Below are 68,039 nucleotides of genomic sequence, written 5' to 3'. Positions count from 1 at the left end.
AAATATAGACGCCTCGGGGTCTGCCACCAAACGTTTCCCGTGCGGCGTGTGCGCGGTTAACGTGTGCGGCGCAGCGGTGGGCCGGGCAGCGCCCGCACGCTTCCCCGAGTGCCTCGGCGGCGTTCAGGAGGGTCGGAGGGAGGGAGACGCGGGCGACAGCAGCCCCTCTCGCCCTCCCGGAGACCCCAGTCTGGCGGAGCTCGGCCGCCCCCACTGGCTCCCCTGGCTGGAGCGACCCCAGGGGGCCTGCCCCGGGGGGCCTGTTGGTGGCAGATGTGCAAGCTCAAATTAGGGGTCTTCTGGGCCAGGTGAGGGTCGAGGTGGACAGTGGCGGCTGTGACGAGGGACAAGAGTTGGAGCACAGTGGGGCCACGCACACATGACCCCCGTGGCCTGGGCTCCGCCCCTGCCCTGCCGCCTCGGAGGGGTCCCCTTCTGAGGGCAGCTGGCCAAGCGGAACACGGGGACAGGGAGATCGTGTCCCTGCGTGTCCCTTTCAAGGCCTCCCTCTGTGACCCGGGTCTCCTCTCCTGGTCACCGGTCCACACCCAACGCCGTCCGGGGCCCTGTCCCTCTGCCCCGCCCCTTGCCGTGGGATGGACGGGAACTCGCGGTCTCTGGCCCCGCGCCCGAGGTGCCTGGCTCTGACTCAGGGACTCACCTTCCACCCTCTCGGAGCTCCGAGTTGCAGGCAGAGTGGGACGTGCCCTCGGGAGGGTCCCCTGTAGATTAACTCGGCTTACCGGATTCATCGATTTTGTCGGGGGTCCGTTTATCACGCTGACAACTGGGAAAACCTCAAATAAATATTTATGACGTGTGGAGGGGCCTGGCCGGGCTCCTGGGTACCAGGGAGCAGCTGGATGTCACCACATGCTGCTCCGTGTCTGTCCATTCCTCTGTCCGTCTATTCACCCCGCAACCCCAGAAGCCACCGTGACCCAGGCTCTGTGCTGAGTCGTGGCCTGGGTCCCGTGCTGCCCTGTGGGTGGACCCTGGGGAGACAGACCCTGTCCACAGGCTGGACACGCCCTTGGCCAACACCCGCGGGGCCCGAGCCCTCCCGCCACCAGGGGGCTGCAGCCCACACGCTCTGGGGGGAGGAGAGGGGCCGCGGGGGCAGGGCACTGAGGGGGGACGCTCTGGTGGGGCTCCCCGCGAGGCGCCGTCTCTGGAGCGCGGGCTGAGGCCCTGAAGGTGCAGAAGTTTGACTGTGAGTTCAGTTCATCACTTCTCTCCATTAATAAAAATCGGGACGGGAGAGAAATTATCCCAGCCCAGCACCGACGACAAAGCTTTCCGTCGACTTCTCGTTCTGTGAGGGTTTTTTTAAAAATCAGAATGATTTATGATTAATACAGTGCCTATTAAAACTTTTAACCTGGTACCTTCGTAAAGTAAAAAGTGTTCCCAACATATTACATTTTTAATCACACGAGTTAATTACTGTTCAGGGAGGCTTTGGAAATTCTGGGAAGGAGAGCATCATGGATTTCAAAGAACGAGGCAGAAACTGTCATTTTAATGAGAATGCAAACGAGGGCGGCTGAGGTTCAGTGAAGGTCAGCCCGCCTAATCATCACATTATTATGGCCATTTATTGCCAGTAACAAATGAATAGTAAAAGCTATTGTTTTAACAGATTAGACCACCAAACTGTTATTTCAGAATTTCCCGTCGTCTGGGGTGTAGTTCAGGAATTAGTGAATGCCGAGCTCCCCTCACCCCCAGACCGCCGGTGAGTGTGCGCCTTCCCACAAACGTGGGGGCGAGCCGGTCCCCAGACGTGGGTTTGGGGGGCCGTCTCTGCAGAGACACTGTGATCAGTGTCCCTGGGAGCCTCATGGGCGGTGGCTCTGGCCAGGACGGCGCCGTGGGTGGAATCCTCAGCAGCGGAGGCCAGGATTCGGAGCCCGAGCAGCAGGAGGAGGCCCGTGTGGCCACAGGGTGTGGGAGGAAGGCAGGGGACTCCGGTCCTGGGACCACGAGGCCTCGGGCAGCTGCCCCTCCCTGGTCACGACGCCCCGGGTCAGCCCCAGGCCTGCGTCAGGGTGGGGGCCTCTGCATATCTGCAGGAGGAGGGGGGAGGCCGGCGTTGCAGGGTCCCTTTGGGCTCGGCACTCCCAGTACGCCGCGGGGTGGCGGCTTTGGCTCCCCAGGCAGGCGTCTGGTCCCTTCTCATCCCTCGCCGCCCACCTGCTCATTCTTTCCGCCCCCCCCCACCCAGCCTCCTGGCTTGGACTCGAGTTTCACCTGCATCTGTGTCCTCAGACACGGGTGCAGAGTCGTGGAGACCGGGAAGGGAACTGGGACGCAAGGAGACAGTTAACCCCCACCGAGCCCGGGGACCGACCGCAGCCTGGGGAGTCCTCCGATGGCTCAGAGAAGGGGGTGGCTTTGCTGGGGTACCCTTGCCCCAGGCCCTCCGCCACAGCCGAGGGAGCCGGGCTGCGCCCGAAGGCAGGAGTCCAGGAGCGGAGCTGTGGCGGAGCTGCGGGCCCGCGGGCCCTCACCATCGGGGAGCAGGGCCCTCGCAGACGGAGGCGCTGGGGCCGGGTGAGGGCCCGGCCTCCTCTGCCTCCTCACCCTGGGCACCTCCTCCAGGAGTCCTCCGCCAGGGGTGCACGGGGAGTTTGGGGCCCGGGAACACGGCTGAGGCCCTGGACTCTGATGTGGGTCCCTGGAGGGTGGGGGTGGGAGGACCGGTAGGTCTGAGAGGTGGCCGTGGCTCCACCCCCCAGAGCGGGAGGCGACGTCTCCCCGAGTCCCGGAGTTGTGCCGCAGGGGGTCTGGGCAGAGCAGCCGAGTCTTTCCTGGGCGCTGGGGGACCCCGAGGGGCCTGGGGGCGCTCCAGCCCCTGGGCTCCCTGGCCCTCCCATGGGGGTCCCAGACCCCTGGGGGTGCTCTGGGACTGCTCTGTCTCGTTCCCACACGTGGCAGGGAGAAGTAGACTCTGAGCGTCCGGAAGGCGTTGTTCGGCAGCTGCAGCTGCACACGTCTACACGCATCTACACGCTTGCCGCTCTGTGCGCAGTTCATAGATTCGCGTGGGGGACCCCCGTCCCAGGCCGCCTGCGTGCCGTGCCTCTGCTCTGTGAGTGGGGAGGGGCCTTCGGTCCGAAGCAGCTGGCTCAGGGCCCTTTCTGCCCCTGGCCCCCAGAGCCCACTCGCCTGCCGAGGGGTCCACACGCCCCACGACCCAGGGGGAAGCCAGGGGGCCCTGCAGTGCACAGCACCCTCGCTGCCTGGGTTGGCCCACCCTGGCCCAATCTTGGGAGAAGAGATGGAAGACCACCCACACAGCGAGTGGCAGCGGCCAGCAGGGCCCCCCCCGGGGTCACAGGGCCCCAGTGCCAGGTCTGGGCCAGCTGGTGGCAGCCGCAGTCACTGCACTGGGGGCTGTCGTGGGTTGTCTACGTCCCCGGTGCACATGCTGACGTCCCTCTCAGGGGGACTATATTCGAAATAAGGCCTTTAAAGAGGTAAGATTGTGAAAATCAGTCACTAGGCTGGCCCTGGTCTAGCGCGACCAGTGTCCTTCTAAGAAGAGGTGGTCAGGACGAGGACATACGCACGGGGACCGTGTGGGGACCCAGGGAAAGGGCGGCTGTGTGCCCGCTGAGGAGGGAGGCCTTGGAGGAGCCAGCCCCGTGGATGCCTTGACCAGGGACCTCCGGGCTCCCGGACAGCAGGGGACCGAGAGTCCGTGGCGCCCAGCCCAGGGTGTGGCACTTGTCCTTGTCCCTGCCCTGGCGCACACACCCGTGCATGGCGGTCGGGGGACAGTGAGAGCAGCCCCCTCTGGGGAGGCTGAGGGGCGCCTGGCCTCGTGAAGGTGCTTGGTGTGTGTGTCCTTGACCGGCAGGCCGGGCTCCTGCAGTCACACGCGCCCCACAGACACACGGACGCCGGGCCACGCGCCCCCAGCGTGCCCAGACGGACAAGGCCTCCCGAAGGCCTGGCCACCGCGGGGGCCTGTCTCCCCCTCCCCTGTGAGCAGAGCCGCCGCTGCCCCCCCCCCCCGCCGAGTTCTGCACATCAGGCCAGCCCCCACTCCGGGCAGAGGGACGGTGGCGGCCCCCTGGGGGATGAGACCAGGCTGAAGTCAGCTCGTTTGCTTCCAGGGCCACCGGTGCCACATCCCAATGCAGCCATTACCACTCGGCCCCTCTCCGCGGCTGCATCCTAATGCCAGCTTAGGTCCAATTTGCGGGCAGCCGGCAAATCGCCGCCCGCGTCTCCGCGGCACACATTCATCTGCTGCCCGCCGGGGGGCGTCCGGGACTCCCGCGGGCCACTCGAGGGCAGTTCAACCCCAGTCTGGACGCGTGCACCCCCTCCGGAGCCGCCCGGGGGGCTCTAACAGCAGCATTTGCCTGCAGGGGTACGGCAGCCGCGGACCCTCCGCCCTTTGAGGCGGCAGGTTGCTGACAGGGACATGTCCTCCAAGACTGTGACGTTCTGAAATGAGGCCGTGCCACGCTGGCTCCCACCACCGCACCTGGTCTGTGGCAGCTGTTAGGAACGAAGTCCCTGTTTGTCCTGTTTGTTCGTCACCGGGCCAACCAGGACACGTGCCCCAGGCGGCTTCTGAGCGCTGCCTCCCAGGACGAGCCAGTGACCGGCCCCCCGGGCCCCCGTGGGCCCTCCCGACCCTGACCCTGTCTCCCCGTGCCACGTGGCACACACGTGACAGCGACGGCTGATGGCCTTTCTTGCGCAGTTTCTTCAGGAACTGATGGACTCTGGGGCCGCGGGGCCGACGAGGCCCCGCAGGTCAGAGCAGCCGCTGTCACACTCAGGGTGTCCCTCCTGCGTGAGGCAGCTGCACGGGGCTGGTGACAGGCGGATGACCCGGACGAAGCCTTCCCTCCAGGAGACGCAGGACACCCTCACGGTGACACTGCTCCGCTCTGTGACCGTGGACCATCCAGCCGCTTGGTGGATGTCAGGCCGGTCGGGGTGCGTGCCAGACCGCAGTGCTGAGCCCCAGTGCGCAGCTGTGGGGGCGTCTCCCACGTGCGATGGTGGAGAACGCGCCCAGACACTGGGGGCCTCGGAGCGGCCCCCGACCAGGTGAGAGGCACTGCACGGCCGCCTTCCCCGCCGGCCTGCCCAGGACTGCGGGTCCCCAGCGCCGCGATGACTGACCTTTGTTGTTATTGAGGTGACTCCGGCCACAGGGACCCGGCAGGCCTGTTAGGACGTTCCAGGCGCCGGCTCTGGTCATCAACCGCTTTCACAAACAGTGCTCCCTGCGTCTTTAAAATCAATAAGCCATTTCTGATGTTCTGGCCGAGGCTGCGACCTTATTTAGAAGTTAATGTTCTCGGCTCTCGGCATGGTGGCTCGGGGTCGGGTCCCAGGCCACACACGCTCTGGAGAGTGGCAGGTGATCACAGTCACTTCTGTCCCATGGCCGGGGGGTGGGGGAGGGAGGGGCCTCGGAGGGGCAGCAGGCTGGGCTTCCGACTGGTGGCCCCTGGGGTCCTGCCTGGCCGGCTCTGGGTCTCAGGGCCCGGGCCTCTGTCTCAGGAGTTAGTGACAGTGCTCTGGGGACAGGGCCATCTCCTGGCAGTGAACATCAGCAGCCACAGTGACTGTTTCTGCTAAAATCCCAAACCTCAGTCCTCTGTGCCTTTGTAGAAGGGGGAGGGTGGCAGGGAGGTCCCCGAGAATGGCCCTGATGCAGACGGGGTGGCTGTGTGGCACCCAGCAGCTCGGCCGCCTTGCAGGCTGGCACCTCCAGTAGTGGCCTGGACCCTGGACAGGGACCCTCGGGCCGGTTCCAGCCCGGAGACCGCGGTACCCCCACTGCCAGTCCCTCCCCGGCGCCCAGACGGCGCCCCCTCAGGGTGGAGGGCCCGGTGGGGGGTCGGGGACCCTGGGGAGGGATGCTGGTGTCCCCCTGACCATGGTGTGCGGAGTGACAGCAGCCAGGACCTCCTCCCTCTCCTGACCCAGTCCTTGGTCCTTTCTGGATCCAAGTCACCGGGATCCCAAACCACCGGGAGGACTGAGACCGAGGGAGGGCGTCCACGGGCTGTGGTCACCAGTCACCCATGGACTCGGCCCAGGTGGCAGCAGCCAGGCGGTTTTGAGGAGCTGGGGGCCGGCAGGGCAGGTGGCCTGTGGGGGAGGGGGCAGGGCTCTGGGGCTGGGGTAGCTGGCACGGTCGGCCTGAGCCCGTGCTGCTGGCTGGGGCATCCTGGACTCTGGTAGGTCCCCGGTTGGAAGTGTCCGGACTCAAGAAATCGCTGGCTTTCTTCCTCCGGTCTCCCCGCACCGGGGGGCGGGGGGCAGCAGGCAGGGCGGAGCTTCCCTGGGGGATGGTCAGGGTCGGGGGGAGGCTGGACGGGGCTGCAGGAGGGGCACAGGGGCTCAGGCCTGGGGTGGGTCCAGGGGACATGTGAGGACCCCTCTGGTGGCTGCGTGCCAGGAAGGCAGTGCAGGGGGGCTCTGCTCGATGCCGGTGGCAGGGCCTGGCAGTGGCTGTCCCCGGGGCGGGCAGTGGGGCAGGAGCACAGATGACCATCCGACCCTCGGGCTGCGCGGAGGGAGGAAGTTCCTTATCGTGGCAGCTGTGGGGGAAGCGGCAGCTCTGCCAGCAGGTGACGCCGCCCGCCCCGCCCGGCCTGGCCTGCTGCGCCTGCGTCGAGTGGAATCCACTGTTCCCGCCCTCAGGGGGGCGCCCGGGGTCCACGCAGGAGCTGGGTGCACCCAGACTCACCTCCCGACAGGCCCCTCCCTGTCCACACGAGACCTCTGTCCTGCAGCCTCCTGGGCAGGTGGGTGGACGGAGGGATGGACGGAAGGAAGGAAGGATGGATAATGGGTCAGGGGTGGACTGTTGACGGACGGACGGACGGACGTGCGCAGGAGATGTGTGATGGGTGGGTGATGGGTGGCTGGTTGGCTGAATGGATGAGTAACAGATGGGCAACGGGTGGGTGGATGGACATATGGACCAGGGACGGGGGCTCTGAGGACAGTGTTACCCCCAGCACAGGCCCACACACACGTGTCCGGAGCTAACCTTTCAGTGAGTCTGGGCGTCTGTCACCCCCGTGGAAGGTTTCCACGGCTCGCACTCTCCCTGAGATGCGTGTCACATGCCGCCTTCGGCTGCATGAGTCGTGTGCCCTCCTGTCATGTGTGTCACATGCCTGCCTTTGTTGAGGTGCTGCACAGGACACCTGCCACACACTCACATGTGCCCATCATATGCAGTGTGTGCCCTGATACCCCACCACATGTGTCATGTGTGTTCCATGTGTCCCTGCCATGCACGCCACATGTCTCACCGCAGGGCCTCGAGGCCCCTGTCACTTATTTCACATGCCTCGTCCGTGCACATATCACGTGTGCTCCTGCTGCAGGTGCTTGGTGCCCATCGCATGTGCCGTGTGCCCTGCCCTGTGTTGCATGTGCTGCCATGTGTTGTGTGCCCCTCACACATGCAGCCTGCATGTTGTGCCCGTGTTCCTGTCACACATCACGAGAGGCCCCTGGGCCCCCACTGCCCTCGCACGGAAGCTGAGCGGGCGGGACCCTTTCAGGTGCCGAACGACTGTGACGCCCAGTGGCCTCTCCCCACCTGTGACATCGCCCCCTGCACGGGCCACGGCCGAGGCCCCGCCCACCCTCTGCGCCCCGCCCGGCCTGCCCCACGCCCGGCCTTCAATAACGCTGCAGTGAACACAGGGCGCTTGTGTTCTTCTGAAGCAGGGTCGTGGGTCCCTTTGGATGTATTCCCAGAAGTGGGATCGCTGGGGGAAAAGGCAGGTCCGTCTTTAATTCTTTGAGGAAGCTCCACACTGCTGTCCACAGTGGCCGCCCCAGTCTGCATCCCTTCCCACCCACAGTGCACGAGGGTTCGCCTTTCTCCACATCCTCACCGCACTTGTTTGCTGATTTACTGATGACGGCCATTCTGACCGGTGTGAGGTGGCGTCTCATTGTGGTTTGCAGTTTTTCTACTGTAACTATTTTTCTGACCTTCATCCACGTGTTAATTTTAAGACACGGATGTAACATACGACATTCACGATGTGACCCCTGTCCACCAGAGACGTGCGAGTCGTGGCAGGGACCACGTGAAAAGGCGTGTAAGTTGGTTGTCGAGGTTTCATGGGTCCCAGGCCAGCCTTCCCCGTGCGAGGGCCCGGTGCGCGGGATGCACGTTCTCACAGCTCACGTCACTTCTGCGGCGTCAGAGGGGCCAGGGGTCCCTCTGTCCCACGGTCCCTTGCCTGGTGTCCTCGTTCCGTTCTCTGCTGGAGTGTTGTCCTAGGGGGTGCACCCAGTAAACGGTGTTTTGCACGCCCGTGGGAAGGCGTTACTGATAGTGCAGCTGGGTATAAAATCCTGGACGTCCTGCCTTTTCCCCCAAGAATGTTGAACCCCGGCCCCAGCGCCTGCCAGGAACCACTGTTGCCGACGCCGTGTTCACAGTCAGGTCACTGCGCAGTTCCCAGGCCATGGCTGCTGTGCGGTTGGTGTCCCTGGACTCTGGGCCTGCTCCCCCTCCCCGGCCAGGCCTAGGGCTGTGGTCGGACCCCACAGGGCCCCGTGGCGGTCACGTGCGTCTCTTTCTTAGACTGCATCTCCTCTCTGTGGCCTTTCTCCTTGGGATTTCAAATAAACGAGAGCTTGTCACCCTCCTTTCCACACCTCTTTCCGCCTGCCCTCCCTTTGGGGGTCATCTCTGGCGTTATTTTCGGCAGCCGGGTTTCCGGTCACGCCCACGTCACCATTCAGCCCGTCCTCCGTAGCTTAGAGTTGGTCGGTCACGTCCATGTCCACGAGCCCCTTCTTATTTCTTGTTTTCCTTTTTAACTCGGCAGTCTTTCTTTTACTGGTACTGCTTTCTCTTGAATTGCTTTGAGAAGGATGCCGTCTAGAAGTTTTATTATTATTATCATTGTGCTTGTCCCTGAACCCCTGCCAACTTGCCCCCTCAAGGACAACCTGTGGAGGGCCTGCCTTCTCTCCCATCACAGCCTGGTGGCGGAGCACGCTCCTGGCGGCCCTGCCGGCCCGGCCACACTCTGGGAAGACAGGTGAGCGGAGCAGTGACTGGTCGGCAGGGCCCTGGGAGCCAGCAGGGTGTGGGACAGGTGGGCCGCCTGGGAGAGGTGACGGCCTGTGGGCGGCCATGCTGGCGTGGCAGGCACACGACCCGGGCACTGCCCTGCCTCTGGCCCCGTCTCCGAGCCTCACGCTCTCGACTGCGCGGGGCTCCCAGCCTGTTCTGCGCGATCTTGTGGAGCCCGCGGACCCCTTTGCAGGCGCGAATAAAATGTCTGAGATTACTAAGAAAACCAATTATATCGAGAGGCAGTTTTATCGAATGTTGAGAAATCTTTTCTGATAAGGTGAGGTGCTTGCTTCCTTATCAGAACATTACATAAAATGTCTTTTGGTGGGACAGCGGTAACTTGACGCGAGGGGGGACAAAGTGTTGTTCCCAGATCGTCACAGGCGCTGTCACGGGCTACGGAGGTCGTTCTGTGGTTAGCGACACAGCCTCACTCACACCCGAACCCTGCTGCCCGCCATCTGGAGGCTCAGCAGCGTGACCTCGGAGTCTCACAAACGAAGGGCCACCTCCGTGCTGCGCAGGGCCCCCACTCGCCCCCCGCCCCCTCCGCTACGGGTGCCAGCCAGCACGCCCTGCACTCGTCCTAGGAGACGTCCTCGGTGCCAGGTGGAGGGTGCTCTGGGCCCCGGGTACAGGCCCCCGGCCCCACTTTACTTTGCGAACCTGGTTTCCTCCACTTCCCTTTGGAAGATCCCCCGAAGGGATAGTTTTATAAGTTCCAGTGGTGAAATTTACAAAATTTCAAGTGCTCCACACTTGACTGGGGACATGGTGGTGCCAGGGCCAGGCTTTGCTCCTCGGCCGCGTCCCTTTAGGGTGCTGGGTGGGTGCGTGGGCCGAGCACCCCCAGGGCCTTCCCACCAGGGTGGTGAGTGCCCCTGCAGGTGAGCCTCGGAGGCAATGCATGACCTTGGCAGAGGTCAGGCTGTGCCTGCGGGGCAGGGCGGCTCCTGCTGGTCACTGCAGCTGGGACAGCCCTGGAAAATGCCTGGGGTGGGGGAGGGGGCAGAGGTGTAGGCTGAGCAGCTTGCAGGAAATGGGGGCTTAAGGGGGGACTGCAGAGGGAGGGGCAAGAACGCCCAGCTGGGTCCCCAGCTGTCTGGTGAGCAGCGGCTGGGGCTGCATCTCCAGGTCAGGGCTCGGGCCCAGCCTTCCCATCTCAGGAGCCGACCCCAGGATGCAGGGGGGCCTGGGCGGCGACACAGCCACAGGCACGGAATGGCTTCTCCAGTGGCCTCGCTCCGACCCGGGGCTGCACCCGGCAGAGTCAGGACCAGCCCGGACGAGCAGAGGCCTGCCCTTCATTGCTGGGACTGGTACAAGTGTCTATGCCTGCTCGGGCCTCAGTTTCCCCAGCTGCACACTGCCGGGTTTGACTTGTCTCATCTCCAAGGGCCCCCCAGGTCTGGCCTCTTCGCCTTCCCGGCACGTGACTCTCGCAGGAAGGACACAGCCAGGGTGTCAGCCCCTGTGCCTGGCTCTCCAGCCCTGCCTCACCTCACAGGGACCCAGCAGGGCCCTGGCCTTGTCCCACACGGCGGGGGCACAGGTAGGGGCAGAGGGGCCTCCCTGCCCTCTCCCTGCCCCCACCCCTTTGCTAGGCATTTGAAATTGAATTTGAAATTCAGGTCAAAGGTGCCTTGAGGTCTCTGACTCTGTGCTCCCAGGGGTCCTGGGGGCGGGAACAGTGAGGAGAACTGGCCAGAAACAAGTACTGGCCCTTCCTAGAGAAGGGACGGAGCCGAGGCAGGAGGTGCCCGCTGTGTGACTGGAGTAGCGCCTTGGCGTGCACCGCGTGCCTGTGCAACCCGATGCCAGGCAGCCATAGCGGGGATCTCACGCACGGGGAACAGGACATGTGTCGTTTCCAGTAGGAGGTGTCGACTTTCAGGAGCCACCGAGTGTCATCCCTGGGCAATGCGGTGTCCACTGGGCCTGATTCCCTGTCCCTCCAGAGACCGTGGGATGCGAGGGGGTTGGGCGTTCTGGAGGCCTCCGGAGCTCCGCTCCCCCGCCCGCGCGGCCGGCTCTGCAGTGAGGCACCAGCGCACCTAGGTGGAGCCCGACCCGCGGTTTTCGGCTGGACCGGCCCCGCCAGACCCGCCGGCGCACCAGGCGGGGGCGCTGCAGGGCGGCGGGGATCCCCCGGGTCCCCTCCGCGGCCCAGTGCGCATAGGCGGCCGGGCGGAGCGCGGACGGCGGCGGGCCGGAGTCCGATCGCCGCGCGGGCCTGGTCCCCGCTCCCCTCCCGACGCCCCCCCAGGAGCGGCGGAGCCGAGAGAGCGGCGGGCGCGCGTCCCCCCGGCCGGAGCAGCGGCGTCCCGCGGGCGGCCAGGCGCGCAGCGTCGCCGGCCCCACCTGTCGGCGCGGCTGCCCCCCCACCGCCGCCACCACCGCCACCCGCACCGGCAGAGCCAGCAGCGCGAGCACCGCGGGAGCGCGGGCCCGGGCCTCGTCCGGCCGCAGCGGCGGAGGCGCGGGCTCTGGGGAGCGCGGAGGCCGGCATCGTCCCGGGGAGGGGGGAAGGGAACCGGCCCACAAGCCCCGGGCCGCGCAAGTTCGATCAGCGCGAGCTCGGCCGGGCCGTACGGGCCTCGGCGGTGGGGATGGTGCAGCAGCCCCGAGCCCTGCGCGCAACCCCGGCCCCGAGCCCGGCCCTCCGAGGAGCTGGTGGCGGCACGGCGGCCCCCTGAGCCCCGGGCCGGAGCGAGCGCGGGCGGCGGCGGCGGCGGCGGCGAAGGAGGCGGAGAAAGGCGCCGCCGAGCAGCGAAGGGCCGGGGCCGCGCAGGACCCCCCAGCGCCCGGGCCGTTGCGCAGTCCGCCGCTCGCCGTCCCGGCCCTGCTGGCCGCGCGGCTCCGGGGGCGGCGGCGGGGCTGATTCATGGGGCCGCGGCGGCCACCCCCCCGCGGCCGGAGACTTTGTGCTAACCTCCCCGCCCCCGCCCGCCCCCTCCCCGAGCCCCCCCGCCGCTCCCCTCCCCCTGCCCAAAAAGACGCGGATCGCCGCCCGGAGAGGCGCCTCCAGTCGCGGCGGAACGCGGCGCCGGCGGCGGATGGAGGGCGCAAGCGGGCAGCCGCGGCGGCTGCACCCGGCGGGGCGCTGATGCGGCGCCTGGACCTTCGCTGCGCGACTTCGGGGGCGTCGGCCGAGAGGGCGCTCCGCGATGCAGCTCCCGAAGGCGCTCTGGGCCCTCGCAGGCGCCGCGCTCTGCTGCTTCCTCGTCCTGGTGATCCACGCGCAGTTCCTGAAAGAAGGTAATTGTCCCCGGGCGCCGTCCCTGCGCTCGACCGCGCTTCCAGCACGTTCCGCCGCCTCTGCCGCCGCGCTCGGCCAGGGCTTGCGGAGTGCTACTGCGGGGCCGGAGGGGTTGGTGACGGAGCCCTACCCGCGTTCGTGCGGCGCCCGCTGCCCGCGCACAGCGGGGTTCGCGGGCGGCCCGCGGGGTCGGGCGGGCGGTGGGTGGCCTGGGTCCCGCCGCACCGCCGGGAGTCCGGGCCCAGGCCGGGGCTGCGGTGCCCGTCCCCTGCCCCGCTCGGCCGGTTGGCGGCAGCGCCCGCCCGACTCCGCGGGCCTCGGTAGATGGCACCAGCGCTCCACGCTGGCGGGCCGAGCGCCGGGCTGAGGGCCGGTGGGAGCCCGGGGTGAGGCCTGCGCTCTCGCACCCCGCTGCCGCGTCGCCTTTCCGGACCTAGTAGGGGACCCGCGGGTTCCGGAGCTGGGACTTCGCCACCAGAGTGCCAGGGCTCTGCATCAAGTTTGCCGCTTCCTCTCGGCGCCTGCTGAGCACAGGGCTCTGAGATTCCGTTCGTGGGACTTGGTTGAGGGGCACATGTTGATGGTCAGACCCCCGCAGCCAGAGGCGTTTCTGGAACTGGGCAGTTGGGCGCCAAGGGCCCCGGTTCCTGGGCTGGGATGGTGCGTGGGCACCGCGGTACCTTGGGGGCTCCTGGAAGCTTCCTGGTCCCGGAATGGGCTCCCCAGGGGCCCGGTGCACCCAAAGCTCGGCCAGCCCAGCCCCCACAGGCTCCCCCACTGCCCAGGGCTGGTGTGCCCTTGCCCTGAGGCACCCTGCCCCCAGTGCCACCCGCCACCCAGTCCCCCACCCAACTCCCCAGCACAGAAGGGCTCTGGCGTGGCCGGCGATGCAGGCAGACCCTCCTTAGCTCTGGGCCCCTGCAAAGGCAGGGTTCGAAACATTCAGCTGTTTCCCTCCTAATTAATGAGCTGCTGGCTTCCCGGGAAGCGGGGAGGTGTGGGAGGCCAGCTCGGGCCCGGTCACCTGCTCCATCAGCCTGGTGTCCCTGTCCCTCTCTTGCTCTTGGGTCTGGGCCCTGGAGGGAGAGGTGGCTGAGCCCAGACTTTGCTGCAGGCCTGGCCTGCTCAGGACGGGAGGGACCAGGCCTTCCTGGAGTCCAGGCCAGCCCCTCCCCGCACTGGCTTACTGACCTGCTTCAGCAGAGGGTGGCTCTGGGGTCGGGGGCTGGTCCCCTGGGGCTGGCACATCCCCAGAGGGCTGTTCTGTGTCCAGGGGAGCCTCGGCCCACCGGTAGCCACGGGCCCCTTTGCAGCTGGGCCTTGTTTGGGCCATAGCTTTCCACCCTAATCTCACTGGTCTTCCTCTTTGGGGGGCCCACTTTGAAAAGGGGACACGAGCTGAAGAGCCAGCGCCTCTCAGGCCACAGTGCCTGCCGTGTTTGGGTCTCTTCTGCGACAAAAGTGATTGTCTCTGATTTTAAAGCTGTGACCGGGTGAGAGAGTAAAGAAGCCCTGGGGGCCTGTGACCAGACACCACCCCGGCACCCACCGTGGGAGCTGGTGGCTCCTGGTGTCCCCGGGGGCATGGCACCCCGCAGCCCAAGTCTTGCGGACGGTGTGTTTTGGTCAAGAGGAAGGAGCGGCTGTCCCTGGGGGCAGCGGACGGCAGCTTGGCAGGTCGGCGTCTGAGAGGGCGACGGAGCTCTCGGAGTGGAGCGGAGCCCTTTCCTTCCGTGACTGACCCTGGAGAGCCCTCCACGGAAACCCCGGTGTTGGCCCTGCCTCGGACACAGGCACCTCCGTCCCTGGTCTGGGAGGCGAGGCCGGGCTGGAGCAGGCACTGGAGCCGGTGTGTGCACGCCTCGCCCCCTCCCCAGAGCTCTCCAGTGTCCTTGGACATCCAGTGTCCACCCTGAGCAGCTGCATTCGCTCCACGGGGACAGGGTCCCTCTGTCCCGTCTCTCTGAGCGGCCGGGGCTGCAGTGGTGCCCTGTGGTCTTTGAGATGCCCCTTCCGGCCCCACGGGGTCAGGAGCCCTGGGGAGGGTGGGGACCAACCCCAGTGGCCACGGGCTGCAGGCTCCAGGCCACTTTCTTCCAGCAGTGCACTGGCCAGCAGGGGGGAGGGAGGGAGACCGGCCACAGACAACCAGGACTTGTTGTCTGCGGGTGAGTGGGAAAGAGCTGCTTTAATCGCCATCTCCGCCACTCCAGTGCGTGCAGCGTGCGGAGGTACAGAACGGGGACACAGGCCATGTGTCCATCTCCGCTCTTTGTGTGCAGTCAGGTCAGCCCCTGGCCAGTCGTCCCCTCCGGCCAGGCCATCTGCAGCATTTGTGAGGATGAATGGGGCCGTGAACCGGGGAAGGCGCCTCGTGGCCCCTGATTGTGGCCTGGGCCCACACCGTCTTTGAGAGAAGTCAAAGTCCCGCCTGCCGAGCCCCCCGCCCCCGGCCAGGGAGAACAACCGGCGTGGCCACGGTGCCCTGTGAGGCCAGGCGGGGGCTCGCCCCTCAGGACCCCCCAAGGGTCCCCTATAAGCCGGAGCCGTGACCTTTGGTGAGTGCCGATGCCCAGGCTTTGTGAACTGCAGTCAGAGTTGGGGGGCAGGGATCTTGGGGGCCGGTTTGAGACCTGGCAGCGTGAGTAGGAGCAGCGCACGAGTGAGGGGAGCCGGAGGGGTGCCGTCCTCGGGCCTTCTCGCGTCCCCTGGGCTGTATTTGGTCCCGGAACACGGAGTTAAGGGAACAACTGGAATTACTGTTTCCCACCTCCCTTCCAAGGCTGTTCCGGGCTCTCTCCCAGTTTTCCCGTCTCCCCAGGATCACAGCGCCAAGCGGGGGGGACGGCTTTCATCTTGATCTTAATGTACCAGGAAGAATAAAGACGGACGACAGAGCAGGGGGTGTGGAGGCTGACACCCCGTGGGCCTGGCTCCTTGGGTGGAGAGGGTGTGAGGCCCGGGGGCGTGGGAGGCAGGAGCAGGCCAGGCCGGCATGGCCCGGGGTCTCGGTCTCTCTCTAAACCCGTCCGTGGCAGGGAGCCTGCTGCTGGGAACAGGCTGGCAGCTGCCATGGCAGCCTTCTGCAGGGAAGCGTTGGGGACGAGTGGGAGCCCCCGGCCCCCTTTGCAGGGACCTGGCCCCCCCTCCAGACCTGCCCTCTGAGTCACCCTCGGCTCTCAGGGTCAGGGGCCAGCGGCTGATTGAGTCAACAGGACTCAACTTTCCTTTATTTACTTGGCTAGTGATCCCAGAAGGGACGCATCCTCCTGTGAACCCACAACGGTGAGGGACACGCTTCTCCCACAGGGTCACTGGTCACTGGCGGCCACAGCCCTCACGGGACAGCAGCGAGCAGAGCATCAGTGTGTCTGTGACTGACATCTGTCCATTGGAAGGGGTGGACCAAGGACAGAGGGCTGATGCTTCTGGCTACTGCCACTGGCCTCACCAAGAATGTTTGTTGCAAGCAGAAGGTTGTTGGGGCTCTAACCCAGCGTCCCGGGGGTCAGTGGGGCGGGGTCTGTGGGGGTGGCCCCCCAGCCCCCCAGAAGCTTTGACAGCGGGAGGTGCTTCCCTGGGGTTCTGGGCCCCAGGCTGCGCCTGCTCCTTTCTCAGGGTCCATGACTTCGGGGGGCAGAAGGCCCCAGTGCCGGGGGCCGGTGTGCTCTAGGGCAGGGGTGTCAGACTCATTGTCACCAGGGGCCACGTCAGCCTCGCAGTGGCCTCCTAAGGGCCGAATGGAACGTTAGGACTGTGTGCATGTAAGTCCTTAACTAGGGGCGAGGAGCTCGGCGCTGCCACCGGGTAGAAACCAGGTGCCGGGCGGATTCAACCAGGGGGAGGCCGGATTCAGCCCTCGGGCCTCGAGTTCGCCACCTGTGCTCTAGACGCTCCTGGCGTTGCCGAGCCCACGGCCCCCACCCAGACGTGCCCGTGGGCCGTAGGGCTCCCTGCCCGGGCCTGGACTCTTGGGGCCGGAGTCTCCAGGCTGCATGCGGAGGGGCCTGACCGGGCCCCGTCCCCACAGACGGTTTGAAAGGCCCGGTGTCTCGCGTGGCTGCCGCAGGGGCGGAGTTGAAAAGGACGAAGAGTGACCTGCGCCGTTACGGTCGTTGGCCATCGCTGCACCTGTGACGAGGACTCTGAACAAAACCCGCATCAGCCGTCGTGGGCGGCTCCTCGCTGAGGGTCTGCCAGCCGTAAAACTTGGGGCGCAGAGGGGCTGGGCCTGGGGGCGCTTGACAGACGGACGTGGCTCCGTGGTCCAGGGCCCGCTGGGCACAGTGGACAAGGCAGGACGCGGCGTGTCTGCTGGCGAGTGTGCACACGCGCAGTTCTGTTGGTGACGCACTCCCGTGTTCGTAGTGACACGGGAGGCCCAAGGGCATGTGAAGTACACGGAACCCACCGGAGCGCGATCTGAAGTACAGCCGCCCCGCGGGGGAGGGAGGGGCCCCGCACCTCCACGTCTGTGGGAGGTGCTCACACGCCCGTGGCTGCCTGCACACAGCGCTCAGTGGGTGTGCGCGCGCCTCACGTGCAGGCTCCTAGGACCCCAGGCGCCCTCATCCTGAAGCCATTTGTCTGTGGACCCGCCTCTCTGGGTGTGTGGCACAGCTGTGCCCCCTCCTGTCGCACACACGTGTGCACACAGGTTCTCACAAACGTGTGTGCATGCCGCCAGTCCCCTCAGCTGGACTCCCTGTAGGCTGGGCTTCCGGAAGTTTCCACACACCGGCACAGCCATGCCACGGCCTGTGGAGGGTGCATGTTCACAGAGGAAGCACGGGAAGCCCAGCCATGTCCCTGGTCAGCGAGTCCTGCGCTGACCCTCGGGCCTGTGGGTGTTTCTGTCCTGCTGGCTGGGCCCCGAGGTGGGCGCAGGTGGGGGGGCTGCCCGGGCTCCTTGCGCACCTGCCGCCCCCGCCCCGATCCAGACGCCGGCCGACCCTGTCTCTGGCGTGGGTCACACAAGCTGGGCCGTGTGGCCTTTGGGAATAGGAAGCTGGTTCCCGCTGATTCCAGACAAGTCACTGGGCCACTAGGAGCCTCGGTCTCCTCCTCAGCAGGACAGAAAGGGTAAGAGTTGGGGGTGGCTGAGGGGCGCCTGACAGACGGGCCTGCAGCCTGGGGCCTGTGATCTCGCTCAGGCCCCCGGCTCGGGCAGGGATGGGGACAGGGTGTGGGAAGGCTCCAGGTGACGGTGAGGGCGCCGTGTCCGGAGCCTGCTGGAACCCGTGACCCCGGACCGCGCCTGCCCACCCACCCACCCTGGCTGTGTGTTGCTCGCCGTGCACACCTAGGGGGGCTCCCCCTGCCTTTAAAACACACATTTTTTCAAAACCGGCTCCTGCCTGGGGAGGGTGGGTTTTATTAGTGACTCCAGCAGCAGAGGGTGGGCCCTCTGACCCCATGGAGCCCGGGACCTGCTGATGGACGACTCGGGGCTTCCGTCCGCACGGCCTCAGCGTCCGCGCACCTCAGCGTCCGCGCACGGGGCTGGTTGCCTGGGAGACAGCTCTGACGGGCCCGCCACCCTTGCTTGACGAGCAAGTAGTTGTCGCCTGCTGTATGCCAGGCCGGTGGGTGGTGCGTGGGGGCAGTGAAGACCCCGTGGGACCTGCAGGCAGTGCCCCGCTCAGTTGTGTGTGCCTGAGAGCGGAGCGCAGCTGTGGGGCGTGTGAGGCCCCCGAGGACAGGCCCCCCGGGACCTGGGGGTGTGGCCTCACCCGGACACGGAGACTTCGCGGGTGTGGTTAAGGCGAGGCTCTCCCGACCAGGCCCGGCTGGCTTAGGCCCAGCCTAGATCTGAAGACCAAAGGGGAGGCACCGGGAGAGGCCACGTGAAGACAGAGGCAGAGGCTGCAGCGACGTGGCCTGGCCACCAGCCACGGGACACCTGCCACCAGCAGCTGGAGAGACCACAGGGCTCCCACCGGGACCCGTGGTGCAGGGCGTGGGCCTTGCGGCTCCCGGGCCGCGGGAGGGTCCATTGCCGCTGCTTTAGGCCCCGGGCCTGTGCAAAGTGCTCCAGCAGCCCAGGCACCGACGGGACCCACACAGGTGGCGGGTCTGCAGGCCCGCCTCTGGAGGGCCTGGCGGGCAGGCCGTCCGTCTGTCAGGGATCTCCTGTCAGGGCGTCTGGACCCACGGAAGGGAGGACCCATGGGCCGCAGGCTGCGGCAGAAGCCGGCGTCTCCGGGAGGCCGGGGCCGGGTGGACGGCGGAAACGGGGCGCCCGCCGCTGCCGGCACGGAAGATGGCTTTATGGGGGCGCGGACGGGCATTCCTCACTTTAACGGCCGTGTGTTTATTTTTATGGTTACTTCCTATTTATGGCAACAGCGCTGGCTGCCCCTGCGCGGCCAGGCCAGAGTTGCTTTCTCCCGGTGGAGTGACGCCGTGCAGCAAGACTGTGACACAGGCGCCGTGCTGGCGGGGCAGGTGTTCACTGAGCCCCTACTGTGTGCTCAGGCAGGGGGCACTCAGCCAAGGCGCGCTGGGCGGGGCGGCAGGTGGGCAGCGTGTCTGGGGCTTCGGTGAGCCAGGTGGGGGCGGTCACTGCCGGTCTGGCCCTGAGGGGTCTTGTCCCTCCCTCGGGCGTCAGGCATGAAAACGCCCTCGGACCAGGGTGGCGAGGTGGGTGCCCCGGCCGCCTGGGTGGCCACCACAGAGGGCGGGGCCGGGGGTCCTGAGAGTGCCAGGCTGCGGTCCCCTAGTCCAAGGTCGGCTGGGCGGGTTCCCCCGGAGGCTCTGGGTCCTTCCAAGCCCCTCTCTGCCACCAGCCCCCCTGGGGCTGCCACCAGCATCACCGGCCCCTCTGCCCCGGGTCCAGCGGCCTCTTCTCTCTGCGTCGCAAATCCCCACTCTTGTCTCGTGTGAGGGCGTGTCCTCGGCCCACCCACATCCAGGACCATCTCGTTTCGAGATCCCTCGTTCAATCTGCAGGGTCACTTGCTCCAAACAAGGCCGATTTGGGAGGTTCAGAATAGACTCAGCTTTGGGGATCCATGTCAGCCCGCCACGGGGGGCGAGGGAGCCTGTCCCCGAGGGCCAAGACTCCAGTCTCGCCGATTTCAGAGGACAAACTCCAGGCCCCCGAGGTCAGGTCCTGGGGCTCTCTTGGGGCCCGTGGGGCAGCAGGGCAGTGGGGCGGTGGTCTCCCGCCTCCTGGGCCCCGGCTGGGGGCTGCCCAGGGAGGCCCCCACCCCCGGGAGCCGAGGGCAAGTGCCTAAACATAAGGATTCCTGCGGAGGAAACGAGGAAGCCGGCGCGACATGGGGGTCTCGTTCGCTCGGCGCCCCCGTTCCCGCTGGCCGAGGTCGGCGCCCACTCAGCGATTTCCTGGCGTGTTTCCAACGTTCGTTCTCTTTACTCCCGATTCGCCCCCCGCGGCAGCTCACGTCGGGGAGCCTCGCACGGCTCTTCCCCACACGCGTGTGGCGGGGCCGTGGGGCAGAGCGCAAAGTCCCGGCCCTGTGCTGGCCCCCTGTGTCGCTGTGGGGGTGCGGGCAGGAAGGGGGGATAGGGAACCTACTAGAACAGGCGTGAGTGGAGAGCACCGTTAGGGCCAGGAGCTCGGGGAGCAGGTCGGGGGTCCCAGGCCCACTGCCGGCCGCCCCAGGGTCCTGCCCCTTGGCCCCTCATCGAGGCTCCGGACCCCAGGGCTGGCTGCTGGACACAGCACCCGCCTGCAGGGCAGCGCACTGACCAGGACACTCGGGGGCGGGAAGGTTCTGAGCAGCCTCACCATGCAGAGGGGGGTCTTGCTCACTTAAGGGGGGCACAGATGCTAGAGGTGACCGTGGCCAGGGCCAGGAGAGAGGGTGAGGGCTGATGGGTGCCCAGGGTGGCGCCTGAGGAGAAGGGATGGACAGAGAGCCTCTGGGAGCAGCCGGGCACGGTCTGGGCGGGGGAAGGGGGTGGGCCAGACGCACGTCCGTGCCGGATCCTCCTGCTCTGTCAGGTGAGGGTGGGCTCCCGGAGCAGCCGGCCCTCGCCCCTGTCAGGTGACACACTCCCCGGAAGTCGAAAGGGAGGAGGGTGGGGGCAGGGAGGCTTGTTTCTCCCCAGGAGGACGCCCTGGACATGTCTACGCCCAGAGGACATGGGGGGGCCGGGGTGTGGCTCTGAGAGTGGCCCAAGGTGTGTCCTGGGGTCTCCGGGAGGTGAGGGCCCCCGGGGTCCCCGAGGAAGGCCTCGGGCCCTGCTGTGCCCCGGGCTCTGTGCTCCTGTGCTCCCCAGGGGCCAGCTCATCCTGTCCTTCTTCCTGGGAGACGGACCCCAGGGCCCTGTTGTGTGACGTGGGGACTTGTGTTCTCTGTGCCTCGGTCTCCTCCCTGCACCGGGGGGGCTGTGGCAGTGGGCACCCCGGGCTGCGGGGACGGAGAAGGGAGTGGGCCTGGGAGGTACTCAGAGCAGCAGTGGGACTCGTGTGTGCGGCCGTCCTGCTGGCCTGTTGCCCTGGGGGCCATCGGCCCTGCCCAGAGCCAGTCCACGGGCGCAGGTGGTCCTGGGCCCCGCTCCTGCCCCCCGGGTGGGCTGGCGGGCTCCAGTGTGGAGCAGGAGCCTCGGTGACCGGCCCAGATGGGGGAACGGAGGCCGGGCGGGGTCTCGACTTCCCGAGGCCACGTGGGTCTCAGTTGACGGTTTTTCAGGAGGGGGCCAGTGTGGCCAAAGGCTGGCCGGCGGCTGTCCCCGCGCAGCAGGGAGTGGCCGTTTGGCTGGGGGGACGGGGGCCTGCGGAGTGGACCGATGGAGGGGCCCGGCTGGTCACTGAATTCAGAGCAATGTCTCATGGGCCCAGCTCCCCAGGTACCCATCAGCCCCCCACCCCTCCGCGCACTGTCACCAGGCAGACCCCCGCATCTGGGCCCCAGGGTGACCCAGCACACGGCGGGGGGTCCACAGGATCAGCGGGCGCAGGGGGCCTCCCTGACCTGCACTCCTGGTGGGGCCGGGCCTTCCTCCTGGTTGTCGGGCCCCCGGGGCTGCCGGGAAGCGGCGGGCGGCACACCGCAGCCTGCCTGCGTCTCCGGAGCACTGGTTGGTCCACGCAGCAGTATTTTTAGCCACTTTTGTTGGTATTTTCTCTGTCTCCTGAAGCCCTCCTTTAAAGAGCTGTGGTTTCCTAGGAGGCAGATCACGGGCAGATCCAGCGAACAGGGGCCTCCGCCCGCCCGCGAGGCGCCCGCAGCAGCCCCAGGCCCGGAAGCTGTCCTTCTCCATCCAAGCACTGACGCAGGTGTCTGTCCCCAGGCTCCGGGGACGTGCAGGGGTGACACCAGGGGGCCGGGGGCTGCCGATGGCACAGGACGTGGCAGAACTCGCCGTGTCTGACCACCAGAGACGCGGGACCAGATGGGGGCAGCCTCACGGGCCGTGTGTGAGCCTGGTGCCTCGGGGCCCCTCACGGTTCTCAGGGGGCACCTGTGTGGGCCCCCTGCCCGCCGGTCTCCGTGTGTTTTGCCTCCTCTCTGTGGGCAGTGCAGTAGTGACCACGGACAGGCGGGCAGCTCCAGCCGCTGCACCCGTGGAAACTCCATCCCGGTTGTCGCTACACTTGGGATGGGGTTGGCGGGTGGAGCCCAGCTCCCCTCCCAGAGTGTCTGTGTCCTGCCCGGAGGGTCCCCGACACCCCTGGCTGCCCACACGCACACCTCGGCTTGGTACCGTGGGGAGTCCTCTACACTGGCTACGCCCATCGGGCAAGCACAGTCCAGTGGGCCAGTCTGGAAGAAGCGTGTTCTGGACCCGGTGACCTCGCGGAGTGCTGAGCCCCAGCCTCACTGTGGACGGGGCCCCAGGTTGCAGGGAGTCGTCCTCACGCCTTCTCAGGGAGGGGGGGACTAGAGACCGCTCCAACTTCAGGGGACTCCAGGCTCCGCTGTCCCTCTGGCCCCAGGTGGGGCGTCTCCCTGTCAGTTCCAGGGGGAGCGGGCGGGGGGCACGGCTGCCTGGGCAGGGGCGTCTGCCGTGCAGGGAAGCTGCTGAGAGAGCCACACTTTGCGGATCAGCACCCGGTTGCTGACGGTGATGCAAAGCCGTCTGGGCAGAGGGGCCAGACGCTGCCCTCGGGGCCCAGCCAAGCCCCACAGGGGCCTGTGGGGGCCTCAGAGGTAGTCCCCGGGTGCTTGGGACAGGAGGGGACATGGCTGAGGGTGGGCGTCAGGCTCAGCCCTGCAGTGAGCAGCCCACCCACCGGCAAAGGCGCCCATCTCCCCAAGCCCCAGGGGCTGGTAATCAGCACCCTGTGTCTCCTGGGGCCGACCGCGGCTGTGTCGGGCCCTGGCCCTTTAAGGACCGAGATGGGCCCCAGTGACAGCTGAGTTCCGAGCCCAGGAAGTTAAACTCCTACGTGCTGCTCTGTAGCCTCTGAGCTACAACCGTCTGAGGCCCTGTCCCACGGGGCCCTGGCCACCCCTGCAGGCCGGGTCCGTGTGTCGGGACCCGGAGCATGTGGGGGAGCAGCCCGGGGCTGAGGTCAGAGGACCCAGCGTCCAGGGTCACCTGCTGCTGCTCGCTGGCCTGACCAGTCAGTGTCAGGAGCGCCCTCAGGCTGACCACTCACTGCAGACCTGGGCTGGGAAGTGAGTGCCGTCCCAGGCCACCCCTTCTCCCTCACCGTGGTGTCCGTGGCACCGACTGTGGGAGCTCGTGGGCGCCGCGCCCGGAGGAGAGCCCTCCCGCCCAGAGAAAGGCAGAGCAGAACAGCGCCTGAGCCCCTCCCGTCGCCGCTTCCTGGGCACTTGGAAGTCAGCCCTGCAGGGGACCCCCAGGGCAGGGGTGCCTGTGCAGAGAGCACCACCTGTACTCTGGACGCTGAGACACCTGCAGTGACACGCATGTCCAGGTGGCAGTGAGCTGCGTGTTCGGGGAGATGCCGTGAGGCGCGTGCGTGGGCCCAGGGCCCACCTCGGGGACCCAGACTCCAGAGGTCGGTGGTGGCCGAGTGCCATGCCCGTCGGTCCGGCAGGGTGTCCTGTGAGTGGCGGGGCTGTGAGGAGGGTCCCCACCCCAGGGCACAGGTTCGCCTGCCGGGCACTGCGGCCAGGCGTTGGCTCAGGCCCCCAAGCTGGGCACCTTCCTGTGTTTCTGTTTTGCGGGGGAGTTTGGGCTCCCCCCAGCTCGGTGATCATGAGCAGTCACTCCAGGTGATGGCCCAGGTCCTTCCCGAGCCACATGTTCCAGAAAGGCCCCGGAAGCGCAGGCCCCTCAGCATGACTGCTTGTTCCTGCATCGTGAGCAGAGAGGCCAACGGCAGTCTCCAGAAATCCCCCTGAGGCCGAGACTTGGAGCACATCAGAGCTTGGGTGGCGGCTCACAGCCGGCCACGTGTCCTTGCTGCCGACGATGCGGAGCCCCCAAAGCCTCAGGAGGGCCCCACCGTCCTTGTGTTCCAGAGGTTGCAGGCGAGGGGCTCGGGACAGCGAGGGGCTCCGGACAGTGAGCAGCAGCCTGCTCACGATGGCGGCAGCAGGCAGCCCAGGGTCCACGTAGGGGCCAAGGGAAAACGTCCTGTGCAGCCACCTTCTTCAAGGGGGACCTGACCCGGGACTGTGGCCAGTGTGGCGGCCTCCCAGTCCAGTGGCTTCACAGGACTCTGCCAGACCTGGGCTAAGCGGGTCAGGGCCCAGAGGAGACAGCAGCCCCTAAGCTTGGGCAAGGACAGAGTCCTCACGAGCCACGGTGGGAGGCTGTGAGCGTTGGGAGGAGGTGAGGTCACGGGAGGCTTCCTGGAGGCGGCGGTGTAAAAGCAGGAGGACGACAACCCAGAGCCAGCTCCGCGGGCACGTGTCCTGCCCTGCGCATCCTGGCCCACTGAGCAGGTTGGGGGGGGGCCGAGGGAGCACTGCCCTCGGGGGTGGGCGGCTGCTCGTTGCCTGACCTTCGGACTCGCCCTCTGCCCCCTGCGTGGCGACCAGCTGGGCCGTCTGACCTCCACAGGGTCCTCTGTCTCTGGCCTCCGGCCCAAGGGGACCCCAGCCCCGAGGACATGCCCAGTCCCCTGGTCCTGCTGGGGAGACCAGGGAAGTCCGCACTGTGGCTGTCCCCACAGAAGCTTGGATGGAGGCGGGCAGGACTCCCCCATTTTCTCCGGCCCCGTCACGGCCCGGGGTGGACCTGCCCCTGCCCGTGCCATTGGTCCCCGTGGCTGCGGTCGTGGGGTGTGTTGCGTTTGGAAGGTTCCACTCTCACGGGTGCACATGGCCTTGCACCATCCTTGTCACTGGAGATTTCCTGGTGGCGGTGAGGTCGAATGTCTTCCCGGCCGCTGGGAGGGGTGTCTGCCGTTTGCCTGATTTTACGTGGGGGGGTGTTTAATCTGCCGACCTGTACGGCTCTCTGTCACGCGTGTGGTTCGCGAGTGTTTCCGAGGCTCCTCTCCACGTTACTCAGGGCGGCTGTTGAGAACGGGAGTTTTTAACGTTAGTGAAGCTTGATTTACCAATTTCTCTATTTTGTGGGTCGCGCTTTTGGGGTGTTATTTAACCACTTACTGCCCCACCGAGGGTCAGGTAGGGTTTCTCCTGTGTTCTTCTAGGAGTTTCACGTTGCTGGCTTCCTCCTCACGTCCATCGTGAGCCGATCTTTGTGGGAGGCCTTGGGTCTGGCTCCAGACCCGGTTTTCCCTGGAGTCAGGAGGCCAGGCCAGCCTGGGGGTGGGGGGCAGCCCCGGGAGCCTTGGCGCCGCCTGCCCTGGGGGCAGAGGGGTGTCCCAGCTGCTACGTTCCAGCCAGAGGCACCGGCCTGTCCTGTCTGGGAGCCGGGCCGGGGGGCAGGGGAGATGCCAGCCCCGGGCCTGCAGTGGAGGCAGGGCCTGCAGTGGTCAGGGTCCGCCCTGTGTGATGTTCCAGAGTGGGGGGGGCAGCTGTCCCCCAGCCACCGTCGGTCCTCCTGGTGCTGGAGGCCGGGGAAGCCAGGCCAGGTCCGAGGGGCAGGTCCCTGGCTTCTTTCCACAGCCAGTGGCCACTGCCCCAGATGGCTCTGCCCCGACCAGCGCTTCAGGGATGTTGGGGACACGTGTCTTAGCCCAGCGTCGCTGTGTCTGCCGCAGGGTTGGGGGGTTACATGGACAGCAGGGCCCCCCACGAGCTCAGATTGGATGCCTGGTACCACCTCACCTACCGGGCAGATGGGAGGCCCTCCCCCAGAGACGAAGGTGAACCTTAGAGGGGACTCTGGCCACTGGGGAAGGGGCAGCCCGCACCTGCCAGCGCGGCCCCTCCTGCAGGAGGCAGTGACTTGGTCTGAGGAGCAGTGTGGGCGCTCGGGGGTCCGGGCCAGCCCCCTCACAGCGGGCCTCACCTCCTCTGAGCCGCAGGGCTGGAGGACAGGCCAGGCTGTGCTCGGAGTCCCCCTGGCCGCCCAGGTCTCCCTTCATCTCGTGGGCTGTCCCCAGGCCAACAGGAGCCTGCCCAGCAGCTGGCCGCAGGCTGTGCGTCCGCAGAGCGAGGCGGGCCGTGCCTTTCCCTGACCTTTTGGAAGCCAGCAACCGCAGCGTGATTGCCAGTGTTTACTCTGGGAGCCGGCCGTATTCGGCCGGCCCGGGGCTGCAGGCAGCGCCTCATTAATGGGCGAATTAACGGGGATAATTGACCGGGCGCCAGCTGGACGGGGCGAGGCCTTAGCGACGGGCCGTGCGCATGAGCTGCCTCAAGGAGAAGGCTGCGTCCCGTCTCCTTCTTCACCCTCCGTCCCGGCACAACCTGGGTAGGAGCCAGGGGGCGGGGCCGTGGCCCGGGGGCACCCCAGCACCCGGCGGAGGGGTGGGCAGGGGAGGCAGGCACCCGAGGTCGGCAGGGTCAGACGCTTGGCCCCCTTTCTTTCTCCACCTGAAACCGGGCGGCGGGGCCCCAGGACAGGCTGGGGGAGCCCTGAAGCCACCTCCCTTGCTGGTGGCCGGGGCTGAGCAGGACTGTGGCTGGACGAGGCCACCAGCCAGTCCCAGGACATACTTGCTCCCAGGCAGGGGGCCTGGGTCCCAGAGGACATGGAGCCCTGGCTTCTCCAGCCTGTGGGCCTGCCCTCCACAGGACCAAGTGGGTTCCTCAGCTTCCCTTCAGGAACATTCCAGGGAGGGCCTGGCCTCGGTCACCCTGTTCTCCCCACCACCCTCCGATGGAGGAGCTGCAGGCTGGGCCCCTCCCGAAGGTCAGGAGGTGGGGGGCTTGGGGGCGCGGAGATGTCTGCAGGGGCCGGCTCTGGGTGGCAGGTGCTGGTCGCTCTGCCCCTGGGCTCCCACCAGCGCCTCCCCTGCCCTGGCCCGCAGGCTGGGGTCTGGCCTTCACCACTGTCACGGCCTTCCCTCGGGGAGGGGCCGTCCCGGAGACCCTTCCTTACACTGGGGTAGGCAGGGCTGGCCCCACAGCCCCGGGGGCGGCTGCCGCCCCCTGGAGGCCTGGGCCGTGGAGGGACCCTTCTGCACCGTCCTGAGGCCACTGGGTCCCCTTATCGGCCTCTCACACTGTTGTGAGGAGATAATCCCGGGCCGCCCCGAACTGCTCCTGGGAGAAAGGGGGTTGGCGATGGGCAGCTGGCTCCGTGGAAGGCGCCCCGCGGCAGAGTCGGGTGTCAGGGTTTAACAGCGAATCCACTTCCGTGCAACTCAAATATTGAGACTGTGACGCGCCATCTGATCTCCCGGAGCGTTTTTTCTTCGGTTTTTAATCCCCGTGCTAAGTGTCTATTTGACTAGGGATCAAGTTAAACACCGGTCACTTAATCTGAGCACAGTGTCACAGGGAGAGTGGACACAGCTCTGATGAGGAGCGATGTCTCCCGCGGTGGCCAGAGAGGCTGGCTGTGGGTCAGGGAGGCCCCGGTCCTGTGGGGGAGGGGACGCGGGCTCCTGCTAGGGTGGGGACCCCGGCCTGTCGTGCGCCAGGGCCGGAGAGGGCGGACCCCGGGCCTGCAGCCTGGGGACAGCCCCCGTGTGGGGCGGGCCGGAGCCACAGCTGAGTGGAGTCACCACTGACTTCCGTGGGCGTCGGGGAGGGGCTGGGCGGTGCCCAGGCCAGGACACCCCCAGTGTCAGCTCCGGCAGTTTGCTCCACGCTCAGTGCTGGGGAAAGGCCCGCTCTCTCTGCTGTGGTGGCCCTTGGCTAGCTGGGCTGCGTGCAGGTGGGGGTTGCTGAGCGCGGAGGAAAAGGACCGGCCCAAACCGCCTCCAGAGACACACACAGGCCGAGTGTGCTTGTACGTACACCCGGCCTGTGCTGGGCGGCACCGGTGCCCACGGACGTGTGTAGAAGGGGAGCACCAGGTGGCCTCCAGCCAGGTTGGCAGGTGGGTTCTGCCCAGGATAGAGGTAGTGACCGCGGCGGCCTCACAGCCACGCCAGGGCTGGGCGCCTTTGCCTGCGTGGCCACAGCCAGGCCTTGCCCAGTTCTGGGAGCGCAGCGCCTGCCTGGGGCCGCTTTGGAGTCGTGACGTGACCCCCGGAGTAGGCGGAGGCCTGTGTGGGCATCGGGGGCCACCCCCCGCCCCCGCCGTCCCGGCTGAGCGGCTCCCCCGCCTCGTCCACCCTGCAGGCCCGGTCTCGTTACCATGAGTGATTTCTTTAAATAGGTTCCCACAGATTCTGCAGATTTCGTCTCCTCACAGGGGAGCACTTTAAAACCGAGCCCAGCCAGATGTGGGGCGTGGGTCGGGGGTGCCCACCCGGGGAGGCGGGACCGAGGGGCCTCCTGCCACGGTGGTGAGACCGCCCCCACTGAGTCAGCACCGCGGACAGTGCCCAGGGCGGGCGTCCGGGCGGAGCCACCCACGGAGGGGAGGCGGGGCCATGGAACTGCAGGCCACTACGGGCAGCAGGGTCACCCCCCACAGGTGGCACCAGGGCCCTGCTGTCCGGTCTGCGGTGTGACCCGCAGGGTGGTGCCCTCGCTGTGGCAGAGTTTGCATCGAGGTCGCCTTGCGAAGCACTTGCTGTTCTTGGTTAGACCGGTTGTTAGCGGGAGGGACACTCAGCTCCCCACGCCCCCCGCCTCCCCCAGGACCGAGCCCTGGGGCAGCCTCAGGTCTGGGGCAGAGACATCCAGGGAGGGAGGACCCGGCTTTGTTCCTGGTCCCGATGTCCTCATGAGTCCTCCACCAGTGCTACCGGAAACCCGCACCCTGGTCACGGCGGTGTCCTGTCTCCGAGGCAGCCCCGCGAGGCCCAGCTCCCCAGCTGCGGGTGCCTGAGCGTGGCAGGCGGGGCCGTGTGCAGGCCTGGTGGGCGCCCCAGGCCACTGGGCCTCCCCTGTCGCCAGTGCTGCCCCCCCAACCCCTGCACGCACACGCCCCAGGCGCCCCTTCTTCTAGAAGCTTCCCCAGCCGGTGGCCGCCCCACCCGCCTGCCCTCCCTCCCGGACCCTGTGCTGCTTCCACAGTGCGGCCTCCTCACTGGGGTCCCCACACACCCCGGGCCCAGGGTGGGGGCCACGGGAGGCGGAGACCCCCCCTCCGGGACCCGTGTCTTGACCCTGGCTGGCTGCGCAGGCCTGTAAGGAAGCTTCGGGCCTGGGCTCCGGGCGGGTCCCGCAGGACCCTCCTCTCCCCGCAGAGGCCCTGTCCCAGGCGGGCCCCACCCTGCCGGCGGCCCCCATGTGCCTCCCAGTCTGCACCCGGCGGTGACACCGGGGACTGCTGACCACCAGCCGCGAGTGCACCTGTCAGAGTCACTCAGGTCTGTGTTCTGTCATCCAGCCTGTCAGACCCCTGTCCTCACCCAGTGTGATTACCCGGCTTGTCTGCCGCACACGGGTATGGCGTGGTTGGAGGGCCCAGGCCCGGCCAAGCCTCCCCGGACTGACCCCTGCCCGCCCGGCGCCCACGGGGCCCTCGGTGGCCGCCCAGAGCTGCCCTCTGCTGCGCCATCTGTCGGAGCCGGACACTGTGTCCACCCGACACCCGCCAGTGCAGAAGGACACATCCGCACAGCTTGCGTTGACACTGTCATGTGGCCGCAGCCCATGTTTGGGGGTCGGGTGGGCGCCTCGAGGGGCTGGTGCCCAGGCGGAGCTTGGTTCCCTGGTCTGGCTCCGAGACTAAACGGAACATGACGAGACCTGACCCCGCACACAGCAGCCGGGCGGGCCCCTGACCCATGGCCCTACTGTCCTGGTGTCCACAGGCACTTCCTGCTGTGCCCCGTCCGAGCCCCAGTGTCACAGATCCTGGCCCTGGGGGCGCGACGTGACCCCCGGGAGCCGGCTCTGCGAGGCCTGCGGACTCGGGGCTGGGGGGTGAGTGAGGCTTCAGTGCCGCCTCCTTCCGTCCAGCTCAGCAGCGGCCTGGGGCTCGCACCCCACGGATGTGCCCAGGGCCGGGCAGACGGAGAACCCCGACCTCGGCCTGGCCCCCCCCACCTTCCCCGTGTGTCCCCACAGTGGCAGCAGACCGTCCTGCCCACCGCCGCCCCCACCACCTTGGCCTGGAGCCGCCCGGACCCTGGGGGGCCTGGCTCTGCGCCCCCCACCCCCAAGGCCCTGGTTCTTCTTCAGGACGATGGGGGATGGTCAAGCTCTGTGAGGCCAGGGTCCGGGTCTCAGCGCTCCAGGGCGGTGTGGATGGACAGAACGACTCCGTGAGGGGGAGCTTCACGGTGTCGCGTGGGGTCCCAAGGCAGACGGCCGCCCTCTGAGCCCACACACAGGTTTGGGACCCCGACTCAGGGCCGGGCTCCCCGAAGGGAGCAGCCACTCGGCAGGGCGGGTGGGGGCGTGGAAGCGGCCTTGGACCCAGTGATTCTCCTGGCCCCTGAGCGTCCCCACGGCGGGGGCGGCCGCCTGTGTGGCACCTGATTCCATCTCCAGCGGGTGGCCTGCCACCAAGCGTCTGAGGACACGGCCTCCGCCCTGCCCACCCCCACCCCTCAGCACGGACACCGGCCTCCGGGCGCCCTGGCTGCCCCTGCGCCTTTGGTGGACGGCGGGTGTGGGCATCTGTTGGCTCCCCCAGGAGGCGGGGACAATGTCCCAGACCCCGCCCACCCGGGGGCTCGGTCCCTGTGCAGGGCGGGGAGGCTGCGGAGGAGGCTGGGTCTGCAGGAGCCCCCCCAGCACCTGGCACTGAGGAGTGAAGACGAGGGGGGCCTGGAGGGGGGCGTCTGTGCCACCGCAGGAACACTGGGTGGAGGGACAGAGGGGCCCTGGTGGCATCGCAGCCGAACCCCGAGCCTTGTCAGCTGGGCATCAGCGAAGAAATGGAGGAGCACGGGCAGGTGGGGGCTCTCGGGCCGGTTTTCCCTTTGGAAAGCCGGGTGTCGCTGCCCACAGAGCTGCGTTCAGGTCCCTCCCCAGCCCGTGGGTGGGACCACGTTCGGGAATAGGGCACGGGCAGCCGTGGGCAAGGGGGCACGACCTCACCAGGGTGGACGACGAGGACCCTCCCCCACAGTGACCAGTGAGCTTGTGAGGAGCGGAGGGACCAGGGGCCTGGTGGTCTGGTCGTTTCACGCCCGGGACCCCGGGTCCGTGGGCTGTGGTCCAGAATCCCCGGCCCTGGGGATGGGGGCACGAGGCTGACAGCTGCTGGGGGACCGCCTGCCTGAGGGGTGCCCTGGACGAAGAGCCCCTCCCGGGGTCCAGCTCAGCTGGTGCCACGTGTGGGACAGGTGCTCCTCCCAGCCGGTGGGCGCCGATGCCCAAACACCGGTCTGTTAGTGCCTTCGTGGGGGAGGGGGCGCAGGGCTGGCTGTTTGCTTCGTTACTTAGCGACCAGGGCTTCCGGAGCCCCAGGGGACGGACCGCGGCTGGCCACCACCGCCAGCCCGCCCGCCCCAGGTGTCTGTGGGCGGGCAGCCGCGAGGACCAGGAATAGCAGAGCAGCCCCCTCCGCCCGCAGAGCCTCCACAGCAGCCGGGACGGCGCCCACGCAGCTGCCAGTCTGCGAGTCGGGGCCGGGCCAGCCGTCCCTCACGGTGCCACCTGCAGCCTGCGGGCCCGTCCCCGCCCAGACCCTGGGGACCCGCCGTGGGGTCTCCGGGGCTCTCACGGGAAAAGCGTCACCTCGCTGCCCCAGACACTTCCCTCCACTGTGTTCGCTTATCTCCATACTTATATCCGTGTCTCTGTGTTTTTGCCCTGTTCCCAACAATGTGTGATTTTGTGTGTGATGAGCAGGCCTGAGTCAGAATCTGCAGTCCGAGCCTGCAGGGCTGCCCCAGGGCGCCGGCCACAGGGCGAAGGAGGGGCCCCCACTGCCCCGGAGGCCCTGCCACACCGCCTGGGCGGTCCCCGTGACACCTCACGTGCCATCCACGTGCACAACACCCCGCACCCCGGGCCGGGTGTGGGTTTTCTGGGGAGAGTGGTATCTTGGGGAGCGCAGGACTGCCCCTCTGCTGGGAGACCGGCCCTGCCAGCCTTGGGAACGGCGCTCTCCTGGGGACACAGGGGCCAGTCTGGGTGAGGAAGCCAGCCGACCTCTCTGGGCGGTCATCTTCACGCTGGACGGGTCCCTTCTCTGCACTCTGGTCCCAGAGCCAGACCAAGGCCACTGGGCTCGTCCCTTCCCTCCAGGGTCCTGGGATGGCTGGGAATGGGGGGCAGGGGCAGTGCCCACGTGGGACAACCGGTGACGGGCACAAGTAGGTGGCCCGTGAGCTCCTGTGTGTGTCTGCACAGGGTCCGTGTGAGTTTTAGGAGAGCGTCCGTGTGTGCCTGTGCGTGCGTGTCTGCTCCAGCCACGTGTGCACTGTAGGAGGGCCTCTGTGTGGACGTGCGCTTGTCCACAGGGCACCCGCACGGGGCGTGAGGCCTCCGTGTGTCTGGGCCTCGGTGTGTTCGCGCCCAGGCCCCGCTGACACGGAGCTCTGCCGGCCTTGCTCGTGCCCGTCGGCCAGGAGCACGGTCTGACTTCCTGGAGGGTCCGGGAGTCTCTCTCTGCGTGCACCTCATGTGCGCCTGTGGGCGAGAGGAGACTGCAGCGGCCCCGCGTGGGGGGTCGTGGGAGGGTTCCCCCGCTCTTGGCCTGCAGGAGGCCTGTGCTGGCTCCCCCACCCTCACCGGCGTGGATGTGGGGACCCTGGGCCCAGCGGGGGCTCAGACCTGCACTGGGGGCTGCCCGGGGGCCCTGCACCACCACGTGGCCTTTTATTTCCTGGTGACGGCGACGAGGCCACATTTCATTTCCTGTCCGCCCTGGCAGGGCCGTGAGCAAACGCTACCCCGTGTCAAAGTGGGGCTCGCCGGCCCGGTCGGCTGTGCGGCTGCTGCAGGGCGAGTCCCCGGCAGGATGGTCCCAGCTGCCGAGGACGGCGGCCTCCTCGGGCCCCTCTGTGGGTCGGGCTCTGGGCGGGCGTCCGGCTGCAGGGCCAGGTGGCAGTGGCTTGTCCCAGGGCCCGGTCACTCAGCCCACACCCGCGCCTCTCTTGCAGGTCAGCTGGCCGCCGGCACCTGTGAGATTGTGACCCTGGACCGTGACAGCAGCCAGCCCCGGAGAACAATCGCCCGGCAGACGGCTCGCTGCGCGTGCAGGAGGGGGCAGATCGCGGGCACCACCCGGGCCCGGCCCGCCTGCGTGGACGGTGAGAGCCTGGGGACCCCACCACAGGATGCTCTGTGGGTCGTGACAGCCCCTGGGGGTGTGGCGTCCAGGGTGGTAGGGAGCCGGGTCCCCGGTGAGCTGCAGCTCGTGGTGCCGCCGTGGGCAGAGGGGAGCTCGGGGCGTGCCTCCTGGAGGGCAGGCCGGGCTGGGGGCGGTGTGTCCATCACACGTCACCTCTGGCTTGTCGCCGTGCGGTGTGACCGGCGTCAGGCACTCGCAGGCCGTGAGGACAGGCTGCCCAGCCAGTGCGATGGGAGGGCCCGGGCAACCTCCCGCAGGGCCACGGGGGCGGGACCCCCTGGTGGGAGATGCACAGGGGACGGCCTTGCTGTGTTCACATTCGCTGTGCGTGTTCGGGGCGGGGCCTCAGACCTGCTGGTGGGAGCAGAGTCACGAGCGGTCTGAAGGGGGAAGGGCGGCCCTGCCTCCCCTGCCCAGGCCTGACGGGGGTCTGTGCACCAAGTACGGGCACTCGGGTCCCTCGGGTGCCGGGCTCCGGGCTGGCTGCACACCCCTCGGAAACACACCCGTAGTGCGGTCACTGTCACCGTGGGGAAGTGCTGGCGGCCTGGGTGGGGTGAGAAAGGCCCCCCGGGAAGGGATCAGCTGAGCCCTAGGTGACCACGGGAGTGGGGACTCACAGACCAGGGACCTTGCCGGTGTCATGGCTGAGCCGGTCCTCGGGCTGTCCAGGGATGTGGCTGTGCTGGGCACTCAGGCCCTGGGCCTCCCCGGGAAGGGAGGGGAAGAGATCGGGGAGGGGGAGACCAGGGCTTCCGCTGGAGTGAACGGGCCGCCAGGGGCCCTGTGTACCAGGGGCCCAGCAGCAGGCTGCGCCCACAGAGCCGGGGTGACCGCCAGTGGTCTGGGAGCCAAGGGGACTCACAGGCCCAGCCTCTGCTTCCCCGAGGTCCCCACGGCCAGGTGCCGCCACCTTGTGCTGCCAGCCCTGAAGGGCTCTGGGGACATCGGGGTCACTCAGGAGACCGTGGACAGAGGCTGAGCCTGCCGTGGGGGCCACACGTCCCTGTGGCTGGGTTTGTGTTCTTTTTCTTTTTCTTTGATGAGATCCATCGAGGTCACATTGACCCCTAACACAGTGGGAAGGTCAGACGTGCCAGACGTCTGTCCCCTCCGCAGTGCGCTCGCCCACCCAGGTCTACTGTCCTCCCAAACCTGGTGCGGCCACCACGGAGCTGGCATTGCTTCTAGGCAAACGTCACCTGTCCTCATTAAAAATCTTCCTGCCGCACCTGTTAACCAGCACCCCACGGGAGGTGTGCGACCCTGCAGCCCGAGTGCGGCCCACGCCCTCCTCCGGACACCAGTGCCCACTCTGCCCACCCAGTTTCACGGCCAGCGTGGGCCCAGGGGGCGGCGATCTCGGCTCCTGGCCAACGGGATCGGTTCTCGCCACCTCGTGCCGAAGCTCTGCTCCCGTAACGGTGCCGGCTCACAGGTGGGACGCTGTTGCTGAGCCGATCGATTCTTCCCCCGCCGGGGGGGAGAGGCGTGCGCAGGCCGGCGCCCGGAGCCTGCCCCTTCCCTTCCTCTGTCCTCGCTAGCTCCCGCAGCCCACGGGAGGGGGGTCACTGTTGATGACTAATTGAATCCGGGTCTGCACGTCTGAAACCAGGGCCCCTCCCCTCTCCCCGGAGCCGGCCAGCGCCCCAGGAGCTGGGGCCCAGGGACCCAAATTAAAGCCCGGCCATTTTCAAGGGAGGCCAGACAAATGAGTCAGCTCGCGGTTTTTGCACAGTGGGCACTTTCCGGGCCGCCACCTAATTTAATTTTTGCTTTTCTGTTGTGTTGTGCTGTGTGCATAATAAGTCCCCTTGTATGTGGGCCGTGTCTGCTAAAGAGCAGGCCAGGCCCACGCCGGGTGGGGCGGGAGCTCGGGTGGGCGGTTCACGCTGACCCCACTGCGCTCGGTAAATGCGTGAGCTTGGAAGATGGGGCGCAGCTGCCTCTGTGTTCGGCTTGTTGCTCATTCATTAGCTGACTCGCTTGTTCGTTAGTTTCAATAAGATGCACACCCTCCAGTGCAGGGACGGCAGGAGGGAGACTGGTCCCTAAAATACTTGGTCCGGCCCGCAGGTGGGGCCGTGGGGCTGGGCCACCTCTCAGGGCAGGGGCGCGGGACCCCAGGGTGCACCAGGGTCTTCCTGCCCCAGACCGGCAGAGCTGCAGGTCTCAGGGGGCAGCGTCTCAGCGGGGTGTTGAGGGATGAAGAGGAGCTCGCCGGGAGGGCTTCTCTTCCTGAAAGGAGGGGCTGGAGGTGGGAGGGGACTCCTGGCCTGTCCCCGAGCCCCAAGCATTTCCGGGTGTGCTGTTCCCCAGAAGTGCACCGTGTCTGTGTGCGCCAGCTTGGCGCTGTTCCAACTTGGACACCATCGGGAACAAAGGTCTCCGCCCCGCCTGCCCCCTCCCCCTGTGAGGAAAGGGCTCTGCCCTGGTGGGCGGGGAGAGGAGAGGAGAGGAGAGGGGGCGGCACCCGTTTGGTCAGCACTTGGGAGAGCGCGCATTTGCCTGTGTTCGGGAGCACGGACACATCCCAGATGCCGCCGTGTGGCCTCCGCTCTGACCTGTGGGCAAGACCGTGCCGAACTCGACCTCCCTGCAGGGGTGTCCCCACTCTGCTCTCGGGGAGACCTGTCCCAGGTGGGCTGTGGCCAGCCGTGTCCAGGTGCGAGAATCATCGTGAGATTTTCAGAAATCCTGGGAGCTCGTTGTTAGATGTGGCTGTTACCGGAAGTTAAGTGACGTGAACTTGGCTGTCAACAAATGACACTAAGGACAGAGGTGCCACCTGAAGACCCAGGGAGACGAGAGGCAGCTCAGCCCGAGTCAGCGGAGGGAAGCGTTAGAAGGAAATCACAGACCTGGAGCCCGGACACCCACCAGCGGCCACCGAACCAACGGCCGGCTCCCGGGCACGTGGAGTGAGCGAGGTTTTAGCTGCACCGGTGGCGGGGGCGTCCTCTGACCCCGGAGTGAGAGAGAGGGCCCCCCTCTTTTATTACCTGCTCTTCAGAAATGGAGACGGTTAAGAGGGACCCTGCGCACACCCGTGCCAGCGAACTGGGTGACTCAGGTGGCCTGGACGCGCCCCCACAGGCCCACACAGTGGCTCAGGACAGAACGGAAGGTCTGACTAGTCCCGGGAGCAGAGTGACGCAGTAACCGCTCAGCCAGAAGAGCCCGGGACCAGGCAGCCCCGTGGAGAACCCTGCCCGGCTTAAAGAGGCACGAACGCCAGTTCTCAAGTTCTTCCCAACAAGAAGAAGAGGAGGAGGCACTTTCTAACCCGTGCCACGGGCTGGCGTCCCCCCAATACCGAGACCCTTAGACACGGCAGCACACGGAAACCGCACGTCTGAGGGCAGAGACCAGACCCTCCAGGAGACACCAGCGGTCGAAGCCAGTCACGGATGCGCCAGGTCGCTCGGCACGACCAAGTGTGTTTGGTCTCCAGGGGACACGGCGGGAGCCGACACACGGAAGCCAACGCAGACCAGAGCGACTGAACGCAGGACGGGTTCCCGTCATCACCTCCATAGCTGCAGAGTAAACCGTTCACGGAGCCCAACACGTTTTCCCGATCAAAACTCGGCCAACGAGGGCCAACAGTGTGGCGGGGGGTCTGTGGACACATCAGACCACGTCGCACTCGGTGGGAGGACCGGTGCCTCCACCCGGAGACCGGGAACGGGCGACCTGCACCCCACGCTGCCACCCGCGTGGCCCTGGGGGTCAGGACGGAGCAGCGGGCGGAAAGCGAGTCACGGTGACCCTGATGGGAAAGGGGACGACGACCGCCCCACAGACGGTGTGACCGGCGGTGCTGAGCGTCTAAGGGAACCCGCGCCCTCAGAACCCTAATGGAGGAGCTTGGAGGGGCCGCGGGGTGCACAATCAAGACGCAAAACCAGTCGCATTTCCCTACAGGGGTCGAAAATGATCTCAAGGAAGTGATTCCATGGACAGTAGCCTCAGAAGGAAGAATGCACGCCTGGAAAACTGAACAGAAAAAATGTTGGATTTGCCCCGGCTGGTGTGGCTCAGTGGATTGAGCACCAGCCTGTGAACCAAAGGGTTGCAGGTTCCATTCCCAGTCAGGGCATGTCCGTGTTTCTCTCCCTCTCCTTCTCCCTCCCTTCCCCTCTCTCTGAAACTGAATACATAAAATTTTAAAAAAGAGAAAGAAACCTCAGACTTGTGCATGGAGCGGAGCCGGGGCGGAGTCAGCCCGAGAGCCCTCCCCGGCCCGGCTGGAGGCCGTCTCGCTGCCACACCAGGGCCCCCCAGCCAGCCCGGGGGCCGGAGGGCGGGACCACCTGGATCCTCCGGAGCCTCCAGGACACAGACCCAGTGCCGGGGCCGTGACCGGTGCCCGGGGGCCGTCGGTCACTGAGTCCTGACGCCTGTGTGACACCTGGCGAGGCCGCACTGCCAGAGCCGGTGGCTCTGGGCGCGGGGCACCCCGCAGCTCCTGTCCTCGAGCAGGGCCATCCGGGTTCTTGACAGTCACCGCAAGTGTCCAGGACGCGCTGTGCTAATAACACCACCCCCCTCCTCTCTCACCTTTTAATCAGCTGCTGAGAGTCATCAGCCTGCACGAGGGGAGACGTGGGGGAGCCGGCTCTCAGGGAACTCTCGCCAGGACACCGGGAGCCGATGCGGCCCAGCGGGGGGCGGGGCCCTGATTGCGACGACTCTGCTCTGGGGGGGGGGAGCGGGGGTCTTGCACTGATGGCCACATCCAGGGGCCTCTCCGGCTGCTCTGCCCCCGTAGCTTAGGGACATCACAGGTGTCCCCCTTGGGGGCGGTGAGACCCGTCACACCGGGCCCCTCCCTCGGAGAGCCCCGAGTCTGCTCGGGAGGACGGGGGCCGGACAGAGGCTGGACTTCCTGCCGAGCCGTGGCCTCTGGGAGGGACGCCAGAGCGCACCCGGCCGCGAGCCCCGCCCCTCTGGGCGGGGTCTGGATGCAGGTGTTTCTAACGGCCGCCCCCCAGCCCAGCGAAGCCCCAGCGGACACCTGGCCACAGTCACCGTAAACAGGGTCCTCCCTGGAGGCCTCACACGGATCAGTCACTGTGTTTTCACCAACAGCCTCCGAGGGATGCGGCGTCATCACGGAACACTGGTTGGAAGTGGGGAGCCAGGCCCCATTTTAATGACCCGAGGGATGGTTGGTCCCCAGCAGGGGACCAGAGCGCAGGGCCCCAGGGTCTCAGTTCCACAGAGCGCGTCGCTGGCCCAGGCCAGCAACAGTGGTACAAGGTGAGAGAGGACCTGGCCTTCCCCCTCAGGGGGTGCCCCGGAGGACAAGGCAAGGGTCCCAGCGGTGGTCTGGGGTGGGGGCTGTGCAGGAAGCTGCAGACCAGAGCTCACAGGCTGGCGGGGAGACAGGTGACTCAAGCCGTGCTGTCCAAGGAGGGCTGCTTGGAGGAGGCGGTGCCGGCACCCCTCTCAGGCCCAGGTTGTCAGGAGCAAGTGGGCCTGCCAGGCAGGGAGTCCGGGAACTTGCCGGTCCCCGGGCAGAGTCTCTGAGAGCCGAGCAGTCGGCGGCACAGCACGCTCAGCCCTGTGAGAGGCTCCCCCTCCTGGGGAAGGTGCCCACAGAGCATGGGACCCCGGCCGTGTCCCCACCTGTCTTCTGTCTGCGCTGTCACCCAAGCACACGCCCGTGCAGGCAGGCTCGCACCAGCACACGGCCTCGGTCTGTGGCAGGCTCTGCGTGCCACGGTGCGGCACGGGGCCCTGCCTGGGTCCCCAGGGCGACCGCGTGGCAAGAGAAGAGCCCGGCAGACCCACGCCATGCCGCCCGCTCCCAGGCTGAGTCCCAGACGAGGGCCCAGGAAGCTGGATGCCACGGGTCCCGTCCTCTTGACAGGTGCGACCCCGCTTCCTGGAGAGTCAGCTCGGGGGACGCAGACGGGCCCAGGCGCAGGGGGCCTGGCCGGGCAGTGGGTGTGGGGTGGGGTCTCCGACCTGGCTCTTAACTCGGGGCCCCCCTGGGAAGGGGCGCAGAGATGGCGGGGCACCGCACTCTCCTCCTCGTGACCCAGGGGCCCGGCTCCTGTCCCGGGCGTGTGTGGGGCACCCCCAGCCCTTGGTGGTGAGGGGCTTCGCCGAGGGGCGGGCGCCAGGCCCAAGCCCAGACCTGCGGGGCTCCCGCCGGCGTCTGCCCCTCCGCTAACAGGCTGTTCTTTGATGCGCACGGAGCCTCGTGCCGTCTTTGATGTCATTCGAGATTTCCGGCGACATCAGACAGTGTTCTGAGAGCAGATCAAAGCTGAGGGAACCGGGGCGAAACAATGTTATTCTGACCTTGGCAGACGCTTTGATCGTGGATGTGGGGCGATGGGGAGTGTGGCCCCCCACACCCTCCGGGCTCCTGGCGGGGACAGGAGGACGGCTCTGCCCACTCGCGGGGCCCACGGGACACGTAGCCCCTTCCTGTCCCTTTGCCCGCACGGCCTCCAGGGGCTGGCGAGGCTGGGGCCCCAGAGGAGTCGGGAGCAGGTCCCTGAGCCTGACGGGCTCCACAGGCCGCTGGCACAGGGACCGATTCCCATGTGCTAGGAGCCTGGGTGGCATCCGACAGCTTTTCCAGAAAGATCTCCGCTGCTCTCTGGACACTGAGTTCCGGGCAGCAAGAGAGGAGGCTGGGAGAGGTCAGGCAGGTGACCAAAGCAGCAGGGACGGGGGACGAGCAGTTCTGGAGGCTGGAGGGTGGGTCTGGTCATGGGCGACGAGGACCCGTGACAGGAAAGACCCGAGGGTGTGTGCTCACCTGTGGGCCAGGGTGCAGGTGCCTGCGAGGTCAGGCAGGTGCCCGGGGCCGGGAGGCAGCCCTGGCTGGGGGTGAAAGTGGGTGCGGTCGGCCAGGAGAGAGGAGAGGGCAGCTGAGGGCACAGGGCAGGGCTCCAGGGTGGGACCGCCGCTCGGAGCCGGGTGGCCGCAGCGTCCGAGTCTGTCTGGCAGGCGGAGTGGGGACAGCAGAGGCCCCCAGGGCCGGGAGTGAGAGGTGAGTCCGGCTACCGACGTAACTCCTTGGGGCCGGTGGCGGCGGGCGGCCGGGGCTCACGCAGGAGGGACCTCTGGCGGATGGGAGACGAGAGGTGGCCGTGTCCCCGCCGAGCCTAAGGCGTGAGGAGGAGCCACGGGACCTGGGTGGGGGGGACCCTGGGGGCCCTTCCGGAGTCGGGGCCACGGGACAAGGGCGGCTTTTGGGGTCAGCGAGAAGGGACCCTGCGCGAGCCTGGGCTGTTTTCGTTTGGCTGTTACTGCTTGTTGTTTCGAGAGTCTCTGGCTCACAGTCCAGCTGGCGGATTTCACAGTTTCCTTGTGACGGGAAGGGCGAGACTCGCGCTCTGAGTCCGTAAACTCCAGAGAAGCGTGCCGCGCCCGGAGGTGGGGATGGAGGCCCCGCCTGGCGTCAGTCACCCTGAGGGTCCTGTGCCTGCCCGAGTGACCCAACCAGCCACCTCCCCTGCCCTGTGCTCGTCTCACCAAGGGTTGACTTGTGACAGTAAGAGGGACAGACCTGTGCAAAGCGTGAGCTGCGGAATCTGGCCCAGAGGCCTCAGCATTTCCCCAGGCAACTCCGGCTCCACCGCCTCCTGGTGGCAGCACGCCAGAATTGCAGGCGCGTTTTGTAAAGGGCTGGATCTCCTTTGAGTGCAATGCTGAAGCCGGCCTCAAAGACGCGGCCGACACCTTGGCTGAAAAACCCAAAGAGCAGGTGGTCGCGTCTCATGAAACGTTCCTCTCACATCGGCCAGCGCCGGGGACCCTGCAGTCGCACGGACTCTCAGAAATGCTCACGCATACGTGTTCGGAGAAGATCTCGGAACCCTGCGTGGGACGTAGAGATGCAGACTAGGTTTGCTTCTCCTTTAAAAAGTCGACCTGCAGCCTTCACACACCCAGACGGTGAGGGCCGGCCTGCTCGGTGTCCCGCGTCCCGACTTCCGTCCCGACAGATCTGCCTGTTCCGGGACTTCGCAGAAATGGGGCCAGGCAGCACTAGCCTTGGCTCCTGGCGACTTCCGCTTGCGTCCGTGAGGTTAGCAATCTAGCGTGTAGTGGATTCTGTTACTTTTATCGCTGTGCAGAGCTCACCGTACGGTTGTAGCACAGTTTGTCCGTCCTACAAAAGATGGGCATTTCGGTTACTTTGAATTTCTAGTCACTGAGTGCAGCGGCCGTGCATGCATTCAGGTGCGAGTTTGGGTAGACGTTTGCACTCGTTTGCCACAGGCTTGTCCCCGGAAGGGGTGGGGTGCGAGTCAGCTGCCAGAGTGTTCCTCAAAGCAGTCGTACGGTTGAACCTGCTGCCAGCAGGGTTGGAAGGTTCCCCCTGCTCCGAGTCCTCGTCAGCACTTGTTATTGTCAGGCTTTTTACCTTAGCCACCCTACTGGGTGCACGCTGCCGTTTTCCTGCAGTGCCGACCTGTGCTTCTCTGCTGGGTAGTGAGGCTGCACCTGACCCCACAGGCTCTGGGTCAGCAGGACAGCATCTTCTGCGAGGTGTCTGTTCCAGTCTTCTGCCCACTTTTGTGGGGCTCTTTGTCGGCCTTTTAAATGGTTAGCAGGAGCTCTTTCTGGTTGGTGCCTCTGACCTCCGAGCCGGCTCCCTTGTCCTGCTCACTCACACCTCCTCCCAGCCTGGCTTTTTCATTTCCTTATGGGTGTGTGTGATCGGATGAACAGAAATCAGAACTTCTTACCTTTCGCTACGCTTGACTTTGTCCATCTTTTCTTCTTACATTTCGGGTTTTGTGTCCCATTCAAGACGTGGAATTTCACCCCAAGGTCACAGGGATGTCTCCGTGCTGTCCCCGCACTGCGGCAATCTGTCTGTGATCCGCTTCTGTGATCGATGTTGCACGTGGCGCTAGACTGATCTCCCTGCGTTTTTTCCTCCCCACGTGGGAACCTGACAGACCCAGCGTCGGTGAGGGAGGCCTGGCCTTGTTCACTCCCTGTGACTTTGGGTAAAGGACACGTTTTTGAGGCAGAATGGAAGAGATGGGCCTCGCTTCGGACACGTGGCCCCTGCCCATCTCATCGTCCCCTGGCGTCCCAGCAGCCGAGAGCTCAGCAGCCATCCCGCACGGGGTCCTGTGGCCGCTGCGCCCCTCCCCCGCCCGCGTGCTGAAGAACTCACAGAACCTTTCTCTCCTGCTTCCTTCCACCCACACCAGCTGCATGGACATCTCGGGATGGGGTCCGTAGTGAGGAAGGAACGGATGTTCCCCTGTCCCTGCTGTCCCCCACGCTGTGTCCAGCCCAGGTCTGGTGGTCTTCGTAGCGGATGGTCTGGGATGGCTCAGGAGGGGGCCGTGCAGGGTGGGGGTGCTGTCGTGCCCGCCCCCAGCGCCCACGTCACTGGGCTTTTGCACAGAAGTGACCAGGCTCAGGCTGCGAGCCCAGGTCCAGGCAGCCCTCTGCTGGAGCCGGCCTCTCGCTCCATGCAGTGAGTCGGGCCTGGGAGACGGGGCCCCAGGCTCTGTCTGTGCCCTAGACCTGGCCGGCTGTCAGCCTGCCTGAGTCCCACAGACGCGAAGGTGGCATTTCAGAGCGCAGTGCAGGGCTCGGTTCTAGGTCGCTGAAATTCCCTCGGAGGGCTGGGCTCTAGGGTCCCCTCGCGACCTCACTGTGGGCCGTGCAGGGCTCCGGGGCAGGTGCCCATGGCCCCCGTAATAGACGCCCGTCGATCTGTGCACTTTTCAGGTTGCCCGTCCTTAATGGTGGTTTTCTACCAAATAAACGCAGTCCTCAGATGGAGGGTGTCTTTCCTCTGACGAGGTGTCCCACGGGCATTTATCCGGCAGCGCCCCCAGGACGGCTGGCACTCGCCAGGCAGGCTTGGCACGGTTAAGTCACGGTTAAGTCACCTTGACACCCAGGAGGAGCAGAAGCTCAGGGAAGCCGGCGCTCCCTCCGAGTCAGCGCCATCCAGCGGAGCGGCCCCCCGACGGCTCCCTTGGGAGCAGGAGGCGCAGAGGAGCCTCCAGCGTCACGGATGGCGGCCTCCCCTCCCCCGGACTGCGGGGCCCACCTGCTGCAGATGGGGAGCCCAGGACCCCAGGCATTTAGACAGCTTGCCTCCCTCCCCCGATCCAGGTGTCTCTGACCTCCGGGTGCTCCACTGAGAAACACAGGAATGTGCAGCTGGTGGGTTACCTGTGGCCTGGGGCGGCCTCCACGCTTGTGGTGGGGGGGGCGGGGCGTCAGAACACGCCCCTGGCCCCCTCTGTCAGCAGCACTCAGCCCTGCGGACCCGGGAGCTCCGGGCCTCCCGCATCAGCTCCAGCAGCCGCATCAGCTCCAGCAGCCGCATCAGCACCGAGCATGCTCCGTGGGGCCCCTGTGTGCGCGGTGGTGAGTCTGCAGCAGGCCAGGCCCCAGCAGGCAGGCGCGTCCGAGACTCACCGGCCGTCCTGCAGCCTGAGACCCACACTGCAGCCCCCAAACAGCTCCCCCATGGAGCACCTGGGAGCGTGCCTCGCCTGCGTCTCTGTCTTAGAGTCCAGAGCCCAGGTTTTCAGGAAAAGACAGAGGCTGCCTCGGCCTAAGACCCAACAGACCCCCAGCGCCTGGGGGCAGTCCAGGCCGTGCACCCAGTCACCCGGCTTCTGTCGTGAGTCTTGCCCTTAGTAACTGTGTGTCTGGGAAGCAGCCCCTTAACCCCTCCGAGCCTCGGCTTTCTCATCTGTGAAGTGGGTGTGAGCCTGCTCCCGGGACCGTCAGTAAGTGCTAGGTTTCATCATGTTCACCAGTCTCAGCTCACGGGACACCCCCGTCCGTAAACACCCCTCTGCCGGGCCTGGGCTGCCAGCACCCCTCATTCTCGGCTTGCATTTTGGCTCCTGGTCATTGGGCCCTCCCTGAGGGACGGTGGGGGTGGGGCCTGGTGGGGAATCCTGTCTGCTTTCTAGGCCGGCACGTGACGTGACACCCCTTTAGAACTAGCACTGAATGTCAAGTGTCCGGTTATCAGCAGTGGGTGACTTGGACGGCAGAGAGATACAGTGTGAAAAAGAAAATGGAAATATACTCTTCACACCCCAAGAAAACTGCTATTAGCTCTTTTGGAAGTTTTGATTTCCCTCCAATGTCTCAGAAAACTATAGTAAAAAACCCAAGAGATTGCCCATGTCGCTGGAAGTCGGGCAGACGTCCCCCAGAGCCTGGCGTGCGTTGCGGGGTATCCGGGCTGCTCCTTCTGGCACCGCACACCCCGCTCCCCCCGACGGCGTGTGTCTGGCCGTCCCCAGGCAGGGCCTCCCACCAGACTTCCTCTCCGACTCTGGGTTTGGAGGCCGGGCTGCGTAGACACCCTGTGGGCAGATGGGAGGGTCCCACTTGCAATCCGCTCCCCCAACCCCCACCGTTGCCTGTGCGCCCAGCGGCCCTCACGGCGCCCGGGCGTCTGCGACTCCCGTGGAGACTGGGGTGCTGTGGGCCAGGGGCTCCTGGGTGCTGTGGGACAGAGCCCCCACCTGCCCCTGGCGCCCTGTCCGGGGAGGTGTGGCCCCTTTGGGTTTGGGATGGGGTCTGAAGCCCTCGAGGGCGTGGCCTGTGCACGGCCCCCGCCCTGGCTCTGCTCTCACCCCCCACTCCTGAGGGCTCCGTGCCTCCCGGAGGCCCCCTCGCAGCTCGCTGTCCGTGAGCCGCATCCCTCTGACCGGCTCTGAGGACGCGTGTCCTTTGTAAAACGCTGACCGGCGGCTGCACACATTTGTCTCTGCCTCCCCTGCGGTCCATCCGCCTCTGCTCCTCTCTGCCGCCTTCCCTCCCAGCCCACCCGGCCGTTCCTGCCTCTTTCTGAGCCAGGAGAACTGGGCTGGTGAGCAGGTGGGTGCTGGGGGCCTCTGAGTCAGAGGGCCCGCGCAGGGGAGCCCTCAGGAGTCGGGGAGCAGCTGGGAAGCGGGGCCTCGTTCTGCCACGCTCCCTCTGCCGTAGGCAGAGCTGCATGTGTGGGGGAGACAGGAGCCGAGTGCGGAGCTCAGGCCCCGATGACGCCCGTTTGGAGCCTTGGTCCCACAGTTGTGCTCTGCCCCCTACACGCCTGCCGGTCATTTAAGGACACGGGTCCCAGCCGGGGGCTCCGCAGGTACCGGGCAGGGGGCGTGGCAGGGCTCACCCATGGGTGGCCTTGGCCAGGACAGGCTGCATCCTTGGCCTTTGTCACTGCCCATCACAGGGACGTGCACCCAGGGGGCAGGAGAGCCTGGAGCATGGGCAAGGCAGCGTCCCCAGGGGGACAGGCACCCCAGGCCCGGTACTGGCCCCCAGCTTCCACGAGGCCCCGTGAGTTTCCATCCATGCACCTGGTGTTGGGAACGTGCTCCCCCCGTGTAGGAACTGTGGGGGCACAGCCAGGACCCCGAAGCCCACCATCACCTCTGGCCCCGGAGCTCCAGAGCTAGGCAGCCCCCACCCCATCAGGGCACCTACCCGCCCCTCCCCGCCCTGAAATTAGGGGGCGCCCCCGCAACCCCTCGTCCTGAGAAAGGCTGCAGGAGGGCCCGCCCTCCCCTCGGCTGGTGGGTAGCGGCCCGAGGCAGGTGCAGTGGGGGGCCTGTGTGCCCCTCACTGGCTCACCCACCCCATTCTCCTTCCTCTGGGCCTGCGTGTGGGCCCGTGGAGCTGAGAGCAGGTACTTTCTCACTTTCGCGGGTTTGCCGACGACCAGCCCTGCCTCGGAGGTTCCTTTATTCCCACAGAGCTCCACAGGGGCGTTCCCGACTGACAGGTGCCGCCCCAGCACCCCCATTCCGTGGGGGGGGGGCATACAGGACACTTATGGGCGAGGCCTGGGAGGGTCACGGGGCAGACACTGCAGCCAGGGTGTCAAAGTCATTGTCACAGGGGCCACATCAGCGTCTCGGTTGCCTTCGAAGGGCTGAATGTCACTTTAGGACTGTGTACAGGTAACTCCTCCTTAACAGCTAAGGGAGAGCTCAGTGCTGCTGCCGGGTGGAAACCTGGGGCCAGGATAAAACAGCCGGACTCGGCCCTCGGGCCCTGGTCTGCCGCCTGTGTCCTAAAGGGACACAGATCGTGGGGGACCCAGACTTCCCAAGTTCATGCACAAATCCGGGTGTTAATGGGCCTCACACATTGGAGGGCACCCCAGGGACACCGCAGGGGCCCCCGGCCAGAAGAAGGTCCGAGAGCGGCCTCTGTGTGGGGAGGAAGGGCCAGACCCGCCTTGCAAGGGGTGGGAAGCACGTCGGGGACAAGGACGCAGGTGGGGAGGCGGGAGATGGGACCTGTGGGCGTGGGCAGTGCGGTCTCGGTCCCACAGCGGGACGAGGGCTGCTGCTCGTAGGAAAGAATCTCCGAGGACCGTCACGACACAGGGACAGCATGTGGGGCCGGATCAAAACCGGAAATTACTGGGGTGGGAGCCAAGGGCAGGTTTGCGCCTCCTGGTGACGTAGGGCCCAGGGGGACACGCGGAGGGCCCCCAGAGGGTGAGCTGCTTGTCGCCGAGACCAACCGCACAAGCGTCAGGCTCTGTGTGCCCCGCAGTCTGCCCCTCCTCAGGCCGGCCCGGGCCACACCCCAGTGCCTCAGTTTCTCCCTTGTTGGTGGGAGACAGCAAGGTCCCTGGGAGTCACCGAGGCCACTGCTGCCGGCCGGTTGGCAGCTCGCCTTCGCCCCAAGAGTGAGCTGAGGTCCAGCCGCCCCGTGCTCTTGGCCACTGCGACAGAGACGCCTTTTTCAGAGTCCGAGACAGAACATGTGCGAGGCTCTCGGGTCTGGAAGGGGCGGCATTCCGCTTCCGGCCGACCCAGCACGTTGTGGCGTGCGTCCCGACCCAGCCCGCCTCTCATTCCCGGGCTGACCCCAGCCTGTGTCGGCTTGGGGATCGGGGGCAGTTCCTGGTCGTGGATTCCAGGCGGCCTCGCTCATCGTTTAGCCCACTGTCCTGGGGCCTGTGCTGGTCACTCCCGAGTGGGGGACACAGAACACGGAGTGGGGACGTGCCCTGCGTCAGGCTGCTCCGCACGTCCCCCGGTGCCCTGACTTACGTAGTCTGAGCAACAGCTGCTGTTGCCAGCTTCATCGGGTTGGGGAATGGACGCGGCTCTCCTGGTGCGGCAGTGACCTTGGACAGGCAGAGAGGTCAACTGGAGAAAGTCCTCCAGGAGCCCCTGGGACCTCTGGTTCTGTGAGTGCTGGACGGTCCTGCGTCTCTTAACGGCGATCCAAGCCCCCCTCCCCACCGGCCTGCCCCGCCCTTCACCCCGGGACAGGTGCACACAGGTTGCTTCTTCATGGCTCCTTTCAGCGCCCGGGGCCGGTTTCCTCTGCGGCAGCCTGCGGGCGGGCCTCCCTGGGGGCTGCGGGAGAGGCTCGGAGGGGGCCGGGGCCCATGCCTGGTCTTCCATACTCGGGCCTCAGAAGGGAGCCTGCCGGGCCCGATGCAGTCGGCCTGCTCAGCCTCCCCCGCCCGTCCCTCCTCCTGAAGCTGCTGCAGGCAGGTCAAGGGCAGGGGTCCCGAGCTGCTCCTCGGCCCTTCCCAGGAGGCAAGACCCTGTCTGAGGCTCCCAGCATCTCTGACCAGTGAGGGGTGAAGGCCGGCTCGGGGTTTCCTGGTGCCAGACACCCCAAAGGTTTGGGTGGGAGGTGGGCAGGTGGGTGGGTGCGGGCATGGTAGCCGTGTGGATGGATAGGTGGGTAATTGGGGAGCGGAGTGGTGGCTGGATGGACAAATGGATGGACAGACAGACAGTGGCATAGATGGACAAAGGATGTCTTTTAAACTTGTCCCGGGCCCCCCAGTGAGGCCCTCCGTGACAGGATGGGGCTGCGGCTCACAGGGCGCAGGTGTGTGTGGGCGGGTGCGTGGCTCCCCAGGGGAAGCACTGGGTGTGCCGGGTGCTCTTTGAAGTGACTCCCCCTTGGGACGGAGCCCCTTTTCTGGGGACTGACCACAGCCCAGCTCCCGCCTCCCTCTGGGTGCTCAGGAGGCGGTTCCATCCGGGGTCAGCCTCCCTGCGTGCAGCAGCCTCTGAATGAAGGCACGTGTGTCCCCAGGGGACCCGGCTGTGCCCCGGCTGCCGGAGCCGCCCGCACGGCGCCCCGACACCCCCAACCCGGGGGGGTGCGCTTTTCTCTCCCCAGAATCGAAGGCCGGCTGCCTCTCTTTCTCTCCCTCTTACGTAGCTTCTGTCAATTTGTGGAAAATTACCCAAGAAGAGTGATTGGAGTGGGTTTGCCTTCCCTCTGCTTACTGCTTAATCCTAATGAAATAATGAAGCAGGTAGCTCGTGACGATGGCGTCTTCATCTCCCTCCGTCTAATCAGATTGCCCAGACCCGGAGTGTTCTCCGCTGCACAGCGCTGTCCAGCAACCACCGTGCGGGGCTCCATTCCTGGGAGCCGGGGGCCGGGGGCAGGCCCCGGGCAGCTGATGAATCGCCCTGATAATCAGAGAGCCATCTTGAGAAATTAATGCATTCTACTGTAACTATTTAAAGAAAAAGTAATCACCGAGACTGTTCTCTAGAAGTCGTAGCCAGAAAGTTCAGTCTGATTTTAAGACAGAATCTGGGTCTCGTAGATTTTCCTTTTCCTCGGTGACGAAAGGGTTTGGCGTTGAGAGGAAGGGACGGTGCCCTTCTCTTCCTGCGTTTGGGACCCTGGGGGTGAAGCGGCCAGGCCTCGAAGCCACCGGACCCCCGGGCTGCTCCAGAGGTGGGGGGCCGGGCTCCCCAGCTGCTTCTCCGGCGGGCGGGCAGGAATATGGGCTGAAAGGAGACCCTGGACCTCCCCGGCCCCAACACAGACCTGCCCCAGCTGACCTGCGGAGCCGGATGGGAGTGTGACGGGAAATGGCCCTCGGGGCCTTGCAGTCTCCTCCCCACACGTCCCTGCAGGGACCTGGCACCCACAGAGCTCCCCCTGCAGGTTTGCAGATGCACAGCGGGGCTCCTGGGACTCTGGGGCCCTTCCTCCAGCTCTGCCCACCTTCTCCAGGGCGGGGCGGGGCGGGCCTGTGGCAGGTGGAGGGTGTCGGTTGGGGGGTCTCCTTGTGCAGGGATGGGCACTGTCACCCTTCTGCTAAGCCAGGCCTCCAGCCCCCCACCTGCCCTCCTCCCCGAGCGCCCTGGGACCCCACGGCCACCCCACAGCCATACAGGAAGGGGCAGACGTGCCAAGCAGAGCTCCCAGGTCCTGAGGCCTCGAGAGGAAGAGAAGGCCGGTGTCTCCATGGAGACGCGATGGTGACGGGAATGTGTGCCCAGTTCACGTAACCCACTGGCTCGCCCTCGGAGCCGGGGTCGCCCTGGCAGCCCCCCAGGCAAGCGTCTGCTCCCAGCAGGTGGCCCTGCACCCCTCCGAAAGGCTGGCCCGTCATGGCAGTGGTGGCGGTGGCCACAGACCACCCCTTACAGGACAGTGGGACGGTCCGGACGTGGCTTGCCGGGCAGACCGTCGCACCCAGGGGCTGTCCCCCGGAAAGGTGGCCCCGGGCGAGTTTCCCCAGGCTCCACCCACCGGCTGTCCTCCTGAAGGCCCCCCATAGAGGCGCGGTCACCCTTTGGACAGATGGGGAGACTGGGGTGCAGAGCTGTGAGTGGTGCGGACCCTGGACCTGGGTCCAGGACGCGGCCCTCACTCCCCGGGGAGGGTCAGTGTGTCCCTCGGCCCCGTCTTGTCGGCCCTCTGGGGGTTGGGCCCAGGCCCCGGGCCACAGGCTTACAGAGAGCGTGGGGCTCAGTCAGGCCAGCCACGCCAGGAGGCCCCTGTGGCACTTCCCAGTTATGTGCCCTTGGCCGTTGCTCTGGCCTTTCTGAGCTTCCTCGTCCCCACCTGTGACGTGAAGGTAAGACTCACCGAGTCCTCGTACGTGGGATCGATAGTCACTGCAGCACTGAATGAGTGTGCGGGGCCCCCAGGGGCCAGCGAGCGCCGCGGCCCTTCCCCCACAGTGGCTGCCGAGCCCCCGAGGGCCAGGGGCCCTGCGCCGTCCCACCGGCTTGCTCACCGGGAGTGTCCAGACACAGACACTTCAGTGTGACTCAGGAGCTCAGAAGGCACTTCGGGCGGGGGCAGGGGAGCAGGATAAATGCCTTCCAGGCCTGGGGGTGCCCCAGCGTGTGTTCTGGGTTTGTGCGCACTTCCCTGGCCCCCCGGGCAGCCAGCCTGGGCAGGTGGGCTCCAAGGGCCAACCACCCCCACCCCTCGGTGCCCCGGTGTGCCTGTCGCTGGTCCGTGCACCGCTCCTGCCTGAGCTCACCTGATTCCTCCGCATCCCCAGGGCCAGCCTGTGACTGGGCTCCTGGGGCCGGGGCCACTGGGCTCCCTCTGACCCCCTGCCCTCGGGCCTCCTGCCGGAGCTGGTGCCTCTGCCAGTGGGGCCATAACAGTGGGAGGCCGGGGCCCTCTGGGGACCTCGCCGCGTGTCTGCAGTGGTAGGTTCTTCCGGAACCCTTGGGGCATCTGACCTGCCTGTGACGTAGGGGTCAGTGTGTGTAATTGTGGGGGGGGGGATGAGTACATATGTGTGCATGTAATTAGTGTGTTATGTGCATGTTAAGTGTCAGCTGCCCCCTCTGTCACCAGCAAGATCTGGGACAGCTCGGGCACGTACCCGCCTGGGCCAGAGCCTGCCAGAGAGCCGCCTCCCTGTCCTGGAAGGCCTCGCGTCCTTTGTGACCGCGTCTGAGGACGTGTCCCCAGCTCCCCCCCGAGTCCTGCTGGTCCTGCTCTGCTGACTCATCTTCGAGCTGCTGAGTAAACCAGGCAGAGTCGTGTGTGGATGGAGATGAAGAGCCGGTTGATTCCCAGGGGGCCGCGCAGCCTGCGCACAGCGAGGGCCCGGCCTGCGGCGAGCGGCCGTCCCCACGCACCCCCGGCGACTGGCACGGCCTGTCCTCGCCCATCTGCCCAGGCCCGGCTTGGCACCGTGTGTGCCTGCTGTGCCACAGCGGCTGCCCGTGGACACACGCCAGACCGGCTCCAGGTCTCAGCAGGACCGTCCGGTGGCCCAGTTCCTCCGGTTTGGGGGCAGGCGAGCGCGTCGAGAGACGCATGCGCCCAAGTCCCTGCGCCCGCCTCTGCCCACCTGTACCCCTCCGTCCTCCTCGCCCGCCCCCCCCAAGTCGTTCACCCCATGCTCTCCTGTTTCTCAGCCCTCTGTCCTTGAGGACTTTGTCATCGGCCACCCAAAGGTCCTTGCACAGGGAGGCTCGGAGCCCAGAAAGGAGCGGGTCGCCCCAGCCGAAGCCCAAGCCCCTGGGGTCTCCCCTGGAAAAAAGGGGGAAGCCTGCTGGCCGGTGCCCCCTGCGTGCTGGGGGCTCGTGTGCACTCACGGATGTGTGTGTGTGTGTGTGTGTGTGTGTGTGTGTCTGGGAGGGGGGATGATCTAAAAAGGGAGGGGAGTGACGCCACCGGCGGCCAGGCCGGGCTGGGTCCCGGGGCTGCACTGTCCCCTCAGAGGACCGGGCTGCACACACTTGCTGTCCACTGGGCCTGGGGACAAGGCCAGAAATGGCCCCTGCTCCCGACCCTCCGAAAGCCCCTCAGGGCTCTGACACACAGACAGGCTGTGACCACGGTCCCCAGCCCTCAGCCACCCTCACTCAGCACCGTCGCCCTTAGGGGACACTGTCCCCAGGCCAGGAGCTGCTGCAGAGTCTGGGCCAAAGGAGATGAAGTTGTGACGTGTGGGCATGAAAGGCCCTTTTGTCCCCGGGACGTGGTGGCCCGGCAGCGGGCCTCCGACCGCCCCCAGCAGGAAGTGGGCTGGGCTGGGAGAGCCGGCCCCGAACAAACAAAGGCGGTGTGTGCTGGGCTGCGGCCTGCGGCGCCCCCTGCAGGGCTGGCCTGGCACACCAGGCCCTGGCCCGGCGGGCAGTGGTCAGTGACTCCGAGTGTCCGTTCCTCCCGCGAGCACGTCAGCCTGCCCACTGCCTGCCAGGCAGGCCAGCCCTCCAGCGGCCCCACACGCGTGGCTGTGTGTGCACAGGAGTACATGTGTGTGGGTGGGTGTAGGCCATGTGTGCTGCTCCACATGGTCTGTGTGCAGGACGTGTGTGTGTGTGCGAACCATGTGGCTGCAGCAGGGGACACTGGGCCTGGTCTCCCAGCCCCCGGCCGTCGTCACCCATGTTCACCTGGCCGCCTCCCTGGGACAGCAGGGCCGTGTCCCTCCCCTCACATCTGCTGGGTGCGGGCTCTTGACCTCAGAGGCCTGAGGCCGCAGTGGCCTGCGCACACACGTGTGACAAGCAAGAGCACTTCCTCCTGCTGCCTCTCCCGGGGCGGGACCCCGTCCACGTCCTGGAGCCCCCTGGGCTGCTCCGTCCTCTCGGGCTGCAGTGAGGGGACCACAGACCCGGGGGTGGGGCTCAGACAAGTTTGCCTGGCAGTTCCGGAGGCCGGAAGCATGGGACCGAGGGGTCTCCCACTGGGGGTCGGGTCGGAGCGCTGGTCCTGGGTGGCAGACAGCCGTGTCCTCGCTGTGTCCTCCTGGGGCAGGGAGGCGACATGAGACACCAGAAGGACACCCGTGCTCTCAGACCAGGACCCCCTGGGACCTCATTTACCCTGAATTGCTTCCTGAGGGGTCCCGTCTTCACGCACATCTATGGTGCTTAGGGTCTCAGGCTCTGGGCAGACACAGGACTGTCCACCACAGGGCCCAGGAGGCGGCGGGTCGCTGGGTGACCAGCCGTGGGACAGCCTCCCCGCGCCTGTGGGTGGGGAGATGGCCTGGCTGGGCCAGGGCCAGGGCTGCCAGCATGCACAGGTGTCCCCCGGCCCACGGGCTGCGCACTGGTGGGTGTGACCACTCACCCCAGGCCCGTGCCCCGTGGAGCCAGAGACCCTGCCGCAGGCAGCCCCACTAGGCCTCCGGAACCGGCGGAGCGGCTGGCCTCCCGGGTGGCTCCCCTCCGTTAGGTCTCCCAGGAGTGGCCCACCCGGCTCTCCCTCTCCCGGAGCTGTCACCTGCCACCTCTGCTCGGGCAGGGACATCGGCACAGGCACTGCATTGGCTGGTTGAGCAGGGGGCAGACACGTGAAGACACGTCTGTCTGGGCGCCTGGACCCCACTCCCCAGCCCCCCTTCCCCAAGAGTTCCAGATTCCCCCGCTCCCCAGCAGCAGGGTCCACGTGGGGGGCAGGGCAGTGTGGGGGGGGGCAGTAACGTGACTTTGAGCTGAAATGCCCCCCGGGGCGTGTTGATCTGATCTGAATGCCCAGCTCCACCCGGAGCCCCGCCTTCCACAGACCCCGCTTCCACGCAAGTGTGGCTGCGCTGTTGGGGTGCGAGGCCGGCGCTCTGTCCCACTTGGCAGACGATCGGAGGTCGCTGACGTTCCTTAGTGACCGACAGTGGTGGGAAGACAGTCGGCCTTCACCCACAGGGAGCACTCGCTTCTGGAGTTTTCCATCAGAACCTCCTGGCTGCCCACGCAGCGTCAGGGAGGGGCCAGGAGGGAGGGGCAGGCTCTCTCCTGCCTCTGGAACTCCCTGTGCGCCAAGGGGTGGCCACCAGATGTGCCCAGTCCTGTCCCCCACTTGTCCCCCAAGGTGACAAGGGCTCAGGGATCTTGGATTTGGGGCCCCGATGTCGCTGCCCTGGAGGTGTTGGGTCAACTGTGGGGGCGGGGGGTGGGGTCACTGTGAGGTCTGCCAGAGGGTCGGCCTGACCGCGGAGGGGGCCCCCTTCCCTCAGCCTGGCTCCCGGCACTGCACCCAGGCCCCAGGGGAGGGCACACTGTCCTTGCTGCACCCGAGGGACGTGCTGACTGGGAGCCCCCTTCGGGGGAGGGGCCGTGGCAGGGCCCCGGGCTGCCTGCTCTGCCCTCAGTCACCGGCAGCAGAGTCCCACTTGGCGGGGGGGCCACCAGAAGCTGGTTGACCTGGGGGAGGAGCAGTGACCGGCGGCAGGGCCCCCGTTGGACATTGGCCTCCCGGCCGGGCTCTGCGGTCCCTGGGAGCCGGGTGGCAGGGCGGCACCGGGTCCCCGGCCGCAGGGACTGACCGACCGCCGTCTCTCCCCCCACAGCCCGGATCATCAGGACCAAGCAGTGGTGTGACATGCGGCCCTGCCTGGAGGGGGAGGGCTGCGACCTGCTCATCAACCGGTCGGGCTGGACGTGCACGCAGCCCGGCGGGCGCATAAAGACCACCACGGTACGTAGTGGCCCCGGGGGCGGGGCGGCCCCCACACCAGCAGTGCCCGGACCGAGGAAGCCGGTCGCCACCAGCCCCTCATCCTCCCAAACCTCCACACCTCCCTGTGGGGCCCGTCAGTCCGTCCCCAGCTGTCCCGGTCCCATCAGGTGGTCACTGCGTGGGGCTGGACAGGACGGCCCTCCAGGCTCCCCTGTTGGAAGTGAGGTCTGTGCTCCCGGAAAGATCGCTGATGGGCGTCGTCTGGTTTCTGGGGGAGATATAGAGCACCCCCAGCCCCCCCACCCCAGAGAGGGGCTTCAGGGATCCGCCCCCAGGGAGAAGCGTCCTTTAAAGGGAGGACTGGGGGGCTCGGGGTCGCCATCCAGGCGCGTCCTCCTGCCCAGGCTCTGCATGGTGACACTTAGGACAGAAGAAGAGACCCCAAAGGGTTATGGGGTCCTGTCCAGGATTCCCGCCAAGGGGCCCCGGGAATCAGGGGACCTGGGCCCCTGCAGAGGGCCTCCCCAGGGAGCGCACAGCACAAGGGGAACATCCTCCCCTTCTGGGCCCTACTGTAAAACAACTGGGATGGGCTGTTTCACAGTCTGGTCAAGAGACCGGCTGGCCGTGGCCGCCACGGGAGCGCCCCCGAGCCCCCACCCCCATCTGAGGACCGGCCGTGGCGTTGGGGCCCCGGCCCAGGGTGCACCCAGGCTGGGCCACCCTCTGTCGGACCCTCACTGGCCGGAGGTCTCTGGCATTTGTGGGGCTTTGGGTCCTTGGCACCGGGGGCAGCTGGGGCGACCTGCCGGAGCGCAGCGGCCATGGAGAGCGCTGAGGGCCGGGCCACAGCTGCCACCCCCGGTGCCAGGACGTTGGAGCCTCGCACCTGTGCTTGTCGGTGCTCAAGGCAGAGGGGAGCGATTCTGTCCCCACACCTGCCAGGTGTGCGGGCCTGCCAGCTTGCCTTCTGGGGCGTGCTTGGGCCTGGGGTCCCCTCTGTGCTCTGCCACCAAAGGGCAGGGACCTGGAGACAAGCAGACCCTGTGCCACGTGGCCACCATCCTCAGATCCAGGGGCCCCACAAGTGCGTTTCTGTGGGGACATCAGGGGCCCAGGGCAGCCCCAGACCAGGAGAGCTCACAGGGACAGGGGCCTCTGAGTGAACTCCCGGAGGAGGTGAGACTCAGAGCCAAGGCTCCAGACGGCCTGAGGCCTTCAAGGGCCTGGGGGCATGGCCACGGTGGGCAGGCCTGCGGTGAGGCTTGGGTGGGCCGGTGGCCGTACCCCTCCGTGTTCTCCCGTGTGAACTGAGGTTTTGCCTCTCCTCTGGCCCCAAGCCCTGCCTGGCTCCCCGTGCTCTGGGCCCCAGCCCCACGGAGGTCCTGGGGCTTGGCTGCCTGCAGAGGTGGGGGCAGGGGCACCCAGCCACCACACACAGCCCCTTGGCAGGCCCAGCCCCTCCCCGTGGGAACGCTTCTCGGGCCTTTCCTTCACTCCAAGCACCTGTCGAGACTAGAACATGCTCACCCCCTTCGGCCGCACAGGCCTCAGGGCTCACAGCCATGGACGGTGCACCTGGGAGGGGCAGGCGACCCCAGACAGCCTGTGGTTGGTGGGCGCTGGAGCTGGGTGTCCATCTGCTGGGTCTGCCCGGCCCTGCAGTCCCCGGCCCTCGGCTCAGAAGACACGGTCTCTGACCTGGTCCAGGTGCAGCAGGAGAAGCCCGTGGTCCAGGTGCAGGATGGACACCTGCCACACCTGGGCAAGTCAGGGGGAGGCGCTCACTCTCAGAGTCCTTGACGCCCCAGAGGGGGCACAGTGAGCTTGGCAGAGCGGGGCCGCCTGTCCCCCCAGGAGCAGGGAGTGGCGATGGGTGACGCGAGGGGACCAGTGTGCTCAGGTCTTCGAGGGACCTGTGGCTCTGGTGGAACCTCTGGCCCTGGCGGGGGCCACCTGCTTCCAAAGCTCTCTGGAAAGGTGGGCCGAGCTCTTGGCCCCAACACCTCCCCGCCGGAGCAGACAGTCCCACTTTCAGACCTGCGCCCGACTCTCAGGTGGAGGATCAGCACCGCGGGCTTCTCATCGACCATAAACTTTTTCTGGAAGATGGGCTGTTGAGGACCTCGTGGTGGCTCCGCCTCCTGGCTGCCAGTTTCGTCCCCGTGGCCGAGTGCTCCGTCCAGCTCTGCCCTCCCACCACAGCCCCGCCTGCAGGGGACAGCCCCTGTCTCCACCTTGTCACCCTTGTCCATGGGGACGCCGGCTGCCCCTTCCTCTGTGCCCCCAGACTGAGCCGCTAGGGGGCAGACTCGGGGCCTCGGGTCCCGCTTCCCAACCCTGATCCCAGGGCCCCCCAGATGTGTGCGATGGATGGATCGACGCATTGATTGACGCGGTGCGGGCCCAGACATGCGTGGACGTTCTCATCTACCCAGCCACTGCTCTTCAAAGCGCAGCCGTCAACCCTTAGTGGTCGTGAGATTATTGTACCAGGTGGCAGCCAGGTAGGAGGAGGAGGAAGACGCGGGGAGAGAACTACGGAGCACGTCGTGCGTCAGAGGGCGGGGTAGTGCGTCAGAGGGCGGGGCCCTGCCCCGAGAGGCAGTGGGCCCCAGGCAGCTGCAGGGGAACCTGGGCCCCAGGTCTCCGCTGCTTGTCCAGGCTCTGGCTGCTCTCTCCTCTGCTCATGGACTTTAATCTGCATCGGGCAGGACAGCGCAGGCGGACTGTGCAGGTTGTGCCCAAGGTCAAGAGCAGCATCCCCTCCCGGCCTCGGATGCGGGAGGCCCCCTGAGTGGGAGGAGGGAAGGAAGCTGAGTCTGCAGCCGGGACTTGGCCACGCGGCAAGCGGAACCTCCTCCCGCCCGCCCGGCGCTCCTCCCACAGATGTCAGCTGCCACTCGTGCCGGGTGTCGGCATTCCAGAATATTCTAATCAGTGATCACTGCAAACACACTTGGCCACGTAGAGTGCCCCAAATTGGAGTAAAACCCCAGACTGAAATCCGTTTTCAAGGCAGCTGAGGCACCGCATTTGGACTCTGTGCTGCATGTGAGAGGACCCTGGTGGGGGCCCAGAGAGTCCGGGGATAACAGAACGGGGCTTCAGGGGAGTCGCCGCCACGGGAGTACACCTCCCAGAGCGGAGCCACCTCCGGCTGCGAGGCAGCAGCGGCCCCGTCACATGGGCCCCAGGATGTCCGAGTTCTGTCCCAGCCTCGGAGTCTCCAGGTGCAGCCAGGAGTGACGTGGGCGGGCCATCCAGGGGTCTCCACGGGGAGGGGCCGCCGCGGCCGGGCCAAAAGCCTAAGGTCGACCCTTCCCCCCGACCCCCATCTGAACGCAGAGACTGCTGGCTGGTCTGCAGGTCGAGAGGCCAGCTGCAGCAGGGGGGCACCGCACTGGGGGATCCCAAAGGTGTCCCCCGTCACATGCAGTGGCTGACTGCAGTTTGGTATTTAAAACACACTTTTGCAAAGAGCACATACATGCACACGCGCATACACATATGTGTTTGCATGCAGATACTATACCGATGTGAGCATGTGGGTGTAACAGAATTTGTTGAAATTCCAGCAGCCGCAGAGTAGAATTTCTCTAAAGAATCAGGAAACAGGAAAGGGAAGAAATGGAAGATCGGTGCGGAAGGCCCGGAGAGTGTCCAGAAGTAGAGGAAAACAAAGAAGCAGCTTTCCAAGGGGTTTTCTACAAAAATTCCCAGGACTCGAAGGCACGCGTGTTCGCGTGAGCACACTCGCCACGGGTGGAACAAGTGGACAGAGCCCCCGCCCCCAGGGCCTCGCGGTGTGAGGCCCAGGCCCAGAACCCAGGACGGAATCACTCCCCGGACCCTCGGGGGAGGAGGCCACACCCGAAGACTCCCCGCCATCCTCCCGTGCTCCCCAAGACCCCGCCCCAGGTCTCCGCAGTGCTGGCCGGCAGCCCGGGCGGTCCCGAGTGCAAACAGAGTGCATCTGGCCGGCGTGTCTGCGACCCTGTTGTGAGGGGATGGTCTTTGTCCTCTCAGCAGAAAGAGCCCGGACACCCGGTCTGGCCCAGCCGGTGCCCCTTCGCGGGCCTGTTTGGCCGATTCAGTGACTGGAGCCGTTGCAGGCGGTGCCCGTGTCCCCCAACAGTGGTTGTTTGAGTCGCTGTAAGAGAGTGGAGAGCGGTTCACCTGGAGGCAGCTTGTGCCCAGGAGAGGAGCCGGCAACCTCAGGGGGCTCGTCACCACGGGGCGGAGGTCCCGATGCCACAGAGGGGAAGGTGGCGTGCCCAGGGGACCAGCCCCTTCTCTCCCCACCCACCTCGGCTGCCTACCCCCCTCCCCCACAACCCCCACTGGACCCCACGCTGGGTGCTGGGGATACACGATGGAGCCCACTCAGCCCCCAGGAAGCCCCGGCCGGGCCTCCATTTGGGAACAGATGGGCCAGAACGATGGCCCCGGAGCTGGGCTCCGTGCTGAGAACAGGAAGGTGTGTGTTTGCTGAGGAAATGGAAGGAAGCACTGGGTAGGGCGGTGCAGGCGGGTGCCCTGGTGCCGCGGCTGATGCCCCGAGCCGGCAGTTGAAGGGAAGGCTGGGCCCTGCCGTGGCCACCGGACTCAGCTGTGAAGGACGCGTCCCAGAACCAGCTTCCAAATGGGCCAGACGCACATTCCAGACATGCGGTCTGCACACCCTGCAGCCTGCCCACCGGGGGCCATGGGCATGTCCAAGGCCGGCCACCTCCCCATCCTGGCCTTCACCGGGACTGCAGCTGAGGGGCCGGAGCCAGGGGTCCCCTGAGATCCCGAGCTGTAAGGACTCACAGCTCAAAGGGATCCTGGGTTCCCGGCCGGCCCCCAAGTTAATTCTGATCTCCAGCTTCAGGTGTCAGGAGCCTGGCGGACAGTAGTTCAGTAGGACTGGGAGGCTGGTCTCCTGCTGCTGGTCGCGACGTCCCTGTCATTCTATGGAGGGTGTCACTCATGGTTTATTGTCTCACAGAAGACAAGGGTGTCCCCTGACCTGGGTGAGGAGGAAGGGCGCATGGGCGAGGAAAGTCCACCCTCGTGCAGCCCCGAGGTGCCTGCCCTCCACCTCCTGGGTCTGTCCGCATCCCGAGCTCCCCAAGTGCCCAGGGTCCGGTCTCGCCGAGCCTGTCCCCAAGTTGACGTCTCTGAGTTCGGCCCTCTCCGTGTCCCTGGACGTGGCTCGCTGTCCTTGGCTCAACACTGCCAGCTGAGACGGCGGCACCCAACAGGAGGGGCGTCCGCAGGGAGACCCGTCCAAACAGCCCCGCCTTTGGCAGAGACGTTTGTAGAAGATCCGTCTTTAACGATGAAGTACAAGGACTTGTGTCTCAGTTCAAATCGCGCTAAAGGTCGGCTCCCCGTGCAACGGAAGCTGGACTGCGATCAGGTTCCAGGCTGGTGTTGAAGCCCATTGTCGTGGCTGCAGCTCTGACACAGGTCCCCTCGTGCGTCTCCCCACACCCCGAACTGCAGCCCGGACCCCGGCCGCACGTGGCGGGTGAGTGACTGCGCCATGCCGAGCCTCCCACGGGGGCCCGGCCCGGTTCTTTCCAGATCAGACCGTCCTGCCGGCACACACCCTGACACACCCACACTGCCGCTGTCCCACCGGAAGGGAGGCGCACCCTCGGCCTCTCTGGGAAAGCCCTGGGCACCTGGCCACCTGGCAGGCCAGCCCGGGGCCCCGCTGTGGGGCTGCATCTCTCAATTTCCTTTGGTTTCCGGTGGCATCTGGCTTGTGTCGCCGTGGCCCCCGTGGCTGCAGGTTTTCACAGGACAGATGAGCATGGGATGGACAAGAACAGGTGAGGGAGGCGTGGCAGCCCCGGCCACCCCCAGGTGAGAGGAAGGCTCCAGCATCGAGTTCACGACTGAGAGCAGTGGCCGCACTCCCAGGATGCATGGGGCCACGGCCTCTGTCCAGCTCCCACGGTCACTCACCTTTGGGAGTAAGAGCAGCGGCCTCGCGGCTTGATCCGGACGCGTCGGCACCGTCCACGGAGAGGAGCAGCGCTGAGCGCGGGCGGGGGGTCGGCTCCGAGACAGGAAACGGGTGCGGGCCTGCACTCGCTGGTGGCAGAGGGAACTCCGGGCTGTAGCCTCTGGGACGCGGGGCCCGGGACCAGGGAACCAGAAGGGTAGGGGCACCAGGTGGAGGCAGAGACACCCGCCCGCTGCAGGCGCACGGAGGCGCCGGAACACGAGATGGCGCTGGAAGCTGCCCGCGGAGGAGAGGTCCCTGTGGGGAGTCAGCACTGCGACGGGGCCAGCCTCCACCCCGGGGACGGCTCACGGGGCGTGGGGGGCACGGAAACGGAGCCGCAGAGGGGAGGGGCGGGCCTGGGGGGCGGCAGTGGGCACCTCTCCTGAGAGGTGAGCTCCAGGAGGCCACCACAGCAGGGCCAGGAAGAACGATGAGATTAGGGTCAAAACGCAGTGGCGGGGGGGAGTTTCAGGACTGAAGAAAACCCCGATTTAAAAAACAGTCAGCGCAGACCTCGGCGGCTCGTACCCGGGTGTTGGAGTTGGGAGACGGAACGAAGTCCAGGTGGGCAGGTGCTGGCGGAGGGGCAGGTGAGGACAGGAGGACGGAGTACGCAGAACCCGCCCCGGAACCCCCGGAGGCCCCGAGCCTGAGGACGGACGGAGGGCCCGGGCCTGGGCGCAGGGGCAGTCCCCTCTCTGGTCGCTGTCGGGACACGGGGCGTAGACAGGGCAGTGGGCAGACAGCAGGGACTTAGAAGGGTCCCGCCTGCAGGCCTTTCCTGAAGGTGAGCGAAGGGGACGCTTCAGACCATCAGAGAAACAGCCCTCTGCTGTGGACGGCGGCAGGGGCTGCGTGGAGGAGGTGGACTCTGTGCTGTGGAGCATCCTCGGATGTGACCGTGAACCGACCTGCAGCCTCTGGTTAAATTGCTGAAGCCCGGGGACAGGGCTGCTGTGGAGGAAGAGCCGCTTCCTGTCACGTCACAGACTGGAGGCCACCGTGGAACGGAGGCCGGGGCGGGAGCATCTTCACTGGGAAGGTGCCTTGGGGTCACGTGCAGCCGCCGCTAGCAGAACAGAAGGACGTGGTTTCTCCCGAACCTCGGCGGGAGGAAATGCCGGGGACACGCTGGCCCTGGGCGTGGGGCAGAGAAAGGAACCAGGGCTCCGCCGGAACCTGCCCTTGGTGGCAGGATTTGCCGCCCGCGGTGACGGCAGGAGTGCGTGGGCGAGCCTTCTGTCCCAAAGGCAGAGGCTGCTGAGTGGGGTTCGTTTTCGTCTCGTTCGTTGTCTTTTTTCCATGTTTTGTCCTCTATTTGTTTTTTTTTAATAGAGTTTTAAAATAGCCAAATATGCGCAGCCCTGTAAGGGCACCCACAGCCGACCCGGGTGAGAGCAAATCGGGAAGGATGTGAGGGGTGCGCCAGGCAGGTGGGGGGTCCCTGAGAGATGCACCTGCCGCTGCGCCCACCTCGGCAGACGCCCTCAGAGGGGGTGGGAAGGACCCGCGAGGCGGTGGAAAAGCCTGCTCTGCAAAAGGCAGACGGAACCGGGACGCACGGGACGGAGACAGCCGTGGGCGCTGAGGAGAGGCCGTGGGGTCGGCCGCGCACCTGTGGAAAAACTGAAAACGCGTCCGTTCTCCCCTCTGCTGGGCAGTCGCGCTTCTAAGTTAGGAAAGGAGCCCCAGGGGAAGAAGACAGGACAGCCCCGCGTGGGCTGGGGTCCGAGCAGTTCAAGGGCGTGCGCACAGTGTGCCTCCATCGCTGGGTCTGGACAGCCTGGTTAAATGGGTGATTTCCAGGAGGAAATTAGCAAAAGTGACTAAGAAAGTAGGAAACCGTCACCATTCTCCAGTAGGATTTCCAGTGCTTGGAAATGTTGACTGTAGGTATTTTTTCCCAAAATACTGGAAAATCCACCCATTCTCTTTAGGGGTGAGTGAAGCCCGGAGGCCAGAAGGTCCCGAAAGACAGACAAGTTCATGGTGAACTCGCCTCGCTCGGCAGAGACCGTGAGTCTGTGCCGTGGGCCGGGCACACGTCACCGGGCACGCGCCTGGCAGTTTGGGGGTTTGCTGGTGCATCTGGGGACCCCACCCCCTGGAATGTGCCCTCCCCCGTGGCAGAGGTGGTGGGGACTCCGGTCACCTGTGTCTGCGTAAAGCCACAGCCCATGGCAGGCACCCTGCTGCCCTTGGAAGAGCAAAACCGCCGGCCTGTGGCGGGGGGATGTGAGAGGAAAGCGCATGTCGATGTTTCATAATCAGCAGGAGGACGGGCCCTCTCAGGAGGGAAAGAAAAAGTGTGTCCCAACCCAGGAGAAGTCTCAGGCGGACACCAGACTCACTCCCAGGAAATGTCACCGAGCGGGAGCGGCGCCCCCAGCAGACCCCAGGAGCCCGGCGTCCCCCCAAGACCTGAGCCCACCGGGCACTGAGGCCCGGCCCACCCACTGCACCCTGGTGCCCGCGGGCCTGCGGCTGTCCCCATGACCACCCACATTTGGGGACTCTGGCAGAGGCCACGGCGTGAATGTGGGTTGAGGAAGTACGACCGTTACCACTCACAGATGAGCTACGCAGGTGCCGCTCCCCAGAGAGCCGGCCCAGGTGTCCAGGGAGGCGATAGCACAGTTTGCGGAGTGGGACCGATCAGGGGCCCGGAGGGGACTGCACTCGCATTCAGCTTCAAGTTCCACAGCTGGGACAAGCTGCAGCCCCGACCGGGGGCCGGCAAATCTGCCCCTACCCGTCGGTGTCAATAAAGTTTTATTGGCAGGCAGCCTTGCTCGTTCACATATCTGCTGTTAGGGACGGGTCCACACAGCTGTGACAGAGCGGAGTCCTGGCAGGGGGGACATCATGGCCCGCAAAGGCGCCAGTGCACATGGCGTGGCCCTTCCCGGCACACGTCTGCCAGCCCCACGTGGACAAGCAGAGTCCACCCACCGCGGCTGCAGGCCGTGCAGACACCCGCCGCCCGCCCGTGGAGCTCCACCCAGACGCCGCGGACCAAAGCTGGCGGGCGGCCTTCCTACTCCCAGGCAGGTGTGCGGGCGCGTCCAGTGGTTTTACGTAAAATCGAAGTGAGCAGATGGGAGAGGACAGAGCCCCGCGAACAGCAGGGCAGGACACGAGGTACCCCGAGAGCCCGTGGTAAGCTCCCACTTCCGCCTGGGGCAGGCGGACGCAGTGGACGGGGCAGGCGGCGTCCCGCTGCTCACCCAGGTCGGCGTCACTACAGGCGGGCGCCTGGCAGAGCAGGGGCCGAGAGTTCCTAAAACTCGATATGGGGACAGCCACAAAGAGCGTGGCGAGAGTCCCTGCCAGGGGTCAGGGGCTGAAACACAGCCAGTCGTCTGGCTCGGCGGCGGCTTTAACTGCCTCCCGAGGCTGCTGGTAAGAACTTGCCTTCGCCGACCTTCGTGGAAAGTGCTCAGCCGGCGACGTCCGTTGGGAGAGCTAGAGAATGTGCCTGCGTCCCTTCCCCCCCCCCCCCACAGCAGGGAACAGCCGCAGTTGCATAGCAAGTTGAGCCCAGAGTCACCTGTGACCCAGCGTTCCCACTCCTGGGGGCGTCCTTGGTGGAGCCACTGAGAGCTGTGTCCACGCAGACACTCCCACGCACATGTTCTGGGAGCCCCGGAGGGCAGCCAGCCGCCCGTGTCCGCCTGCTGGTGCACGGGCAGCCAGTCCAGGGAATGTTATGCAGCCAGGAAAAGGGATGACGAGCAGACGCGTGCTGCGGGGAGGGGCCTGGAGAGCTGCAAGCCCCGGCTCCTGTGCGGTCCCGTTGCTAGGAAACATCCAGGGAGGTGAGTGCACCGCAGCTGGGGGCAGGGACCGGTCAGGCTGAGGACGGGTGTGAGGCCTCGTTTGGGGGTGACAGGGCTCCGGTTGTGACAATGGTCCCACAGCTGTGAACAGACCGCATGTTCCTGGACTGACCCTTTACAGGATGAGTTGTGTGGTGTGTGAGCCACGTCTCAGGGACACTGCTGGGGACAGACGGACGGAGCCCTGAGCCAGAGGCCCGTGGCCAGCAAGCTCCCTCTGGTCTCTGGGTGACTGGCTGACCCAGCCGGGCAGGGATGACCTTCCCGTCCCCATGTGGCTGTTGCCCTTGAAGTGGACATAGGAAGTGGGCCTGGGAAGGGGCTTTGACCTTGAGCCTCAGGTGCCCCTCGCCCGTCCCCACTGCTGCTGACGGCGTGGGGTCCACCAGAGGTTCTGACGCCGCCTCCCCTGGGCTCTGGCACCTCCATGTCCCCTGATCTCGTCGCCTGGGCCTGGGGACAGGAGTCCGCCTCGAGCCACAGTGGCCACGGCCGTGGTCCCCTGGGGCTGCTGGGGGAGCTGCGGCAATCGGTGCAGGCCGGGGCACGACCGCAAAGGCCAGGCTGCCAGGGGAGCCGAGCCAAGGGACAAAGAGGACATGGCCGAGAGGCCGCAGGGCCCGTGCTGCACCTGGCGACTCCCGCTGCCCAGACAGCTGGCGGTTCCAGGAACGAGCGAGGCTCTGGGGAGGTGGCAGCCAGCCCTGCCGCAGAGCTGGAGGGGGCCTGGCGGGTGGGGCCGAGCTGGTGGCTTCCCTGTGGGCTGTGGCAGCTGAGAGGCATGAAGACACTCTGGGTCCCTGCCAGGCCCCCACCAAGGTCAGGGGCAGGGCTGAGCTGCTCTGAGCATGAACCCTGAGGGGCCGGGGGCTGCTCCTGCCCTCGTCCTGGGCGAGCGGCATGAGACCGAGCCCGGGGACCGGCCACCTGGACCCACCTGCGGAGTAGATGGAGCCCAGCTGGAGGGCCCCCACCCACCCGCTGGGTGCCGAGTGGGGGGTTTCCTTCTGGAGCAGAGGGGCTGTGGAAGGGCCCTCTGCGAAGGGGAGGGTGGTCGTCACGCGGGAGACCCGCTAGGAAGCCGTCCCTTGAAACCCTGAGACTGAGCAGGGACTTGGCCATGAGCCCGGGGTTCCAGGCCGGTGTGGGGAGGGGCTTTCTGTGGTTGGAGGGGAGCCAGGACCCGCCCTGGATGTCGCTGTCGTGGACACGGGGCGGGGGGAAGTGCGCGTCTGCAGTGGGCAGCTCCACAGGCTGCCCCTCCCCAGGCCCGGGCCCCGCCCTGGGCAGACGGACCGTTCGCAGCCCTGTCGGCTCCCAGGGGCCCTGCCGGGCCACCCCACACTCACCGAGATGCGCAGTAGGACCTGAGCCGGGAGCTGGGTCTGCCCCACAGACAGGCTCACAGGAGGGCCTCTCGCAGGGGGGCCAGGCCACCCGTCGCAGGGGCTGCACCTCACACCGGCCGCTCCAGGACCACCAACACGCCCGCTGCTCCAGAGCGGAGATGGAGCAGCGGGCCCAGGGGCCACGGTGAAGCCCCGAGACCGGACGGTGCGGTTTTTTTGACAGCAGGTGCTGCCGGAGAAGGAACGTGCAGGGGGGAAACTGCTGAATTCCTAAAGCCCAGACCCCGGCCGCCCCCCACCGTGCCCCCCAACGTGCATTCTGAGGTTCTGACAGCTCCGCCCGGGACCCCCAACCCTCCTGCCCCACCCGAGTCTGCAGGGCCCGGTGTGGCTGTCGGGGTGGTCGGTCACCTTCCACGTCGGCCCCTGTCACGCTGTCCTCTGCTGGCCAGGGCCGCAGCAGGGGACAGATGCAGAGTCCATGGGCTCGGCCGGTCCTCACTGGGTGTGGGGGCTCCGGACTGGCACCAGCCCTGCTCTTTGGCACGTGAGCCTGGACCTTTGTCCGGGCCCGGGTCAGGGATGGGCGGCGCCTCCGTGGACCCAGTCGCGTGGCCCCCAGACCAGGAGGGCCAGCAGCTCCGGGAGCCAGCGGCCCAGCAGGGACGCAGGTGGGAGGGTGCCAGGCGCAGAGCTCTGGAGGACTGTGGCTTTCTTCCTCTCCTACTGGAGACGTTTCTGCTGCCCCAGAGCCGTGATACGGGACTGTCATCTCCGAACTGGCAGCCGGTAGTGGGCTGCCCCATGCGGTCCCCCGACTCTGGGATGCAGGGCGCCCCACGGACCAGGGACATGCCTGCCTCCCCAGTTCCACTGCCTTCCAGGGACACTACGCACACCTCCCCCCGCTCTGAGCCTGCTGTGGGGGGGCAGCGGGGGCCCCATGAGGGGAACCTGTGGAGGGGACCACACCCACACCCGGCCATCGTGGGCGAGGGGGTCCCACCCAGGGCACAGAGGGAGGCGAGTCTCCATCCAGTTCCATGTCCTGGAGGAGGTCAGCTGGCATCTGTCCAGGGCTCTGTGCCGTCCAGGCCTGGGGACCCTCCCGACAAGGACCCTGCACGTCCGGGGGCTGACTGCTCTCTTCTGTTTGCCCCTCAGGTCTCCTGACACGCGCAGCCCAGAGGGGCCCGGGAGGGGCCTCAGCTGCCCAGAGAGGCCGACCCTGGGCGAGGCCCTCCTGCCACGGATGCTCCCCGCTCTCGGCCCCCCGCCCGCCCTCCGTTGCCCCTCAGCCCGACACGGACAGCCCGCGCCCTGGGCTGCCTGCGCTGAGCCCGTCCAGCTGCAGAAGGAGTCGGCCTGGGATGCGGGGGGCGCCCCGGGTCCCCGGGAGCCCAGCCTCGCCTGCCCTCCCTGGCTGGACATTGGCCGCGCCCCCCACGGAGGAGGACGACGCGGACGAACAGGAGGAGGCGGCGGCCGGAGGGGCAGCAGCCGGGAGAGGCCAGGACGGCGCCGGCCCGGGGGACTGACTCGCAGGCGCGGAAGCGGCCTCTCCTCGTGCCCCAGACTGTCCGAATCACTTTTATTTTCTTACCCTTTCAGTATATACTCGATAGACCAAAGAGCAAATCTATTTTAACCTGGACGTGCCCCCCGCCCGAGTCCCCCGGTCCGACTGGGGGGCACCGGGGCACAGACACGCTGGTGGCACCCGCGGGGCCCAGAGGGCGGCCCCGACAGAGGCCCCCACCCCACGGACACTGCGGTGCGCCCAGGGGGCCGAGCCACGGGAGGACGGCGCCGCCCTGTGGGACGCGGGGTGATGACCCCGCGCGGAGCCTGCCTGCCGCCCCGGGACACGGCGGCGGGCCTGCGGGCTCCTCTGTACGTAGATGGACCTGACCGAACTAAACTCGCCGTTTTAACCAGTTAGCCACGCCTCCACGCTCCATTTCCGATGGTGGGATAATCCGGTGCTCGCCACGCGCATGTTGGGTCGGTGTCCCGCGACTGCTGTCTCATCGATACACCATTTAGCTCCCGAAAGCCAATTAAAGGAACCTGAAGTAACACTGGTTTGAAAGAGATCATTAAATGTATTTTGCAAAGCCTAAAGTTATATATTTAACAGTTTTTATATGTTGTATATTTGTAGAGAATCCTATTTAACAGGCCACGCGGTTGCCCTGGCAGAGGCCACGTGTCCCTGGGGGCCTCGCGGTGGGCACGGGGGGAGCGGCCCAAGACCTGGGCGCCGGGCGCGGCGGGCAGGCCGAGGTGGGCAGCGAGCGGAGGGCCGGAGCCGCGCCATTGCCCACACGTGGGGGGCGCCGGAGGGAGTTCGTGTCCCTGCGCCCGGCCTCCGTCTTGGTGGCCACTGCATGGACGATGCTTGGGTGTCACCTCTGCCGGTGGGTCACCTCCTGCGTAGCTGTCACGACCTCGAGGGCAGAGTGCCACCCTCCTCTCCCTCCCTGCTCGGACGCCCCGATTGTCCTCGGTCTTCATGGGAGGAGGTCGGGCGCCGGCCTGGGCCTGGGCTGCAGAACGGCAGCGCCTTCCCTCAGTCCCCTGGGAGGCAGGGCCGCCAGGCCCAACGAGGGGACAGTGGTGTCTCCCGCTCCCCCGCCAGGCCCCTCGTTCCCCTGAGTTCCGGTGAAGTATACTACCTACCAGTCCAGTTAACAGGAGCGTTATGCTAGTTCTCTGCTACTAAAAAGGGGGGGAGTGACTATATAGCAACTGTTCCCGCCACCTGTAGACTAAACATAGGACAGAC

General features: G+C 66.5%; 1 protein-coding gene across 1 annotated transcript; it reads left to right on the top strand.

The window, feature by feature from the left end:
• The first annotated feature begins 12,074 nt into the window (after positions 1–12,074).
• TAFA5 (TAFA chemokine like family member 5) lies at positions 12,075–67,330 on the top strand. Its single transcript, XM_037160532.2, has 4 exons — positions 12,075–12,358; positions 32,728–32,877; positions 53,950–54,077; positions 66,416–67,330. The coding sequence occupies exons 1-4, from the start codon at positions 12,268–12,270 to the stop codon at positions 66,422–66,424; spliced, it is 378 nt and encodes a 125-aa protein (XP_037016427.1). The 5' UTR covers positions 12,075–12,267; the 3' UTR covers positions 66,425–67,330.
• Positions 67,331–68,039: the final 709 nt, after the last annotated feature.

This window comes from Artibeus jamaicensis, unplaced genomic scaffold (genome assembly GCF_021234435.1).
Source record: "Artibeus jamaicensis isolate MK-2021 breed Jamaican fruit bat unplaced genomic scaffold, CSHL_Jam_final contig_233, whole genome shotgun sequence".
NCBI classification, from domain to species: domain Eukaryota; kingdom Metazoa; phylum Chordata; class Mammalia; order Chiroptera; family Phyllostomidae; genus Artibeus; species Artibeus jamaicensis.
This window is presented reverse-complemented; position numbering and strand designations above follow the sequence as displayed.

What these genes read in the sequence shown, in the direction of transcription:
- TAFA5 (XM_037160532.2), top strand. Translation starts at nt 12,268, where the DNA reads ATGCAGCTCCCGAAGGCGCTCTGGGCCCTCGCAGGCGCCGCGCTCTGC. An exon ending in CGCGCAGTTCCTGAAAGAAG is followed by an intron (nt 12,359 to 32,727) that starts GTAATTGTCCCC and finishes CCTCTCTTGCAG; the next exon opens with GTCAGCTGGCCGCCGGCACC. An exon ending in CCGGCCCGCCTGCGTGGACG is followed by an intron (nt 32,878 to 53,949) that starts GTGAGAGCCTGG and finishes CTCCCCCCACAG; the next exon opens with CCCGGATCATCAGGACCAAG.